At 41.1% G+C, this 72,089-nt stretch overlaps 1 protein-coding gene across 11 annotated transcripts; it reads left to right on the forward strand.

Moving 5' to 3' along the window:
* The first annotated feature begins 1,799 nt into the window (after window positions 1–1,799).
* CBLN2 (cerebellin 2 precursor) lies at window positions 1,800–9,936 on the forward strand. 11 transcript variants are annotated; one of them, XM_086372135.1, is made up of 6 exons: window positions 1,835–2,017; window positions 2,505–2,678; window positions 3,077–3,383; window positions 4,311–4,800; window positions 7,866–7,985; window positions 8,221–9,936. In XM_086372135.1, the coding sequence occupies exons 3-6, from the start codon at window positions 3,133–3,135 to the stop codon at window positions 8,416–8,418; spliced, it is 1,059 nt and encodes a 352-aa protein (XP_086228261.1). In that variant the 5' UTR covers window positions 1,835–2,017; window positions 2,505–2,678; window positions 3,077–3,132; the 3' UTR covers window positions 8,419–9,936. The 11 variants fall into 11 exon arrangements, with proteins under 11 accessions (XP_086228259.1, XP_086228261.1, XP_086228263.1 ...); XM_086372137.1 differs by having other exon boundaries at window positions 3,077–3,145; XM_086372134.1 differs by having other exon boundaries at window positions 3,101–3,383.
* The last annotated feature ends 62,153 nt before the right edge of the window (window positions 9,937–72,089 follow it).

A 72,089-nucleotide genomic window follows, 5' to 3' on the forward strand; every position in this document is an offset into this window, starting at 1 on the left:
AGTTTCAGCTTTAGCATCAAGTATGTATATGGCTTCACATTCAAATATTATGAAATATATAGTATATTCTATTGATCACATATTTGTCTAGGATAAAATCATAAATATTATGCATTAGGTTAAATTATCAAGAAAAGACGATATCACACGCTAAAGATGGTTTTCAATGAAGGGTTCTACACAAAGAAAACAAATGTGAGGTCTGTTATAGATAAATACTGAGGGCAAATGAAAGGCAGGGTTCTTGAATTTTCCTTGTCTCCCCCACTCCCCTTTTTTAACAATAGAATACTTTCCTCTTGGTCTCTATGTGACCATCTGTCTACTCCAGGGTGACTGTGGGTGTTAAACTAGATGCTGCCTCCTAGATAAAGAAAGAAGTGTGCTAACACATAACAGATGCTCAATCAACAACAGATATTTTTATTGTCCATGGGGACAAGATGAGAGTAGAGAGTTTGCTGTTGTAATAGTAACAACTATAGTTACTTGTAGCATGGAAATGAAAGAAAAAAGGTAATCCCTGTGATAACCAGAAAACATTTCACTTTTAAATGTTAGTTATATTCTGCAAGTCTTTCTCAGCATGTTTATGAGCTAAAATTCCATCACAAAGAGATAACCTAAATGTCTCCTTATAGATAGAACAATGATCTAGTAAGTGAAAAATAATGTTAATGTTCCATTGGTAGATCAATCTGCTACTTTTCACAATTACTAATTTGCTTCTAAAAATAATCTCAAATTTAAACTCAACTTTTTTTTTTCCCAGTATAGAAGGAGACATACTGCTCTAATCCCATAATCAAATCGACTATATAGACTGAGGTTTATTTTTTTAATATAATTTAAGCATTTTTGTTGCCACATAGCAAAGAGGTTTAGTTTTACTCCCCCCAAATGGATTTGCATTTGCCAAACCAAATGCTTATAGCCTAACATTTAAGAATTGCTTAATAGAGCTGTTATTTAAAGATGTATGGATGTGTGAGAGGCATTGTTACTTAATTAGCATCTCCGAACTGGTCTAATTATCGGTCTAAGCTCACATTTCTTTCACAGACCTAGAGTCCTTTGCTACTTAGGTCTGCACACAGATCTGTATTCTCTATGAGGGAAGGCTAGAGTTCTGCTTACTTTGACAACAAGAGATTGTGAAATTGATGCAGTACTAGCATAAGAGAATAAGAGTTAACAATTTCCACTGTGTTTAACTCATAAAATAGTTACAGGATATGGGGGCTCTGTAAACTGTTTCCTGACAAAGTCCAATACATCTGACCAGCCTGTTGTTGAAGCAAAGTACTTCATTTTCAGAGAATATTCTTGGGAGGGTAATACATTGGGGGTTATTGTATTCTATTTTGCATATTAAGTACAAAACAGTTGGCTCATAAGTTTTTTTCATCACATTTTACTACCATACTAAACGTCTTGTCTCAGGTCATAATATGCAATTCCGATTTCTCTCTGCCCCTGGCTTCCTTCGCATCTATTTTGGCTGCACTGGTGCGAAGTAGATCGAGCGCTCAGGGATGAGGCCCTGGCAGTTCTAATCAGGGGAGAGGAGCCCCTCCAGAGCCTATGGGAACCGAAGCCTTGAACACCCCCTACCTGCAAAGACCCACGTTATGGGCTGGAACCAGAACCCTCGCTGAATTCTTCAAAGGACAGAGGGTTAGGCGTGAAGTCTAGAGGAATAAGACAGAGTTCCATTCTGTTCTTCTGAACTGCATTGGCCCACTTACAGTTTATTCCTGAACAGCCTATCAGCAAAGGCATACGAAGCAAGTCAGAGGACGGAGAATTTTTTTTTTTTTTAACGACATTTTTAGAGGTCGGGTTATAAAGAGAGTGTCCATTTAGATATTGTTTAAGGGCGGCATGGACTCCACAGCCCAGTGGTGGTGGCAAAGGTTATGAAGACAACGATAAGCGACGATAAGCAACGATAACCTGACTGCGGCTTAAATCACCCTGGCAGAGTTGTTGGAAAAGACGATCTGCCAAAGCAAGGGTGCGGCTCCACCTTCTCAGGGGCTGGGCATTGCAGGATGACCGGAGAGATCGACTCCTGTCGCTACATTTTTGCAGAGGTCCGGGCTGCTTTGTGGGGGTCCAGGAAGAGCTCCGCAGACCTCATCCTCGTCCCCACCGTCCCCGACCCCGCGGCAGGGAGGCCCCGGCGCCCGTAGGTGGCGCCCCGCGTCCGTGCTTGCACTCCTCGCCCGCCCGCGCTCAGGACGCAGCTCCGAAACCCTGCGCGTCTCCCCAGGTCGTTAGAGCTGAGAGCAGGCGTTTTAATAAAGAGGCGCGGGTGCCAGGGCGCGCCGGCAGGTCCAGAGGAGCAGACACGGAAACCCAGGCGGAGGCGCCTCTAATCCCTGCCCAGACCTGGCAGTTCCCACACTGGAGCTTCTAGAACCACAGCTTTTGCATCACTAAAATATTCCAAGATCTTTCTCTTCATCCCAGTCCTCATTTTTTTTCTTTTTTTCTTAAAGAAAACTGCTTTACGCATTAATTATGAAAGTGATCGCGCTATTCAGGATTAAGACTTGGAGGAGATTTGGAAAAGACAAGCAACAATCGAAAAGAAGAGGAGCGGCCAGCGCTTTGGAGGTTGCCTAATTGTTTGAAAGCGAGACGTCTGGGAAGATTTCGCGCTGGGTGTTTGGGTGAGAGCGGGACCTGGGCGGTGCGGGGTCGGCGGGGTGCGGGGCGGAGGTGCCCAGCCCGGGAGGAGGCGGCGCGCACGGGGAGGTGTGGAGGCGGGAGGAGCGGCCGGGACCGCGGAGGTCGGTGGAAAGAGGCAGCTGCGGGCACACGGGCGGTGCGGACCCGGTGCGGGCGCGGGGCTGAGCGGACGCGAAACGTACCGGTGCGGAGCGCGGGGCGGTCGCGGGGTGGGGCGCGGCGCGGGCCTCGCGGATGCGGGGCGCAGGCCGGTCCGGGGTGGGGCGCAGCGCGGGGCGCAGGCCGGCGCGGGAAAGCGGCGCGGCGCGGCGCGGCGGGGCGGGGCGGTCATTGGCCCCGCGCGGGGAGAAGGGTCGCGCTCGGTGTCTCCTCCCGCCAGCTCCGGCTCGTCTTCTCCAAGCAGAACAACTTGGCGGACAGCGGAGCTCGCTCGTCATGGACGTTCCAGGTAACGCGACCCGACCTGCCCTCCGGGACCCGCGCGTTCACCGCATCCGCGCGTCCGTTTCCATGAGGACGGTCGCGGGTCTGCGTCTGGGCGTGGAGAGCGGGAGAGCTGCTGGAAACCGTCCTGTTCAGGGGCTGAGGAGGGAGGCTGCCCGTGGAGAAACAACTTGTCTCTTCTTAGAAAGATTGTTTGGACAGCCGGAGGAGTTGTTCGGCGGCTGTGGGCGGCGAGCGGAGAGGTTTCTTTGCTTTTTTTTTTTTTTGGTTTCTCGACTGGATATTGAAATGATCTGCTTAGTTTAGTGGGGGAAGATGGGGCCCGATGGAAAGTGCGAACAGGCGCGTAAGTTGGCAGAAAGCGGCAGGGGCTGCCTCCCGGCCGGGAGAGGACCCCCGGAGTCTGGAAACAAAAGCTGCAGAGAAGCGGAGCTTGGGGTTCCCACCGCCGGAAACCTCCGGTCCTGCGCCAGAGAGGGGGATGCCAGGGGCTTCTCCGGAGCGGCTCGCCGCCGACAGCCGGGACGTGGGAAGCGGTTGCTTGGTTTTAGGATGTCCCTGTCTTTGGGTTTTTTTTCTCCCGTCTTAATCTTATTATTCACCCTAAGGAGCTTCCTGGGGACTTGTTCTTTGGGTGGAAAACGGCTAAGATTTTGCGTAAATGGATTGCTTAAAAAAAAAAACAAAAAACAACTCTAGGTTGGAGAAATAGAGGATGGAAAGCAAAGCAGAGAAGAGAAAAAGGGTTCTTGGTGTGGCTTAAAAAAATGCTGCTGAAAATAGAGCGTTTAAGGCTCAGTGGATTTTTCCGTTGCCTGCGTGTTGGGTCCCCCTCTGCCATGGGCTGAATGGGCCGGGGGTGGCGCGGAGCGCGTCCCTGAGGGTCCCCGATCTTGTCATTATTGATGAGGCCCTGCGGCATGGCGAGCCCCGTCCCCGACCGCACCCCCAGAGCGCGCCCCTCCCCGGGAGCCTCCAGGGATGCCCGGGCCGGGGCGCCCGGCGTTTCTCGGGACCTGTTGTGCCACTCGGGGAGAGGATAGCAGTGCAGGGGGCCCAGAGGGTGGCCTCCAGGGAGGGGCCCCGAGCGCCGCCGGTACTGCTCCCCGCACCTCCTTCCAACGCAGCTTCACCCCCCGTCTCGGGGCTTGGCTTCTCTGCCCTGACAGGTCCGCTGGCGATCTCCTTCTAAGGACCACCCTGGCCTTGACCGTCAGAGCGGGGGACCGAGGCCAGAGGAGGCTCGCCCCGGCCCCGCGCATTCGCGTGCGCCCTCCTGCTCTCCGCGCGCCTCCAGCCCGGATGCTGGCGCCCGGCCGGGGCCCCCGGGGGCCGCCGCTGACCATGCCCCGGCGCCGGGGGGCGCTGCGCGAGCCGGCCGGCTGCGGCTCGGGCCTGGGGGCGGCGCTGGCCCTGCTGCTGCTGCTGCTGCCCGCCGGCTGCCCGGTGCGGGCGCAGAACGACACGGAGCCCATCGTGCTGGAGGGCAAGTGCCTGGTGGTGTGCGACTCCAGCCCGTCTGCGGACGGCGCCGTCACCTCCTCGCTGGGCATCTCGGTGCGCTCCGGCAGCGCCAAGGTGGCCTTCTCCGCCACGCGGAGCACTAACCACGAGCCGTCCGAGATGAGCAACCGCACCATGACGATCTACTTCGACCAGGTCAGCGCGCGGGCCTGCCCTCGCCTCCCGCCGGGCGCGTGGCTGGGTGGCCGGCTTCCCAGACGCGGAGCTCCAGGCTCTCCCCTCCCCTCTGCCCTGTCTTTCTCCCTTCTCCCGTGAGCTTTCCTTTTCACACTGTTGCTGCTCAGTAACTCATCAGCTCAGTTGGCACTCGGATGACCGAGAGTCCTGTGGAGCTGGGCGTCCCGCTGAGCTAAGAGAGCTGATAGACATTTCCAAAGAGAAACCGGTTTTCACTGGAGTTGGGGCCGTCCTTGTTGGGGGTGGGCTTCTGTTCCCCTCGCTGGCCACTTAGAGAATGAGTGCATTTAAACTCTCCTCGCTAACCCCGGGGGGGTTCTCCGAAGGTCTCAGCCCAGGCTCAGAGAAATACCTACTGTTTATTTCGGAATGGATCCTAGAGAGGAAGCTTAACTTCAAGAGAAATAAGTGAGGAAGAGTATGGGGAAATAGCCGCCATGGTTGTACAGAAACAGAAGGAAACATGCTGCTAAGTCACTTCAGTCGTGTCCGACTCTGTGCGACTCCACAGACGGCAGCCCACCAGGCTCCCCCGTCCCTGGGATTCTCCAGGCAAGAACACTGGAGTGGGTTGTCATTTCCTTCTCCAATGCATGAAAGTGGAAAGTGAAAATGAAGTCACTCAGTCGTGTCTGACTCTTAGCAACCCCATGGACTGCAGCCCACCAGGCTCCTCCGTCCATGGGATTTTCCAGGCAAGAGTACTGGAGTGGGGTGCCATCGCCTTCTCCAGAAGGAAACAGTGTGGTTATATAAATGCAATATGTGGCAAATGCAGTATATACAACGTAACATATAAATACAGTAGGTCAATATCAAATTTGGTGGGGTATATAAGGAAAAAATGAAGAGCAATGAAGTTGCCTCAGCCAGCCAGCTCCCAGTCCCTTCAAAACAGAAGGGTCCCTGATGTGATCAGGTCTTGGCAGCCCCTTCTCTGGGTCACTGCTGCCCAGGATTTAAAGGTCCTCACCTTCCCCTCTCTCCCTACCTTGGTTTCTGTTGTTTTTCAGAAACAAACAGGAAACATTAGAGTGGTTTCCAACTTTGCCTAATCATCCCATTCATTTGGCCACAACTCCTCCCTCCTGGAGTTCAGGCCTCACTGAGCACACTTGTTTGAGTCCCTTTCTCTCTATTAACCAGCTTGCTGACCTGGTGAGGTCCCAAGTGCACGGACCAACACCTCATTTTAGGCCAATGTCTTCATTTGCTTTAATCCTTGTTAAGGATTATGTATTTGAAATTTGGAGAGGTGTGTACAAAGGGATGTCTCTCTTTAATCTTTTTTTTTTATGAGACATGCATGTATTTATTTTAATTATGTCCAAAATCAACTGAACTGAAAGCAGACAATGAATTAGTTTCCACAGTGTTTTTATAATACATCGTCCTTTCATTTGGGTGTTAAGAAAATTCTGTGATGTACACAGCATAAGCAGTAGTAGGATTTTCATTTTATAGATGAGCCAGCTATGACAGGGCAGATGAAATGATGTCATGCACCAGTTAGGGAGGAATTGAAACCGGCTTTTCTGGGGCTGGTGGGTGTTCGTTCCTCTACAGCAGGGCCTTGAATTTACCAGTTTCCTGAATTAGACATGGAGGTGAGAGAGTTGAGGTCATTGAGTTGGGAGCAGCACCAAGGGCTTGGAGGAGGAGGCTTGGTTCTTTGAGACTGGTAAGGCAGATGGGACACAGCCTCAGAGGGAGGAGGACTTGCATCTTGAAGCTCCCCGTCTTTAACAACAGCGCCCGAGTGTCTCTGAGCCCTGCAGTCAAGGAGGGGCTTAAGTGTGCTCAGAGCTCCTTGAAGAAGTTGATGTGGCTTCTTCCCCAGCCTCCCAGGCTTTCCAGTGGCGTGGCTCTGGGAGCCACGTGTGATCCATCTGTAATGAGTGTGTAGGAAATAACAGCCAAGGATATGGTTCGAATTTGTTTTCTGAACAGATGACAGGGTCTGTAATCTAGGGTTCTGCTTTTGTTGCGGGCTGTGTGTTTTAAAAACTGAGACCATGAGGCGGGGCCATTTTATGATTTTAATTGGGTTGTGCATTTGTGGGTGAGGAGGGGTGGGGTCCAGACAGGGATGGACGTTGAACATCTGACAGGGAAATCTGTTCGTAAAGGGGGACCCTCTGCTCAAGTCACTCCCATCCATCTTTTATTGGAGAAATAGCATCTGGAGGGTCACGTGATTTCATGTCTCATGGCTCACTTTGTCATTGTTCTTGCACTTTGTGGAATTTGAGCTGAGGGTGTCAGACTGCCTTTCTTTTCCCTCTCCGGGTGGTTACTGATGCTTCTGAGCATGAGGTCACAGCCCAGCTTAGGGACTAGACACCTCACATGGAAGAAAGTGAGGGGAGATGGGCACAGCCAGTGTTTGGACTGTGGTCATTCACCCAGCAGCATTTATTGAACACCTACCTACTGTCCTACTGTGTGCTGCCAGGGGCGGTGCCTGGGGCTGGGAGACAAAACCTCACACCATCCCTTCCCTCCAGAAGCACACAGAGCTCATTCCAGGCTTTATCTGATGGAATTTAACTGAGGTAATGGGCCTTTTACTTCACCACCCTTTCTCTTCCCGCTCAGGACAGAGCTCTGTTTTGGTCCAAGCTTCATTCAGGTCCCCAGAATCCCACAAACCTCCGAACAGTCTCAGTTTACAGGTCATCTACCTACCAGAGTGTCTTTTGTGTTATCCTTCTGCCCCACCCCACAACAGCCACCATGTGCAGCCATTGTTTTCAACACATAAATATACTACACTCTCCAGAGAGACAGCCTTCTGAAGTACCATCCATTAGAATCCTTTGGAAATCAATTCCTGCTGCAGGATGTTTAACTGGGGGCTGCCTGCTTCCTGGGGGGTGGCGGGTACTGGGTCCCTGAGCACGTGCTGCTGGAAGTCCTGCAGCTCTTAAAGGGACCGCTGGGGGTGGTCTGTTGAGTCTGATGGAAACACACACTGAGGAGGGGCTTGCTATGTGTCTGCCCTATTCCCTCTTCTTTTCCAGGTCTTAGTAAATATTGGCAACCATTTTGATCTCGCCTCCAGTATATTTGTAGCCCCAAGAAAAGGGATATATAGCTTCAGCTTTCACGTGGTCAAAGTGTACAACAGACAGACCATCCAGGTGGGTCACTTGGATAGCTGGACCCTCCTGGCTTTGGACGAATAGTCATGCCCTCTGTGAGGTGGGGAGGGCCAGGGAGGGGGCCTGGCGGAGGTCTGGGAACCAGGTCAGTCCTCTGGGTCAGCTCCCCCCAACATGCGGCTCCTTGACTGGGGTAGGGGGTGGGTGAGATGAGAAGAAGCGGATGGGAGCGGGGTCCATTGTGGTCGGCTGAGCTCTGCCCTCTGCCTTGTAGGTCAGTCTAATGCAGAACGGCTACCCGGTGATCTCGGCGTTCGCCGGAGACCAGGACGTCACCAGAGAAGCTGCCAGCAACGGCGTCCTGCTGCTGATGGAGAGAGAGGATAAAGTCCATCTCAAACTGGAGAGGGGCAACCTCATGGGGGGCTGGAAGTACTCCACGTTCTCGGGCTTCTTGGTTTTCCCGCTATAAACGCAGACCCTCCCCTGGACGATGGGGACACGGCTCTCTGGACCCAGGTGCCCACCCTTCCCAACCCCCGGAACTTGCTGGAACAGGACAACTTGTTTCCATCCTCCTCCATCGGACTGTGGTGACAGAAGAGCGGCTTCCTTCGGAACCTCCAGCATTTTCTCTGAATATTGACCATTCCTCGGCGACCCGGCCCCTAATGAGTTTTAAACAACACGGTCGGTCTTAAGGAGAAATGAAATGATCGATCTGAGCAATTTGTACCTGTGATTGTAAAGTCAATACGGGATTTCATTGTTGGGACCATTGACTTTTCCTCTGTTGTTTGTACGTGGTATTGTTGGCCCCGTGGGAAGGGTGCCGCGGACCCCAGGATGGATCGCAGGCTGCCAGCTGGGCTCAAAGCAAGAGCCCCTCCACTCACCGCCACCCGACAGCCCTTGAAACGTGTTCTCTGTGTGTCTGTTCAGCCTTAAGAAAAAGAATGGCTTCACTTTCATGCTGTATTTCCCCCACCCCGGGTGGATGGGAATCCTCGGGAGGGGGAAGGGGACATTGTATCAAGAAGTGCTTTATCCAGAGAAGCAAATTTTGCACGATTGGACTGCGGCTTTTGTTTTGTATTGTTTGTATATGTGTGTGTGTGGGTTTTTCTTCCCCTCCTCCTCCCCAGGAAGCTTTACTTTTCTTCACACACACAGCTCCTCCTCCTCACCCTTGCTGTTATCTTTTGTGCTGGGGTGGGGAGAGAAAATGTGTGTTGGATTTCTGGAGGAGACCAAACAACACAAAACAAAAAAAATAACTGTGTATTTTGGATGAGACCAAACCAAACGGAAGGTAGAGCAAAGTGAAAATGACAGACGGACATTTCTGCTTATTATTTAAAAGAGACTCTCTCAGAGGCACTTTTGGAAGTACCAACCTGGATTTTTTTTTTTTTTTTTACGTTTTGGAATACTTTTAAGAGACGAATGTTGCTGGGTGGCCTGAATCATGTCAGATGAGAATGGAAGCTGTGATGACCAAGTTCCCAATCACGTGGTCTCTTTGCCTAGCACAACTGGATCTTCCTGGCAGCCTGTTTTTGCTCCTTTGGATTCACATCCGGGTGAGCACACCACGGTCAGGTGCCTCAGAATCAACGGGACCAACCAATTCTTCCCCCTCAGGATCCTCTTCTGATCTGCCCAGGCAGAGGGTGTGGACACTCCCTGCAAGCACCTGGAGGGGAAGCCGCGTGAAAATCGCAGTGGTTGAAGGTTATTGGCAGAGGCTCCCTAGAAGCAGTTTCCCAAATCCTCATTGTTTGGCACCTGATACAACAATATTATTTAAACACAGCTGAGAGTTGACGGGTGCAGGATTCCTTCGCCAAGGAAATGGCACTGATCCCAAAGCAATCAAAGAAGAGACCTCAAACCAGATGTTAATTTGTCCTTTGTGTAACAATGTAACCAAAATATTGATGATAAAAAGTCATAATTTAAGATTCTGAATAAATGGGTTTGACGTCTGGCTTGCTCTCTCCCTCTAGCTCACCTCCCAACTCTCAAAATGCATGTAAGGAAAGGCCAAGGTTCAGGAGCATGGGGAATCAAACCCATACTGTTTACACTTTAGAAAATACACAGAAGAAGACACACTAACGTGTATCTTGCTGGGGTCCAGATGGATAGTGCATCCTTAAATATCTATTTTTCACACAGAAAGGTTTAGGGGGAGGCATTAAGTGACAAGGGCTTCCCTGGTGGCTCAGATGGTAAAGAATCCGCCTGCAATGTAAGAGACCAGGGATCCATCCCTGGCTTGGGAAGATCCCGTGGAGAAGGAAATGGCAACCCACTCCAGTAGTATTGCCTGGAGAATTTCATGGATGGAGGAGCCTGGCAGACTACAGTCCATGGGGTTGGAAAGAGTTGGAAACAACTGAGCGACTTAACAGTTTCAGTATCTAACAGTATTAGGTGAAAAAGACAGCATTAAAAAGATGTTATGAATATCAATCTGCTTCTATCACATTTAATCTTCATGTAGTGCAAGGTCCAATCCAATATTTCAATCAAAGAGCACAGATATACAAGAAACTCATTTGAAGATTTGTAAGGGTGGGATTCATTTTCAAATAAGAAATGCAATGGGGACTTTATACATGAAAAAATACAGTTGGGCTAGCCATAACTGAAGAAAGAATATAACAGGACGCATAATTTGACTTGAATAAAAATGCTGTTACATTGTGTAAGGGGGGAAAAAACAACAAAATACATCAACCAAAATGCATTTGGGGTATTTTGGCTCTTTGAATAGAAGACATAATTCTGACCAGAGCATTGTTTATTAATGCTGGTAATATACACAGCAGGATGGTAGCAAAGATTTTCCTGTTTTCTTGCCCTCAGTTATTTAGTCCTCTTTCCTTCATTTCCTAACCTTCTGTTCAGTTTTAAACAACGAGCAGACAGCCCTCAGTAGGAGACAGCACACTGCTACAGCACATCAGAAACTGAAATATATACGAGTCGTTATTTTTATTGCTCACTAATTTGTAATAGACATTTCTTCATAGTTATAAATTTATTATAGGTTGTCATTTGGGTATACTGCCTAATAAATAAGTTATTAAATTGATCTATCTAAGAATAAGTATATTTCAGGAGTTGATTTTATATTAGGAAGGAAAGATTTAGTGTTCTGTTTTTGTTTTTTTTTTTTTTTTTTTTAGATGGATGCCAAAAGCTACATTAGGAAGGAGCCAGGACATTAGAGTTTCTGAAGTTGTTGATCATCTGCTTCTGCCAAGTTTCTGTTTGGCTGAGGAATGTTGAGGGACATGAAGTTCCTGTGAATAGTCTACAAAAACATAGGTCAGATCAAAATTTGAAATGTACCTTTAATTGGAAAAAAAGGGATGTCTGTAATATTTGCAGCCTGATTTGAGCCACCCCATCTCTGAGCTGGTTTTCCGATCTGGAGAGTGAGGTCATCACCTCTGCACCCTCTCCCCTTCCCCCAAGGTTATGTGAGGATCAGAAAGAAATGTCACAACCGCAGGGGACCATGATGGAAAGAGGTCTTAGACCGGAGGGAGGGTGTTTCTGGTAAGTCAGATTTTCCAACATGCAATTTATGAAAAAATATATATAAAACGAACACCCAGCAGGAGGACACTTGAATATTAGAAGTTTCCATATTCTCAAGAGCCTTTTAAAATTACAGCACTATATTGAAGTCTAATTTGATTTTTAAAAAGGATGACAATAGGAGCATATTAAAATCTATACATTTTCATATTAATTTCAATTCTTATGTCATTTATCTTTTGTGGCTTAAGCCAAACTTTCTGTTCAAATATGTAGTCAATATTTTATACAAATATACAATTAACATTTTAACACAAGTAAAAAATGAAGTTCCAGTATTAAACAGCATTATAATAATAAGTTGCTCTAGTTGATAAATGTTAATGCTACTAAACTGTAAATGTTTTTTAAGACAATACTATTTTTTAACTTAAAATATATTCTAGTTTGAAATAGAATCCTGAAGATTCAACTTTAGGTCCTGAGAAACTGTTTAATATCTGTACTTCCTTAGCCTTAGTTGCATTCTTAGATTTTTGTAATATAAATTCATGTATAATGAAATTATTTCCATTTTTAAAGGTTGTACTTACTGTAGGTGCCCAGAGTAAAAGTGATACAAACATTGACTATTGGCATGAAAGCTCATGGGATCCTATAGAGATTACATAGATTTACTTGTTTGGAAAAAAAAATTTTTTTAAGCTAAATCTCGTTATTTCATGCATCAGAAGAGTTAGAAAACATATACAAAGCAAACCAAATCTTTGACTGAATCCTTATTTTGTTTATAATGGTTCCTTGAAAATCACCTTATCAAGGAAATCGTTATCAATCCACACATATAATAACTGTTATATGTATATGGTTTGCCTGTAAATACATGAACATATACAGCTGATATTTAGTATAGTGATATAAAATAAACTACATACATTGGCTACATTTTACTAAAATCTAGACATATGTGAGTGAAAATTTGATGAATCACTTTATACAAGCCAAACAAAAACATGGGTTGTTCCAGCATGCCTTGTGTACCAAAAGAGCTAACAGTGTTCTGTCAATTTGTGACCCCATAATTTTGCAGTCTTTTATAAGGAAATAAATATTGCAATAAGATAATGTTGCTGCAAATAAATAGTTAATGTTTATATTTCTACAGGGTAGGAAGCATATAACAATCTACTGCATGGATGCACTGGAATGAAAGGCTCTATTACATTATATTTTAGGTGGTGTAAATAAATTATGGAATTAGAAGCAAGTTACACTGAATCACTCTAAAGGCTTTACTGTGCACTCTGTGAAAACACTTGTAAAAAATGTGAAACTAGATTAACCATAGAACTATGATGAGTTTTTGTCCTTTTGCCTTGCTTATGTAGGAGTTTACTTGTCATTGGGACTTTATTTCTAAAGCTAGCACTTTGCTACTAAAATGGGATATTATACACACTAAAATTTAAGATCAGAGCCTATAAATTCTCATGAGATTCTTAAAATTAATTTTCTTGACATTTAAGGAGCAAGCACTGAAGTGAGTTAAAATACAATTTCCACTTTGGTTTTATGGTTTTTCAATTTTTGATTCTTTTTTTTTTTTTATTGATAACACTCTGAAGACATTAACGGATGATGGTCACATGTCACCTGTCAAATCTGTTTATGTATTTGCCTAGACTTTTAAAGCATAATTTTCACAGATTGATTTCACCAAAAAGTATGTTTATTGCTTTTGCAATGGAGGGCTACAATTCACTCAATTTAGTTATTTTAACAGTCTATATGTTACACAGCTGTCCTTGATGTGGTTGGTAAGATTCAGCCTTCACCTACCCCCTGAAAAAAAGAAAAAATAGTCTTCTCAAAATTCCTTTAAACCCAATGAATGTGATCTTTTGAAAAAATGGTATGTATATATCTGTATAATAACATTATAGCAGAACATGAATTGAAAGTAAATGAGCTTTCCTTCTATTCCCAAACCCAGTAGGGTAACTTGAAATTTGTAAGGGCAGACGCCACGTGGTTTTACCTCCTACAGATAACAGGGGCTCTGTTTTATCTTCCTAAGTGGATTTTGCTGTGGGTTTCCATCACCAGAATCACTTCAGTGTCTATAGCATCATAAATCATCATCTTCATCAGCTCGCCCACATACACTCTTTGTGTAGGGTAAATGAGCTCCTTGACAACTTAATTTGGAAAAGAAATCTTCATTCCCTTTTCTTAATGCCTACAGCAGGACTCCCCAGGGTCAGAATGCCGCTTTGCACTGGCTCAATCGGAACAGGATGGAAGCTACTTATTAATGAGCCACTCCAGTCTTGCAACCTGACTAGCACTGCTTTTACATGGAATATTGTTCCTTCACGTTCTTCAGGAACGCCGATTTCTAAATTCATTTTAGGTGGTGGAGAAAAATTCTTTGCTGTTTAATGTTCACATATTTGATTGCAGGATTCGAGTATTTTGTCTAAGTATTATCTCATTCATTTGAAAATAATTATATCAATCACTTGAGCATCCCAGGTGACCCAGACGGTAAAGAATCTGCCTGTCAATTCAGGAGATCCGGGTTCAATACCTGGGTGGGGAAGATGCCTTGGAGAAGGGAATGTCTACCCACTCCAGTATTCTTGCCTGGAGAATCCCATGGACAGGAGTCTGGCGGGCTGTGGTTCATGGGGTCACAAATAGTCGAACACGACCGAGTGACTAAGCACATGCGTATCAATCTGTTACTATTTCAAGTCCAGTGGGATACAGAGCATCCTCATATTTCCTTGGTTTTGTATTATAAAGAGCATTTATTGTTATTCTAGTGCATTGTTGTTATAAAACTGACTCGAGAATCATGTCTAAAGTAGAACTAAATCAACTGAAAAATTTGGGCAAATTCTCCTTATTACTAAAGGTCCTCATTTGCCATATTTTTACATGGATCTTGAAGATTCCTACCAGTTTTAAAATTAGCATTAGAATTAATATTTATCTCTGAAACACTAACTTTTTTTTTTTCACAGTTATATAACTGGGACTTCCCTGATGGCTCAGCTGGTAAAGAATCTATCCGCAATGCAGGAGACCTGGGTTCGATCCCTGGGTCAGGAGGATCCCCTGGAGATGGGAAAGGCTACCCACCCCAGTATTCTGGCCTGGAGAATCCCATGGACTGTATAGTCCATGGGGTCACAAAGAGTTGGGCACTATAGTCCTATATGATCTAGTCATATAACTACTAGATCATAAAAGTATCCTTCCAGAGAGAAGTTTATTACTGAACAACAAATTTAGTCATGACAATGTGATGCTGTCTTTTTCCATGTTGCCAAGCATGACAAGATGTCACAGCATAGTTTTATTCTGGAATTGTAAACTGTCCGTGGAAAAAGCAATTATATTACTTTTTAAAAAATGATTGATTCTTCTGGGAACAGGGTGTAGATATTTCTTTTTCATTCCAAAATATTTTCAGATTGCTGCCTAGGGGCCAGTGTGCTTAGACATAATGACAGAAAAATAAAGGCACAGTCAGGGTGTGCCAAGAGCTGCTAGCCTTCGTTGGAAATAGTGTTCACAACTAGCCTGAAGGAGAGCCAGTTAAACTGATGGTGAGGGGGTGGGCTGGGGTGGGTGTGAGAGGGACCTTGGAAATGGGAATACGTATTTACTAAAGTTAATAACATAATTTACATTTTTCACACATGAAGCAGAGAATGTGAGCTTGGCATGGACACTGAATACTGAGCATCAGTTGAGGTCCCAGCCACTACCTTGCCTCCCTGGGTGAACGTAGTTGGATATTTGGCCAACCGATGGCAGTCCAGCGCTCGTGAACTAACCTTGGAGGTATTAAAGTGGCACAGACCAGATGCAAGAAATTTCCATTGTCTTAACACATGAAGATGAAATTTGCATAGCCTTTGTACAGTTATATTTCTGCTTTCCTCACGTAGAGAATTTATTGGGGAACTGGCATGCGAGGATGACTCAAATCCTCAGAAGACAGAGCTAAAGCAGGATACGAGCAAGGCATGATGTGAAGTCCTTCTTAAGCAGACTGGATGGGGGCCCTAGTGCTCTGGCATGTTTGCAAGATACAAACTTAACGAATAAAGATCGAACAAGAAGAAACAAAAGATAAATGTAAGACCAAATGGCACTGGTGAAAACATAAGATTCAGTACGTTTTATTTCTACAAACAGACACATAAGTGTGTTCCTGTGTGTGTGAAGATTGAAATATTTATAGTCCAAACTTCCCTGCTATCAGAATGCCTTCCCAGTGCCTCTGGCTATGCCATCCATGAAAACTCACTTCCATATAAGAGGAAGGTGATGCACTCAGGTACCTCTGTCTGGGTTCGTAGAGTCATTTCTACTAACTTCTTACCTCAATCACTTGGTCTGTATTTCATGCTTTATTTCTTGTATTCAATCTTTCGAATCTATTTCACCAGAAGGTAGAAATTACATCTGGTCTCCCTGACAGAGATTGAGAACTGTTGAGAATAATTAAGCCATCTGGTGCTATAAATCCAACAGAAAGTTATGATCAGTGGATCATGGCCTAATCTGCTTTTCATCCATTGCATCTAAATTACCTTGGCACACGAGAATGACGAGGAGCTGGATTTTTAAAGGAAATGGCCACATCTTCCCCAGTCATTAGCAGGCAAAGGCATGCAGGCATCAGACTGTGATAATTAGAGAAGACCTATTTTCCCCTCAGGCCTACTGCTTTCAATACTTCATTTTTTCTTTAAAAAGAGTCTCAAAATGTACTGCACCAAACAGTAAATGTCATGTAGTTTTTACTTAAGATTCTTACCTATACCTAAGCATGTTTATGAGAAGAAATTATTTACTAAAATAAACTTTTTATCTTAATGGAAACTTGAAAGGAACCTAAATGTATTTTGTTATATTATCCTGCAAAATTGCAGAAACATTTGTTTCAGGAAAAACTCCCCAATAGATGGTGCTGCTGCTGTGATCTGAAACACTGAATAATTAGTATGCAAAAAAGCTCCAGAGAGAGGCCTCTGGGAATTCCCTTACATCAAGTTATGGAAAGATAAAAATGTGGCTTTATTTGTGCTAAATGCCCATCGACATAATGGTGTAGTGTGAAAACTTCAAAAAGATTCCTTGGTGTTTTGAGGTCAAGAAAATACTGCTGAGGTCCATTGTTCATGTCTCAAATATCTTTGGAACATAACCACAACAAAATTGAGTGATACAAGAGGATGAGCGGATGGCCTTCCAAGTTTCTTTCCCCATCATGTTTCAAGGGTCTATTAGTTACATATATAATATGAAGATTATAATACAAGTGAAAAAATGGAGTCCTTCTTTCAGATTTAAGGGAAAAACTGCAGAAACTGTATTGGCAGAATGACGTCACCACTGCTGTTAGTGATAATCCTTAGTGCTAACTCTTTGCACGTGTGAGGCACTGTGCTGAGGACTCTGCGATTATCTTTCCATTTCATCATTATGATAATCCTACAAAGTAGACACTCTTATTACCATTTTAGAGATGATGAGAATATCATTTAAAGCAATTAGATGACATGGTCAAGGTCTCATAGCAAAGGAATCGCATAGGCAGGATTTCAATCTTGAACTTTCTGACTTCATAACCTATTCTCTAAACTTTGAATTTATTATGCATTTCAGGATGAGAGCTAAAGTGTGAAAATCAGTTTGTTAAATAAGAACTCTATGTATACCATGATTAATCCTAAGTGTTTGCATCACAGTTATTTCAGTAAAATGCATTGGTTTTTTAAAAAAGACAATTTAGATTTGCACTCTGCAAAAAATGGCTTTATTTTAATCATAAGGAAATATTGCAACAGCTTCTATAAATGCACTGATTCTTATATCAGAAATACCCAAGTTTGGACTCTTGTGATGTTGAGTCATCATTTCCAGGCAGAAAATGATAATGGAAACATTTTTTTTTTCCTTTGTCTTGTCAGAACACTTTGTAAAGATCAACACAAAACACTCAGACATATAAATACAAATGGCTCATTTTCCCACAAGATTGTATATTTTATAAAGGACAGAGGTCACTCTCTCAGGAATTGTAGAGTAAAAACTGAGAAATCAAGCACAAGAAGAAAATAAGCCATACTCGTATTGAGCTATTGGCCCTAAAGTTGTTTATGGGGTTTAAGCTTAACCTCTGGCTAAGAAATCTCTTAGAACCTGAAGTCAGGGAGTTCCTTAGGGTTTTAGATCTCTTGCCTGGAAAGCATAATTAGCAAAGTTAAAACTAATTAGACAAACTTAAGGGAGATTTTTAGAAATGGTTTACCATCCATTTGGTTGGATTGAATGCATTTGCTGTATTCTAATGGGGGCTTCCGTGGCGGCTCAGCAGTAAAGAATACACCTGCTAAGGCAGGAGACACAGGTTTGATCCCTGGATGGGGAAGATCCCCTGGAGGAGGAAATGGCAACCCACTATAGAATTCTTGCCTGGAGAATCCCATGGACAGAGGAGCCCGGTGGGCTGCAGTCCACGGGGTCAAAGAGTTGGACATGACTGAGCGACTAAGCCACCACCACCTGGATTATAGGGTTCCCAGCCCTACAGATGAGTAAGGAAGGCCACCTTTTGGCAGGCCCAGGAAACTCAGGCTACCTTGGGGACCTCAAAAAGAGAGGAATTCATCTAAATCTATGAACCCTGCAAGAGAAGCCAGATGGTGAGGTCTTGAGTAAGTGTGTTAGCCAAGAGAGGCTTTGAAAAGTCTCATCTGTGATGCCTTATGCAAAGTACCAGCAAAGCAAACTTAAAAATCCTATGAGGTCAGTTACCATACTTGCTGCACTTATGTAAAAAAATCATGCTAGGGTTAATGATGCCTGGTTTACTTTATTAACTTTGGTTATCTCTGTCCAAAAAGAGGGATGACTACAGAGAATGGAGGAAGGACTTGGTGACTCATGGTGAGAGGTTTTGTATTTGGATGACAAGCAAAATAATGGTATCTGGGACAGGATTTGGGGAGTCAGGAATGCAGTGTGATTTATACCACTGTAAAATGTATTATTTTAAATGAAATCTTATGCACTTCAGATGTATTTAAGCACCAATTTGTAAAAAGAGGCATCTCTAATAAGTGACAAATTCACTTTATAATGTAACTCAGGAAATTAAGGATGGAGCGCTTTATTTGTTTTTCTCCATGAAGCATTCCAAATGAACAAATGTCATCTGTCAAGACTGGTTCATTTTAAATTAATATGTACGGTTAGTGGGTGTTGTTATTTTGCATGTAACAGAACAGTCCTTTAGATCCAAAACATAAAGCTGAGTCTGTTGCAATGATGATTTAATATTCCTTCTCAAATCTCGTTTGGTGCTTGATTCGCAGATATATGGTGCTAATTGTGATCCCTGATCTTGGAACTAGGAAATGATAAAGTATCATGCCATATATTTCCAGGAAATCCCCAAGAACACATGGACACATGTGGAGAGCATAGTTAATTTTCAACACTGAAACATTTTTTATATCTTAACTGTAACGGTCATGTTGTAGTTTTCATCTGTGTTTTTCAGATTCTAAAGCTGCTTCAGACTTTACCACAAAGGTGTTAAAAACAAAGTGTTAACTGGGAAGTTTGTGGTGGTTTTTTTTTTTTTTTTTTTTGGCTTCGTTGACTTTTATATTGAAATTCAGAAGGAAATCAATATCACTAGCATTGAATGAAAGCTAACCATGTACCAGGTGCCATTCTAAATGTTTAAGCCACATTGCCCAGTGTTTTAAGCCAGGTACCATCACTTTCTGGAGGCTATTGCAGAGGAAAACCAGATCATGGAGCTTAGTCAGTTTGTTGCTGGTTCCACTGCTGGTCATCCTGGCCAAGGTTTGAGTCCACACAGACTGGATTGGGATCCATATAGTTAGGGTTAGCATTATGGCATCATTCCCTGTTAGGAGCTCGCCTCAGAAAATGTCAATAAGAGCTGAGAGCTTCTTTCTCTAATTGCCTCTTGTGGTCAGATGCCTATGTTGCAAAAGTTTTCCTTTTCACTCCATACATCAATTATGTATTACTTTTGGAAGTTAAATATATCTGAAATTAAAATTAATTTATAAATTTAATAATACTTTTTGGCCAAGTATAACATGCCAAATTAAATCCCAGCACTGAAGTGCTTATTTGGATGACTTAATATATTTGCCACCCAGATTCAGATCCAGACTCAGACTTTGCTTTTATTTCAAAAGCAAAGCAATAGTAGCCCTGGAGATGCTACATAGGGCAAGGATAAAGGGGAACTTTGGCCACCTGATGCAAAGAGCTGACTCATTGGAAAAGACCCTGATGCTGGGAAACACTGAGGGCAGGAGGAGTAGGGAGCAGCAGAGGATGAGATGGTTGGATGGCATCACTGACTCAATGGACATGAGTTTGATTAGAGTCCAGGAGATGGTGAAGGACAGGAAGCCTGTTATGCATGGAGTCACAAAGAGTCGAATATGACTTAGAGACTGAACAACAACAACAAAGGGGAAATATACTGGGAACTAAGTGAACTTTTTAGTGTCTGTGACACAGCAGGTGTGACTTTATACACAGCGGTAAACAGATTAAACAAGGGTAACCAGACCAGATGGGAAAGACATTTCAAGTGCTTGGTCAAGAGAAAGGTCATGCATTTCTAAAGTAATGAATGTTAGTGCTTCTCTGACTCTGACTTGTATTCATACCATGCTGATTGGATCTTCATTTTTATCACTATTTTATCATTCTGGAAAAGTCTTCAAATTTAAGGTGTGGCACTGAGAACTGCCATTCTCCTTTTTTTTGAGAAAGTGGCTCATTATATTCATGAACCTGATACAGCCTTACATAACAGCAACTAGGTTTTTGGTTAACTTCACAGCAGGCTGAGACCTGTTAGCTCAAAAGCCTGCAAACTTCAAATTCGCATCTTTACATGTTAAATTGTTTTCAAACCAGCCTAAACGAGCAGTTTTTTTGACCACTCTGTGCCTATTTGTATGTCCTATGAATGCCCCAGCTTCTGCTGGTGTTGATAAGACAATCTTGTGGTTATAGGGCCCAAGCAGCTACTGTCCTTCAGAGATCTCCAAGCAGAAACTCCCTGCTGTGCTGCAAGGACACCTTGACTGAAGCCCAGTCTCTGAGCCCCGGCTCCCCAGAAGTTCCCTTGCCTACCCTCCTCCCCCTCTGGAAGGTGTCCCTCTGGCTATAAGCCTCTGCACGGGCTTGTGCTAAGAGGGACAACTGGGTTGTTGATTAGCCTCTAAGTCGTGTCCAACTCGTTTGCAGCCCCATGGACTGTAGCCTGCCAGGATTCTCTGTCCATGGGATTTCCAGGCAAGAATGCTGGTATGGATTACCATTTCCTTCTTCAGAGGATCTTCCTGATCCAGGGGTTAAAGCTGGGTCTCTTGCATTGGGAAGCAGATTCTTTACCACTGAGCCACCTGGAAAGCCCTGAAACTTGATTGCTGCTGCTGCTGCTGCTGCTAAGTCACTTCAGTTGTGTCCGACTTTGTGCAACCCCATAGACGGCAGCCCACTAGGCTCCCCCGTCCCTGGGATTCTCCAGGTAAGAACACTGGAGTGGGTTGCCATTTCCGTCTCCAACGCATGAAAGTGAAAAGTGAAAGTGAAGTCGCTTAGTCCTGTCCAACTCTTAGCAACCCCATGGACTGCAGCCCACCAGGCTCCTTTGTCCATGGGAGTTTCCAGGCAAGAGAAACCTGATTACATACCACCTAACAAACTTGTGTGTTACTGCATCTCTTGGTCATGTCCTCTCCTTTGTCAGCCTCCAAAGGCCTCTCCTTCCCCATCGTGGCTCAAGTCCTAAAGATGGGGGTCACTTGGGCAGGAATAACTCTCTATGCTTCATGGGTTCTTCTGCCAAACTGCTATCAAGAGTCCAAGTTATGATCAATTGTCTGGATGTTTTTATTTATCTTAAATTTAATTTGAAAATTTCTTGGAGTAACTGGTAAACTGGACAACAAATCTTTTCATCACCAGATCTCTGGAAGTCCACTTGAAAATAAGCTCCTCCCACCCTTTTAAAAAAAGCAAAAACAAACAACTGATGTGGGTAAGAAGGAAGCTCATGGGTAAGATATTATTGAGTTTCTCTGCTCACCACACAACAGGCTCATGAATCTGAGACATGAAGTGGTTGAGGCAAGGAATACAGCTTTACTCAGAAAGTCTGCTGACTGATAAGATGACAGAAAAATTTCTCAAAATAACCATCTTCCCAGAGTCTGGATGCCAGGTTCTTTTGTAGATCAGAGATTGGATGGGGGGCGGATGTTGAGGAAACAAAGTAAAAAGGCCATTAATCTTGCAGATATCTCCTATACTGGCAAGCCTTAGGCAGGAGGATGTGTTAATTTCTTCCTTCCTGCAATCCACAGGTGGACAGGGTTCTAAACAAAGGCACTTTAGCTTAATAGGCAGAGGAGCAGGATTCTCTGAGGCAGGCCTTTATGTATGATTACAATAACAACAGCCATAGAAAACAAGTCAAAGAAACAGTTCAAACGTGCCGTCAGAATTGACTTCTCCCTGCAACGAGATGTCCTGCAGACCACCTCTGGGCTAAAATGGCAGATCCATGGGCCCAGACCCAGATGCCCAGGCTTGCGGTGGTTCTTACCCTGTCCTGTTGCTCACAATCAAAACAATTCACGGCGTTTTACTAGAAGCATTTAAGCCATTTATCTGATAATCACCTCTGTGGATAAAAAGGACACATACAATGCATTTCAGTGAACTCCAGAGACATCTATTACATTTGGGAATTGCAATCTCTTTTTGAATTGATGTTAGCCACTTTGTTAAAAAGCAAATTCCTTGCAAATAACACTTACCCTTTTGATAATGTCAATTAACAGGGGATGCAAAAAAACCTCCGGATTTTTAAGTATCCATTTCTAGATCAGTTAAATGAGATCAGGAGTCAGGAGGACAGTCCACAGTATAATAGCAAAAAAAAAAAGATCCATGTTAAATGGCAAATGTGCAGGTTTTTGCAGGCAATTATGAGACCAAACATACGACATCTATATTCATTAGATGACTCTCATTGGACTTGTTTTAGATGTACAGTGCCCAAATCCCACGTTATTTACTACAACCTGCTCAGCAACTGAGGGTAATTTTAGCAAGTAATAATTCTGAAATACTTTCTTCCCTATATTCTTTATCTTGCTTTATAAGAAATCTGTCCTGATTTTCTAAAATGCATTTAACACTTAGGTAGGTAAGCCTCAGTATCATGAGGTGTTAATGACTCACCTAATTAAATGATTGATCAGGGCCCTGGGCCCTGTTTTTCCATAAAGAAATCTTCTCTTTTTTTACACACGGCTTTACTTTTTTGCAGATTTGCAAAAAACAGGAGCAAACAATACTATAGCAACAAATGTAGCACTTTATTATGTGTGAATGATATGCTGGATTCTGTATCAGTGACTCCGTGTGTTATTTCTAATTATAGGATATCTTGGAATAAATTGAAGTATGATTTTATGTATTTGAGGAGTTTGGAATTAATAAAGGACACACTGGATGATATATGACATCAAAGCATGAATCTTGTAAATTATGACTTCAGTGACCAATCATTAGTAATTTGTATTACTATGGGGAAAATTAAAAAACTCATTGGAATCACACACTTGTAAGCACCTTCAGTTATATATGTATGAGTATATATTTCAATTGTCATTGCATTAACTGCAAATTTATTCTCAATATGGAAAGCACAAGGGAACATATTCTACTTAATCTCTATAGCATATACTGTTATTTTGTCCTTTCTTTAAAAAGCTATAGATTTGCCCTGACTGAACAAAGAAAGAAAAAGGGAATATTTTATTTCGTACTTAGTGTATGATTTGACATTAGTATTATTTAAAAGTATGTTTGCTAACTGTTAAAAATAACGTGAACCGATGACTTTTCTCTATGTAAAAGTTAATTTATTTAACTGTTTGACCTTGACATCATCAGTTTTTATGACATTTGATACAATTATAAACCAAGGCATCAATTTTTAACTAAAATAATACATTGTAAATTGAGCCATGATGTGTATCCTGAGGCACTACAAAAATATGAAGGGTGTCCATCTAAAATATTTTCTGATTCAGATAATATGGGTAATGTGTGTATTTTAGGGGATGATCACTTAAAATTTTCTACCACTTAGTTTCTAAATGTAGAGTGTGTTGATCACAATAATTTATGAATCAAAAGACTGTGGCCATGCCATTTTATTGTATTTATTTATTTATTGCCTTTCAATATTAAAGTGTAAACTACTAACTTTCTCTGATTTTCACTAAACCAGTAATTTGGTAGTTTGTTTAACCAAATCTTTTTGCCATAGGAAACAGAATTAAACTGTAGTCAGCTTCAATTTCCCTTTTTTATGTATGATGATTCAGTAAAGTTTCACTTGAAAAGACATTATTATACTTAGTATATGTGATGGCACTGAAGCACACTTAACTTTAGCCAAAAACTTAGCCAATTATTATACATAATATTTTATATGTATCACATCATTGAACCTTTATATTAGATGAGGAGATGAGAAAAAGAGAAATAATCAATTACTGACCTCTTAGGCTATAATAGAAAAAAATGTGGACATGCATTTTTTTTGGTGCATTTGAGAAAGGAGTGGGAAGTAATGGGGCAAAAAAAACCAGATAATAAAATTGCCCCAAGTTCTGTCCGGGCAGAATCCTGGAAGAAAATGATAGCATGATTAGGCTAAAATTACTCCATTTATCTCAACATTTCTGCTAATGCATTGTTTAGAATTTTGATGGATAAAGAGCAGATGGGAGCAATTTGAGGCTTTGGTTGTCCCTGTCTCTCTGCATTTATTGCAGCCCATGGGTGAGAGAAAGATCAACAGGAATCACATGGAAAATGTCCTGATCCCAACGCTGTCAAAAAGAAAGCACGTGATGTAATGGAACACGTTTAATGGAAGTGTATACAGCTCTGCTGCTGCTAAGTCGCTTCAGTCGTGTCCAACTCTGTGCGACCCCAAGGTTGCTAAAGGCATCAGTGCAGGTAATGAAGACAGAGCCTTTACCTTTTTAAAATGGAACAAAAGCACAGAAGAGAGTCAGATGAAAAGGCAAGCCAGTGCCCAATCTGAGAAGGATGACCAGTGAGTGTGGGTGGGACTGAGAAAGAGGTCAATGCAGTCTGAAGAAGTTTATCAGCACTTTATACAAGCAATATTTTCTGTGCTTTCTCCCAGGTAAAGCCATCATTATTTTAGGAGAGAAAAAAGAAAAGCAAGGTGAAACCTGGAAATGGTGGCATGGAAATGGTTTTGATGTTGCAATATTATTTGATTTTCTTTCCCTTAGGAAAGGGCAGTGAGCTTATCTTCTAAAAATCCGAGCTTCCTGCTGAGAAGACCTTCAAAGAAAAAGAAAGAAAGGAGAGAGAGCAGAAAACAACACAAAACAGAAAGATCAATCGGGACCTCCCTGGTGGTCCAGTGGGTAGGAATCCACCTGCCAGTGCAGAGGACATGGGTTTGATCCCTGGTCCTGGAAGATTCCACATGCCACAGGGCAACCCAGTAAGCCTGTGAGCCACAACGACTCAGCCTGCGAGTCACAGCTACTGAGCCTGTGTGGTGCAAGTACTGGAGCTGGTGCATTTGGAACCTGCATTCTCTGCAACAAGAGAAGCCATCACAAAGAGAAGTTCATGAACCACAATGAGAGAACTAGAGAGTAGCCCCTGCTCCCTGCAACTGGAGAAAGCCAGAAGGCAGCAATGAAGACCCAGCGCAACCAACAATGAAATTAATTCATTAATAATTTTTAAAAAGACCCATCAAGCTAGCATCAAATGGGTGAAGGGGTCACTGGAGTAAACACCTCATCTCAGATCACTTGCTACATTTCAGCCCTTCCCAGATTCACTGTGCAACTGTGTCCTGGCTCAGGACCCAGCAGGAGAGTGCACAGTTTACTCAGGAGAGGGGCCAAGGACGGGTCAGGGGTGTGCTGAAGGAGGACCTTCCAAGATCTCCATCTAGCATTCATCTTCATATGATCCACTAGTGTTTATTAGCCAAGTGAAGTGAAGTGAAGTGAAAGTCGCTCAATCATGTCCAACTCTACGATCCCATAGATTGTAGCCCACCAGGCTCCTCTGTCTATGGAATTCTCCAGGCAAGAATACTGGAGTAGGTAGACATTCCCTTCTCCAGGGGATCTTCCCAACCCAGGGATGGAACCCAGGTCTCCTGCATTTCAGGTGGATTCTTTACCAGCTGAGCTACCAGAGAAGCCCGCTATAGCCAAGGAATTCCTTAAAGTAATCATAGCTCTTTTAAGAAATTCAAGGAGAAAGCAAAGGATATGTAAAACTCTACAAAGAAAACAAACTCAAAACTGGAGAAAACAGAACAAGAAACTCTGTTTTTCCATTTTTTTTTTTACATTTTTCTATATAATTTCTTTTCACTTGTATCCTGAGCATGTTTTCTAACAGAGAGATTTCCAGGCATGTGTGCTCACACACACATGTGCACACAGGACTTAGGGAATTAGATCATAAGTGTGTTCATATATCATTTAAATAGGACATATGTCAAAACAAGATAAGCCGCCATAGCTGGCAATTATCTATGGATATTCTGAACTGAATAACTGAGGACTTTGAGGAATTTTCAAACTTCATTCATTGGTATCATCTTAGAAGGAAGGGCATGCAGTTAGCCACTCAGGGATTTTAGAAAAGGGGACTTATATATACCAAAATGGCCACTCTGTGAGATGAACTGTGTAATTTTAAAATGAATTGGAAAAATACTGGTTGACATCATCATTACAGGATATACTACACAGGGAAGAGAAAGTAGATTATGGTAGGGTGGCATGATTTAGACCTCCAGGAGAGATTGTACTATGTACATTTTTAAAAAAAATCAAAACTTTGATTTTAAATACATTACATTCAAATTTGGGGAGGTATTCTTTTCTTTCCCTGTTTTTCTCTTCAGCCAGTCATAATTTTGGGCAATTTTATTCAGTAACTTTATTTTGGATCCTAGTTCACTCTTGACAATTGACTTTCTCTTTGTGTCTGTCTATACACTTCAATAATATGATCTGCTGCTGCTGCTGCTAAGTCACTTCAGTCGTGTCCAACTCTGTGTGACCCCATAGACATCAGCCCACCAGGCTCTCCTGCCCCTGGGATTCTCCAGGCAAGAACACTGGAGTGGGTTGCCATTTCCTTCTCCAATGCACGAAAGTGAAAAAGTAAAAGTGAAGTCGCTCAGTCGTGTCCGACTCTTAGCGACCCCATGGACTGCAGCCCACCAGGCTTCTCCATCCATGGGATTTTCCAGGCAAGAGTGCTGGAGTGGGGTGCCATTGCCTTCTGCAATGATATGATCAGTGACTCATAACTTTATAGAAGAGTGTTTATTGTCCTAGTGATTTAAACAAGTTTGGAATATTTTTCACTGAAAAAATTTGTCTTTTAATATGACAAGAGATTTGAAAGCTTTCATAAGAGCTAATTTAGGATATGGTATAATCTAAGACAAGAAGAAATAGACCTAACAGAAGTCTTCAATAATACAGGATCATGTATTAAAGGTATAGTGTTCTCATTTGAGGGGCTTCCCAGGTGGTGCTAGTGGTAAAGAATCTGCCTGCAGAAGCAGGAGACATAAGAGACATGAGTTTGATCCCTGGGTCAGGAAGATTCCCCTGGAGGAGGGCATGGCAACCTACTTCAGGGTTCTTGCCTGGAAAATTCCATGGACAGAGGAGCCTGGCAGGCTGCAGTCCATGGAGTTGCAAACAGTCAGACTGGACTGAAGCAACTTATTGTTTTCATTTGAAAGCTGAGAGATAGAGAGAATGTGAGACAGGGAGAGAGGCTGGTTGATAAAGACAACGAAGGAGTTACAGGATCACCTTACCACTAAAACACTACTAATGATCTTTTGTTAAAATATTTTATCAAATATGCCACCCTGAACCTAACTCCATTGACTGTTGGAATGCTAACTTTAGGTGACATTGTGGTGCTTTTCAATTGGGTCCTGAAACTACACCATTACCCAGCAGTGCACATTGTTCATTCATCACATTCTTAGGAACCAAAGAGCTACACTGGCATGAACACTGGCATCTGGAAGGATCGTTATGACCTGCTTTATCTCATGTGGGTGATACACTCTAATTTTAAATATATCTGTCCTTTCAGGCTGCAGAAATTCACAGATGATATGCCAAAAGGTTTAATCTTTTTTTTCCCCCCATTGTATAAATTTCCTCATGCTTTCTTAATGCTTTTTTCTGCTGTGGAGGAAAACAGATTTTCATGTAGAATGTAAAGTGATGTATGATGTGATGTAGGAACATGTGGAAATGGTGGAGTAGCATGTGAAGCTCGGGTTTCTAAGCTAAGCACTTGATCCATCACACACTGATATTCTGCATGTGGGCAGTTGTTCCGACCTCACTACACTTCCTTTATTAGTGAAGAGTTTAATATACTATTTACTGTGCAGTGTGTAGTGATCAAATAGAGATGAATAGTAAATAAAAATTTACAAAATTATGGCTTCATAAACTGAAGCATCACACAAACACTTGTTATCTCATGGACAAACTGAGGGAAAACTTCTATTGTTGATTGCCAGCCCAGGGTACCAGATTTCTGACTTTCTCTTTTTCAGCAAGTCCATCTTTATCCACTTGTACCTCAATCACTTACTTCATGGTGACCTAACACTGCTCCATTTGAGAGCAGTCTTGAAACTCTGAAATTCCCCCTTTAATGCCAATTTTCAGCTCCTTTTTACACCGTCCATTCCCTTTGCCTTTTGTTCTCCTCGTGATCTGAAGTTTCTCTGAGTTGATCCTCAGTGCCTGTTCTCATTTTCTAGCTTCTTCTGACTCTCTGTACATCCATGACTTTGTTTCTTGCATGGGCTCTGCTACAATTCCTGTCTTGCTAATTATTGGCCCTGAGTAACTGTACTCTTCATACTCTGTTCCCATATTATTCATCACTGAATGCAACCACCATCACCACTGACGTTTGAATGGGATGCTACAATTTGTAGAATTCTTTTGCACAGGTGTGAAATACACACACAGAGCTGGTTTCATCTCTACAATAGAAATCACACAGCACATTTATTTTCCTCAACAGGTAAATCTCTGAGAATTTTAAGTACCTTGAAGAAATTCACAGAGCTGATAAGCAATGCATCCAGAATGTAAGCAGAAGTCTTCTTACTGAGTTCCAATGCTCTACAACTTTATGTTGGTGAGGTGATGGAATTGTGGAGGATTCGCATGAATTAATCTCTAAGAACCTCAACTGGGCTGTTGTACAGTTTCTACGTATTATTTCCCAACTTCCGGATCTAAACCTCAAAACCTTGAATGCATAATCTCATTCCATTTTCACTCCATGGTTGACCTAACTTCTGTCTTTCTCCTTAGATCAAGCAAATTCAAAGAATCAATTACCATCTCGTAATTGAAAATGTCACTTCATCTTCATCCTTTTCCATATTTGCTCTTCTCTGGATCTTAATCTGTCTATAACTCTCTTCTCCATCTGTTCCTAACATCAGTTTCTCCAAGAATTCTTCTCTTACCTCTTTTGATGGAACCTCAGTCTTCAGTTCATTAATTTATTGTTCTTTTTTTCAGTTACATACTCACAATTTATAGACTCTGCCTCTTAACTTGGTGCTCATCTTCACAAGACCCTTCAAGGTGCTCTCTCATCACAGCTGGTTCCTCTCCTCTCCCCCTGGTTTCTCAAAGAACAAACTCAATATCTTCCCTACAAAATGAATACCATTCTGTTTACCTGAATCAGAAGGTGACACCACCTTTCATCCATGTAACTCCTTTATATTGGGAAGAACGTTTACTCATCTTTGTATTACTTGAGGATTAAGCACTGTGCCAAAAACAAAGTAAACGGTAAACAAAGTTTTTAACTTGAAGAAATTTCTAATTTTGAGTTTATAATTGTTTTGACATTAAGGTTCAAACATATTTTGGAATACTTGCACAAAACATTTTAAAGATGTGGTAATTAACATAACTTCTAACTAAGCATATACAACGTTTGCTGTAACTTTTCTTCATGTTCTTAGAGCTTCCTAATGTTCCTCAGTGTTCCGATATAGGTTCCAGAACCATCGATAATTGCTATCTACACGTTTAACGGCAGTCTGTGGGGTTGCAAAGAGTTGGAAATGACTGAGCGACTGAACTGAACTGAACAGGTTTAACTATTAGTTTTCTTTTATTATGTTGAGGTATATTCCTTCAATTCCTGCTTTCTGGAGGGTTTTTATAAACCTCCATCATAAATGGATGTTGAATTTTGTCAAAGGCTTTCTCTGCATCTATTGAGATAATCATATAGTTTTTATTTTTCAATTTGTTAATGTGGTGTATTATGTTGATTGATTTCTGGATACTGAAGAATCCTTGCATCCCTGGGATAAAGCACACTTGGTCATGCTATGTTATTTTTTTTGATATGTTTTTAGATTCTGTTTGCTAGAATTTTGTTAAGGATTTTTGCATCTATGTTCATCATTGATATTGGCCTGTAGTTGATATTGGCATCTTTGTCAGGTTTTGGTATTAGGGTGATGGTGGCCTCATAGAATGAGTTTGGAAGTTCACCTTCCTCTGCAATTTTCTGGAAGAGTTTGAGTAGGATAGGTGTTAGCTCTCCTCTAAATTTTTGGTAGAATTCAGCTGTGAATTCTACCAAATTCTACCAAACAAAAGTCCTGGGCTTTTGTTTGCTGAAAGATTTCTGATTACAGTTTCAATTTCCATGCTTGTGATGGATCTGTTAAGATTTTCCATTTCTTCCTGGTTCAGTTTTGGAAAATTGTACTTTTCTAAGAATTTGTCCATTTCTTCCACGTTGTCCATTTTATTGGCATATAGTTATTGATCTCTTATGATCCTTTGTATTTCTGTGTTGTCTGTTGTGATCTCTCCATTTTCATTTCTAGTTTTGTTGATTTGATTTTTCTCCCTTTGTTTCTTGGTGAGTCTGGCTAATGGTTTGTCGATTTTATTTATCTTCTCAAAGAACCAGCTTTTGGCTTTGTTGATTTTTGCTATGGTCTCTTGTTTCTTTTGCATTTATTTCTGCCCTAATTTTTAAGATTTCTTTCCTTCTACTAACCCTGGGGTTCTGAATTTCTTCCTTTAGTTTTTAAGATTTCTTTCCTTCTACTAACCCTGGGGTTCTGAATTTCTTCCTTTAATTTTTAAGATTTCTTTCCTTCTACTAACCCTGGGGTTCTGAATTTCTTCCTTTTCAAGCTGCTTTAGGTGTAGAGTTAGGTTATTAATTTGACTTTTTTCTTGTTTCTTGAGGTAAGCCTGCATTGCTGTGAACCTTCCCCTTAGCACTGCTTTTACAGTGTCCTGTGAAAGTGTTGCACTCAATACGCCAGCAAATTTGGAAAACTCAGCAGTGGCCACAGGACTGGAAAAGGTCAGTTTTCATTCCAATCCCAAAGAAAGGCAATGACAAAGAATGCTAAAACTACCGCAAAATTGCACTCATCTCACACGCTAGTAAAGTCATGCTCAAAATTCTCCAAGCCAGGCTTCAGCAATATGTGAACTGTGAACTTCCAGATGTTCAAGCTGGTTTTAGAAAAGGCAGAGGAACCAGAGATCAAATTGCCAACATTCGCTGGATCATCAAAAAAGCAAGAGAGTTCCAGAAAAACATCTACTCCTGCTTTATTGATTATGCCAAAGCCTTTGACTGTGTGGATCACAATAAACTGTGGAAAATTCTGAAAGAGATGGGAATACCAGGCCACCTGACCGGCCTCCTGAGAAACCTATATGCAGGTCAGGAAGCAACAGTTAGAACTGGACATGGAACAACAGACTGGTTCCAAATAGGAAAAGGAGTACGTCAAGGCTGTATATTGTTACTCTGCTTATTTAACTTCTATGCAGAGTACATCATGAGAAACACTGGGCTGGAAGAAGCACAAGCTGGAATCAAGATTGCTGGGAGAAATATCAATAACCTCAGATATGCAGATGACACCACCCTTACGGCAGAAAGTGAACAGGAACTCAAAAGCCTCTTGATGAAAGTGAAAGTGGAGAGTGAAAAAGTTGGCTTAAAGCTCAACATTCAGAAAACGAAGATCATGGCATCTGGTCCCATCACTTCATGGGAAATAGATGGGGAAACAGTGGAAACAGTGTCACACTTGATTTTTTTGGGCTCCAAAATCACTGCAGATGGTGACTGTAGCCATGAAATTAAGACGCTTACTCCTTGGAAGAAAAATTATGACCAACCTAGATAGCATATTGAAAAGCAGAGACATTACTTTGCCAACAAAGGTCCATCTAGTCAAGGCTATGGTTTTTCCTGTGGTCATGTATGGATGTGAGAGTTGGACTGTGAAGAAGGCTGAGTGCCGAAGAATTGATGCTTTTGAACTGTGGTATTGGAGAAGACTCTTGAGAGTCCCATGGACGGCAAGGAGATCCAACCAGTCCATTCTAAAAGTGATCAGTCCTGGGTTTTCTTTGAAGGAATAATGCTAAAGCTGAAACTCCAGTACTTTGGCCACCTCATGCGAAGAGTTGACTCATTGGAAAAGACTGATGCTGGGAGGGATTGGGGGCAGGAGGAGAAGGGGATGCCAGAGGATGAGATGACTGTATGGCATCTCTGACTCAATGGACGTGGGTTTGGGTGAACTCCGGGTGTTGGTGATGGACAGGGAGACCTGTTGTGCTGTAATTCATGGGCTCGCAAAGAGTTGGACACAACTGAGCAACTGAACTGACTTTACTGAACTGAATACGATACTGCCAACCATTGGCTACTTCTTGTCTTCCACTTATGATGTGATAACTCTTTATATATAGTCAACTGATGTTTTTCCAATTAACTCACTATTACCATCATTATTTTATAAATAAAAAAAAACTGAAGCTCAGGAAGGGTAGATAATTCACCCTTAGTCACCAACCCAAGATGTGATGCAAGTAGACTCTATCTAAGACTTGACCAACCTCAAATTGCTTGTATAGTATTTTCCAAAGCTGAAATTATAGGTTCCTTCCAATTGTATTAAAAACACAACAAAACTAAGTAAAGGATTGTAGGAGACTGTCTATAACATTGAGATGTATGCCACATTCTTCTACTCCTATTCATTTTAATAATGAGCATGACCAGTGATGATATTTTGTTAAATAAAGCCACTTCAGAAATTGTATACTTCATAATGCAGAGAACACTGAAAAAAATCAGCCACTGTTTCAGTGTTTATAATATAGGCAGTTTTTAAAATAATTGATTATTTTCTTATGGAAGAGTAATAATGACTGTATATGGGCTTGCCTTGTGGCTTAGATGGTAAAGAACCTGCCTGCAGTGCAGAAGACCTGGGTCCAATCCCTGGGTCAGGAAGATCACCTGGAGAAGGGAATGGAAATCCACCCCAGTGTTCTTGCCTGGAGAATTCCATGGACAGAGGACCCTGGTGGGCCACAGTCCATGGAATCGCAAAGAGTCGGACACAATGAGTGACTAGCACTTTCACTTTCGAGGGCTAGTGATACCAAAGGAGAAAACCAGCCTTTCTAGTCTTCATTTATCTCTCCATCTCTCTGTGATCACATATACAAAATTCCATGTTTCAGTGTGGTTGTTTGGACTCTTCTGCTGTTTCTAACTTGAAGCAAAAGAATTTCCCAGCCTTAACTTTGCAGTTGACGTTTCTAAATGCTCTGAACATTACAAAATGTCCTCAGAGAGATGCCTTCTAATGGTTTTAATATCTTCATATAACATTGCATGGAGTGTTTGGTCATTCTAAGTACAAGATGGAGGTTAGCAGGGTGGCCGAGATGATTGCTTTGAAAATAAGTTGTGAATAAAGGAGATGTTGGGAAAAACAGAATGTAGGCTGTGCTGATTGACAGACCATTTCTTCAGTTATTAGAACAGAGCTATATATTGGGAAGAGAATTTCATAAACCCAGAGCAGAGTGTTGATGTTTATAAATTCTTTTCCTGATTTCTTCTGAAATCTAATGAATCCATGATACTGCTTCCATGACTACCATTCTTATACATATTTGATTACTTTATATTATAATTTACAACTCAAAGATGCACACTCAACAGCAGTAGCTGAGTTAGAATTTAGCAGGTTTATAGCTTTGTTTGGCCCTCGGCACAAGTAATAAAATTCTAGCTTTAAGTACCACTGGGACTTATAGAATGAAGACATCTGCATTATTATATTAAAATGTTCCTCCGTGTAATAAATATAACTGACAGTAGTGCATGACTTTCTTTATGAAAAATATGTTGATAGCAATATAGTCTTAAATACTGAAGAAACTGCCAATTAAAATTTTATGTGCCTAGTTACTATCTAAATGCTCAAACAGATGTCCATATTAACAGTTTAGTGTTGGATATTTCTAATAAAAGTCTTAGTAAAGGTTATTTTAAAAACACTCATGGAAACACTCTATTTATCTCTTGTGTCTTTTAATAGTGTTTCCTGTTTATTATTCTAATATACACTTTGGGAGTAATGTGGGTATTTGAGTGGTCACAGGTTTGAATAATTTTTCTATAATAAGGTTCCAGGTTCTCTGGATTTTAGTGTCATCTAAGTAGTGTTGAGACTTCCCTGGTAGCTCAGCGGTTAAAGCGTCTGCCTGCAATGCGGGAGACCCAGGTTCGATCCCTGGGTTGGGAAGTTCCCCTGGAGAAGGAAATGGCAACCCACTCCAGTATTCTTGCCTGGAGAATCCCATGGACGGAGGAGCCTGGTGGGGTACAGTCCACAGGGTCGCAAAGAGTCAGACACGACTGAGTGACTTCACTTTTCACTTTCAAGTAGTGTTGAGGTTCCCCTGGTGGCTTGTTGCTAAAGAATTCGGCTGCCAATATAGGAGATGTGGGTTCAATCTTTGGGTCATGAAGATCTCCTGGAGAAGGAAATGGAAACCCACTCCAGTATCCTTGCCTGGAAAATCCCATGGACAGAGGAGCCTGGTGGGCTACAGTCCACAGGATCACAAAGAGTCAGACACGAGTTAGCACCTAAACAATGGCAATATATCTATAACATTCACTAGAAGAAAGCTTTTATCCATCAATAAACACTCCCTTAATTATGATTATATAATGCCCACGTTTGGATTTGGTATAGATTGCATTCTTTTCCATGAAAAACACTATAGCCATTGCTACCCACTTATCTTTGCTGAGAATTGTAGCATCTATCTTGAGATCTTTAAATATTTGTATTTTAGATGATAGTGATGTGAATGATCATGATAAATTATACTCATATTTCACAGATTGCCTGGATAAAGTGATATAATAATTTATGTAGTTATAATTAATGTATATTCTTGATTCTGAATTTGTTCTTATTCAATGTGTAGTCCTTTTTATTTTTTGAAAAGGAATTAATTTTCCTTTGGAAATTAAATGTAGTAATACATTGTTTAATTACTCTCCAGGACATGCCAGAGAGGTTATCTCTTCTTTGAAGATTTGCTAAGTAGAATGCTCCTTTTGGTTTTGATTATGTCTTTTTTGCATTTTTAGAGACTATTTAGAGCTTATCTAGGTTAATTACTAGCTCTTTTGCTTCTTCGGCAGAGGGATTTGACTAATTCCTTTGTATAATGGAAAAGGTACTCAATAGAGGCTTCCCAGCTGGCAATAGTGGTAAAGAACTCATCTGCCAATGCAGGAGACGTGAAAGACCTGGGTTCGATCCCTGGGTCAGGAAGATCCCCTGGAGGAGGAAACAGCAACCCACTCCAGTATTCTTGCCTGGAGAATCCCATGAACAGAGGAGTCTAGCGGGCTACAGTCCACAGGGTCACAGAGTCAGACATGACCGAAGCGACTTAGCACAGCACAACATTACAATATGTCTTTAAGAGAAGCCTCAATGATTTGCTCAAGCGTATCAGCCTAGCAAGCGGCTCTGATTTTCAAATCAAGTCAAATGGGTTTATGTTGACACCTAAACACCTTAGAGGATCAGAGTCAGCTGTCTTTGGAATAAGAGAGTGGTGTTCTGCCCATGGTTCTTGTAATTAATTATTGTTTAAATAAGAGAACATTTAACATTAACTGATTGTAACAGTTACAACTGGTTGATTTTAAGTGAAGCTGATCACCTCCTACCTGGGTGGGACTTGTCCAATCAGTTGAAGGCCTGAAGAGCAAAAACAGGTTTCCTAAAAAAGAAGGAAAATCAGCCTCAATACTACAACCTAGAAACCCTGCCTGAATTTCCAGCATGCTGGTCTGGCCTTCATATATCCGTCTCAAGACTGTAAGATCAACACTTAGCTGAATTTCCAGTCTCCCAGCTTGCCAGTACTTAAGGTTGAATGAGCCAAGTTCACTAAAATCTCCCTGTCCCACCCCCTACCCTTCTTCTCTCTCTTCTCATAAGGACACCAGTCAAACTGGATTAGGGTTGATCTGGGTTACATTACTTACCTGCAATTACCTCTTTAGAGGCTCTTTCTCCAACTAAAGGGGCTTCCCTGGTGACTAAGACAATAAAGAATCTGCCTACAATGTGGGAGAGCTGGGTTCAATCCCCAGGTCTGGAAGATCCCCTGGAGAAAGGAATGGCAACTCACTCCAGTATTTTTGCCTGGAGAATTCCATGGACAGAGGAGCCTGGTGGCCTACAGTCCATGGGGGTCACAAAAAATCAAGCATGACTGAGCAACTAACACACACACCCCCAACTAAAGTCACATTGTGAGGTACCCCAGTATGAATTTTGAGGGAACATCGTTCAACACAAAACATCTTTTTCAGATAAAAGTTAGAGTCCTTTAATACCATGCCCAAAGTCATCAAGTAATTGTAAGACATAGACTAGAAATCCAGAGACATTGTTATCAGTATACATCCTCTTCATGTCTATGAATAAAATTGTTCAAATCAATACATTATGATCTTGGAATTTAAATTGTACTTGATGTTTGGGAATCCACAGACAATAATTTCAAGTAGGTAGGTTTGTTTCAAAGTCTGAAATGCAGTATGTCTCCAAGTAGTTTAAGAGTGCGTTTGTGGGGCTTTATTGATAGCTCAGAGGTAAAGAGTCTGCCTGCCAATATAGGAGACACGTGTTCAATCCCTGGTCCAGGAAGATCCCACATGCTGTGGAGCAACTAAACCCATGGGCTACAACTACTGAGCCTGTGCTCTAGGGCCCTGAAGCCCCAGCTACCGAGCCCTGGAGCCTACATTGCAAAACAAGAGTAGCCACCACAGTGAGGAGTCCCCACACTGCAACGAAGAGTAACCCCTCTCTGTGCAACTGGAAGAAGGCCTGAGCAGCAGTGAAGATCCAGCATAGCCAAAAATAAATTAATTAATAAATACAATTTTATATATGTGAAAGTGAAATTGAAAGTATCAGTCTCTCAGTCATGTCCGATTCTTTGCAACCCCATGGACTGTAGCCCACCAATCTCCTCTGCCTGTGGGATTCTCCAGGCAAGAATATTGGAGTGGGTTGTCATTCCCTTCTCAAGGAGTGCGTTTGGAATACAGTGTTAATATTTAAGATGAGAACCTGTTACAGATCACATCTCCTACGTGCTGGTTGAGCTGAAGATCCCATGCCCACAGTTTATTTAACTTCTAGAGACTCTGCCAATGATTGAAGCTCCCTCTTTGTTCGTGACTTTCCTTCCCCATCTTTTTGGTTCCTAAGTGTGTCTGGTGTCTGGTGTGCCTTAATATCTGGCTCCTTTCAACTTAAAAGATTACAGAAGTTAGGTGCTCTGGAAGCAGTATGTGTACACAAGTGTATGACTCTGAGTCGTGGGTGCACTGAAGTTAGAGGTCTGATTTCCGATCCTACAGTTATATTCACCTTGTGAGGTGCCACGAAATACGGAAGTTTCTTAATAAACTCTGCTCACTCTAAAGAAACAGGAAAACAATAACCCCTTTTCGTTTGACAGCACGATCTCAGGCCCACTGCCACCGTTACCTCCTTTCCTTGGAATCGTGATGGATAGGAAGAACAAGCGCGTCTGCAATCATAGAGTGCCAGACGCAAATGTAAACCGGCAGACAAGTTTATAGAGCGTGCAGCTGGAATTTGAGAACAACGAAACATTTGTTGGATTATACCTACAATTCAGCCAAACTGTCTTGTAAATAAAATGAGATACAGAACTAAATAAACGAATACAATTCTGTTGGATGTGGGTGTAGTCCCTATTGAGTTCTCAGGATCACCTAACTGCAATAGCAGGAAAATAGACAAGTGTATTTTGAGGCTGAATACATGCAGAAAAATAGCAAAAATACGGTTTTTTTTCTGTTAATTAAATATAGTCAATAAATTTCTCATGTTCTGACAATGAACGTTCTAGTTTTTAAACCAAGTTGTTGGTCAGTCGCTAAGTCACGTCTGACTCTGCAACCCCAGGGACTGCAGTCCACCAGGCTCCTCTGTTCACTGTTTCCTGGACTTTGCTCAAATTCATGTACGTTGAGTCAGTGGTGCTATCTAACTATCTCGTCCTCTGCAGCCCCCTTCTCCGATTGCCTTTGATCCTTCCCAGCATCTGGATCTTTTCCAGTGAGTTGGCTCTTCACATCAGGTGGCCAAAGTATTGGAGCTTCAGCTTCAGCATCAGTCCTTCCAATGAATATACAGGGTTGACTTCCTTTAGGATTGACTGGTTTGATCTCCTTGTTGTCCAAGGGATTCTCAAGAGTCTCCTCCAGCACCACAATTTAAAGCAAGATAAATGCATAAATTCTTAGTAACTGCATGATTACTACTAATATGCATGAGAAAGGAAGTAATTATCCTTCAAACTGCTTATCTTGAAACTATAAATTTTTTTATTTTCTGATTCTATTTGTATTTCGGTCCACAGATGTGTGTGCGTGCGTGTGTGTTTTGGATGTACGTATGTAGAAATGGAAGGAATATCAGATGTCAGTATATAAAATCAAGAGGAAGGTAAGCAGTATTACCAGAAGTTTGTTATGCAAGTCTATTCTATATTAATGTTCCTACTGGGCACCACTAAATAGAGATTTCTTTGATCCTGCTGGGAATAATGTGCGCTCTCTGACATATTAGTCACTATGTACTCCACTTATGAAAAATTAAAGGACATACCAGTTATTCAGGATTTTTAAACACTTTGTTCTTTGTAAATTATTTCATATGATATATTTTCCACTATGCATGAGAGGACTAAAGGAAATCAGTCCTGAATATTAATTGGAAGGACTGATGCTGAAGCTGAAGCTCCAATACTTTGGCCACCTGATGTGAAGAACTGACTCATTGGAAAAGACCCTGATGCTGGGCAAGATTGAGGGCAGGAGGAGAAGGGGACAACAGAGGATGAGATGGTTGGATGGCATCACCGACTTGATGGACATGAGTTTCAGCAAGCTCCAAGAGTTGGTGATGGACAGGGGAACATGGCGTGCTGCAGCCCATGGGGTTGCAAAGTCAGACACGACTGAGCAACTGCATTGAACTAATAATGTATGAGAGAGTAAGCAGTGATCTCTATGAGGTGTTCAAGGCTGCATGAACTTCTAGTGGAGAAGTTATATAAAGAGACATGTACTGGACATACAGGACATAATAACTCATTAGTAAGTTCTTGACACAGTGTATGTTAATTAGTTTATTGATTAACTCTGCCGAGGAACAATAGCTCTTTTGTTTGACATCTCCTGCCAGGATGTTCCTGAACCTTTTACCGACAAGAGGGATTTTCAGTCTGTGCTTCACAAATCTTAGTTACAAGATTACGAACTTATTCTACACAGATTTCATAAAAATTAAATGAGATTATACATGAAAATTGCTCAGCAGTGAGTTGTAAATATGAAAAAAGCGTTAGCTATTGTAAGTTTACAGACGGTATCTATGGGACAGAATTAAAAATGTTGAGACTTTTTGGTCTTAATGATTGGCTAATATATAGACTATTGAACCAACAGATGTTTACAGAACACCTATTATATAGATGGCTTCCCTGGTGGCTCAGGAGGTAAAGAATCTGCCTGCCAATGCAAAAGACCCAGCTTTGACCCCTGGATCAGGAAGAACCCCTGGAGAAGGACACAGCAACCCACTCCAGTATTCTTGCCTGGGAAATAAAAAAGGACAGAAGAGACTGGGGGACTACAATCCACAGTGTCACAAGAATTGGACACAACTTAGCAACTGAGCACACACATGCACCGATAATACAGCTCCTGTGTAAGGGTGGCCTGAAAATGACAGCACTGAGTGATGGTTATTTCAGCCTCCGAGGCGATCTGATGCATGGCTAATCCTCAGGTAGACACTGCGGTGTCCATCGCACTCCATGCACTTACTTCCCAGTGCATAGCAGGACCGCATGTCCCACAGTCCCCAGCAGTTAGCCTGGGCCATGATATGTGGTCGATAATATGTGGCTGGAAATGTTCAAGCCCCCTGCTGCTACTGCTAAGTCACTTCAGTAGTGTCCGACTCTGTGCGACCCCATAGATGGCAGCCCACCAGGCTCCCCCGACCCTGGGATTCTCCAGGCAAGAACACTAGAGTGGGTTGCCATTTCCTTCTCCAATGCATGAAAGTGAAAAGTGAAAGTGAAGTCGCTCAATAGTGTCCGATTCCTAGCGACCCCATGGACTGCAGCCTACCAGGCTCCTCCATCCATGGGACTTGCCAGGCGAGAGTACTGGAGTGGGTTGCCATTGCCTTCTCCCCCAAACCCCCTAGCCTTGTTTTTAAAGCCATCTCCCTCTCTGGACCCTCTACACTCTGACCACAGTGACCTTAGAAGCCACGTTTCTGAGGGTAGAGTTCTAACACGATGAGCCCCTCCTGATGTACTGAGTTTACATGAATGAGAAGTAAGCCTGGTTTTCCATGAGGTCACGGAGATTCCTGTGTTCATCTGTTGCCATGGGATTACATGGTTCCCAAGGTCTGATTCCCAGACCAGCAGTACTGACGTCACCCGGGTCTTGTTAAAAGGCAGATTCTTGTTTTTTGCCCCAGACGTAATGACTCACAGCCTAATACCTGTACCCTTTTCTTTCTCTCTATGTACTTGCTTCTTGAAGCACTTTGTGGTCTAAAATAAAGTTTTCTTATTCAATATAAGAATTTTTGACTTAGGAAAGAACACAACATGAGGGTATTAATTATATGTAACAAAGAAAATTGATGCCGTACCTGTACTAAGTATATCCTAATTACTATCAAATGGAAAAAAAGCTTTAAGTGGATGATTGACTTCACATCCCCAAAAGCATCTTTTTCTCTTACTAATTATAGTTTTGGTACTTTTTTTCCCATCAGCTTTTACAAATGGGCTATCAATACATTTCAATAATAAATCAAAGCCATGGACTTTTTCATTTTATTATGTATCCAAATGGAAAAGTGTATATTAGTGTAGCTATTAAAAGCAATGTGCTGTTGGAATAATTTCATCAGAGAAATTTAGCAAATTCATCTTGCTCAAGGGCAATTGGGTATAATGATAAGCCTGTGCTCTGGCTGGGCTTTCTGAGATCAAACCTATACATACTTTCCTATGCAGGGTATTTAAACTCTCCCAGCTTCATTCTTTTTATGAATAAAATCGGGATATTAAAAACACCCATGTCACAAGTTTGCTATAGGATTAAATGCTGGCATACATCAAATAAGAAGAGCAACACTTATATAACTCCATAGATTCCAAAGCACACATTTTGAAAATATTTCAAAGTTTACTACAAAAATGAAAACTCACTGATAGATAGATCTGTGTTTTACAGATACATTTGACATGATTCTATTGATATATTTAAGCATCTCAGAACCTCATTTTATAAAGATTTAGGAAAAAAAGTTTTGTGCCTTCAAATATGTCAAAAAGCATATAGAACAAATATTTTACCCTTTAAAATTACTAGAATTCTTTCTTAGGAATGAAATCTTATTCCCTGTATGGAACCAGCACATACTCCAAGTATGTGTGTTTATTATTCATGACGAACCTAGACAGCATATTGAAAAGCAGAGACATTATTTTGCTGACAAAGCTATGGTTTTTCCAGTAGTCATGTATGGATGTGAGAGTTGGACTATAAAGAAAGCTGAGCGCCAAAGAATTGAGGCTTTTGAACTGTGGTGTTGGAGAAGACTCTTGAGGATCCCCTGGACTGCAAGAAGATCCAACCAGTCCATCCTAAAGGAAATCAGTCCTGAATATTCATTGGAAGGACTGATGCTGAAGCTGAAACTCCAATACTTTGGCCACCTGATATGAAGAACTGATTCATTGGAAAATACCCTGATGCTGGGAAAGATTGAAGTCAGGAGGAGAAGGGGATGATAGAGGATGAGATTGTTGGATGGCATCACCGAATCAATGGACATGAGTTTCATCAACCTCTGGGAGTTGGAGATGGACAGGGAAGCCTGGCGAACTGCAGTGCATGGGGTTGCAAAGAGTTGGATATGACTGAGCAACTGAACCGATTATTCATGAATCATGTGTGGAAAGAATTTTGGTCTTTTTGAGGTTGATTTTTATATTTTGACTAGTTTAACAGGATGGAATGTTCTTGATAAATGTAAATGTAGGCAGTTCTGTTGATCATTTTGATGAGTCTATGGATTAAAGGTAATGGGGTGACCATGCTGTTTATTTTTAGGGATAAGAACTTTATTATTTATCATTCTGCAGGAAGCATGGCAGTTCAGTTAGCAGGTGGATCTTTCTAAGGTTTTGCTGATAGAACACAGTAAGGAAAGCTTACTACAAAGCTTATTTCTCAAAGAAACTTCCATCAGATTATCTAATCATTGGCAGAGACCAGATCAACAAGAATAAAGCCATTTCACTCACTTTTAAGCCTTGACTGTTTTGTTCTTTGTAAAATGTGCAAACAATGTCTAGGAATTAGTATTCATGAAAAAGTATATTGCATGAATATAATTTTATGAGTAGTTTAACATAAGACATTTAGAAGCTAAATGTCTCTTAAATTAGATGCCTTAAAAATGTGAACTATGAGGTGTTTAAAATTTGGTTTTCAGCTAATCACAGTCCATGGGGTCGAAAAGAGTAGGACACAACTGGGCAACTTCACTTTCACTTTCAGCTAATCTTTGGATCTGCTTCCGTCTTAAATGGTGTTGAACAAGATTCTTCATTCTTTTAAGTAATTTCACTTATTTTTTGTTGTCCTAAGCTACCAGACAGCATTTTCATAGAATTTCTAGGAATATAGATAGCCACTTACTAAGCACATACAGTATACTCAGTACTGCACTACTACTCAGAAGTACGAACTTGTCTTGGGAATATAAGGGAATCCTATTTCAGATCCCGAGTACATCTGCCCATCTCTCTGGGAACAGAGCCCACGTATTTATGGTGACCACTGGTCTCACACAACTCGGGGGAGGTGGGTCAACTGATGCCTTCAGAGCTCGTTCATCATTCAGTTCAGTTCAGTTCAGTCGCTCAGTTGTGTCTGACCCTTCGTGACCCCATGAATCGCAGCACGCCAGGCCTCCCTGTCCATCACCAACTCCCGGAGTTCACTCAGACTCACGTCCATCAAGTAGGTGATGCCATCCAGCCATCTCATCCTCTGTCGTCCCCTTTGCCTCCTGCCCCCAATCCCTCCCAGCATCAGAGTCTTTTCCAATGAGTCAACTCTTCGCATGAAGTGGCCAAAGTACTGGAGTTTCAGCTTCAGCATCATTCCCTCCAAAGAAATCTCAGGACTGATCTCTTTTAGAATGGACTGGTTGGATCTCCTTGCAGCCCAAGGGACTCTCAAGAGTCTTCTCCAACACCACAGTTCAAAAGCATCAATTCTTTGGCACTCAGCTTTCTTCACAGTCCAACTCTCACATCCATACATGACCACTGGAAAAACCATAGCCTTGACTAGATGAACCTTTGTTGGCAAAGTAATGTCTCTGCTTTTGAATACACTATCTAGGTTGGTCATAACTTTTCTTCCAAGGAGTAAGCATCTTTTAATTTCATGGCTGCAGTCACCATCTGCAGTGATTTTGGACCCCAAAAAATAAAGTCTGACACTGTTTCCACTGTTTCCCCATCTATTTCCCATGAAGTGATGGGACCAGATGCCATGATCTTCGTTTTCTGAATGTTGAGTTTTAAGCCAACTTTTTCACTCTCCTCTTTCACCTTCATCAAGAGGCTTTTTAGTTCCTCTTCACTTTCTGCCATAAGGGTGGTGTCATCTGCATATCTGAAGTTATTGATATTTCTCCCGGCAATCTTGATTCCAGCTTGTGTTTCTTCCAGTCCAGCATTTCTCATGATGTACTCCGCAGAGAAGTTAAATAAGCAGGGTGACAATATACAGCCTTGACAAACTCCTTTTCCTATTTGGAACCAGTCTGTTGTTCCATGTCCAGTTCTAACTATTGCTTCCTGACTTGCATATAGGTTTCTCAAGAGGCAGGTCGGGTGGTCTGGTATTCCCATCTCTTTTAGAATTGTCAACAGTTTGTTGTTATCCACACAGTCAAAGGCTTTGATATAGTCAATAAAGCAGAAATAGATGTTTTCTGGAACTATCTTGCTTTTTGATGATCCAGTGGATGTTGGCAATTTGATCTCTGGTTCCTCTGCCCTTTCTAAAATCCGCTTGAACATCTGGAAGTTCACGGTTCACGTACTGCTGAAGCCTGGCTTGGAGAATTTTGAGCATTACTTTACTAGCGTGTGAGATGAGTGCAATTGTGTGGTAGTTTGAACATTCTTTGTCATTGCCTTTCTTTGGGATTGGAAAGAAAACTGACCTTTTCCAGTCCTGTGGCCACTGCTGAGTTTTCCAAATTTGTTGGCATATTGAGTGCAGCACTTTCACGGCATCATTTTTCAGGATTTGAAATAGCTGAACTGGAATTCCGTCACCTCCACTAGCTTTGTTCGTAGTGATGCTTTCTAAGGCCAACTTGACTTCACATTCCAGGATGTCTGGCTCTAGGTGAGTGGTCACACCATCGTGATTATCTTGGTTGTAAAGATCTTTTTTGTACAGTTCTTCTATGTATTCTTGCCACCTCTTCTTAATATCTTCTGCTTCTGTTAGGTTCATACCATTTCTGTCCTTTATTGTGACCATCTTTGCATGAAACGTTCCCTTGGTATCTCTAATTTTTGCTCTAATGCAATTATCTTGGGGCCTTTTTCTTTTCTGGTGACAGGTTAGAAATAGAGATGAGTCCTCATTCCTTCAATGAGGTGTCAGGTGAAGGCTTATGGTAATGGCCTTTTGGAGCTTCCCTGGTGGCTCAGATGGTAAAGAATCTGCCTGCAATGCAGGAGACCTGGGTTCAATCCCTGGGACTGGGAAGACCCCCTGGGGTAAAAAAATGCCTCCAGTATTCTTGCCTGGGAAATTCCATAGACAGAGGAGCCTGGCAGGTGCAGTCAATGAGGTTGCAGAGTCAGACACCATTGAGCAACTAAGCACAGTACAGCATAGCACCATGGTAAAATGTTAATTTTCAATTTTATATATGCAGATGGTATTCTCAGGGCTTTACATGAAGTATCTTATTTAATCCTTACAATATAAGGAAATACAAGTTTTTATTAATCTAGTCTTACCATTTAAAATTTTGTCATTGACAAAAGCTAAGGATTATGGTGCTTTCAGAACTCTGGCTGAGGCTGTCCGAGTAAATTATATAAGCACAACTATTAGGATAGGCTGATTCTTCTTTGGAGTAATAATCTATTTAAGCCTCGTTAATTTTAAATTTTTAAAAATCTTGTGACAAAATTTGTCTTTTTTTAACAAATGCCATCAGCTACATTTTCAAAATTAATTGGTGGCCTTTTAACCAAAGGGAGTTGACATAAGTAGATATTAACTATAAAAAGCATCCTTCCCCAAAAGAACATCAGATTGGATGGCAGGCAAATTAAATAATATCACTTGGCTGCTACGTAATTGCGATGTGCTGTTTCAAGCATTTCCCATGCACTGTTCTGCTTGAAGAATGGGTATGAGGCAGGTGCAGCTTATAATTATTCCCATTTCTTGGGGAGGGAGAACAAGGCCTGAGATACTGAATAGCTTGCCCAATTTTCCACAGTCAGCAAGTGGATGAGTCTGGACTTTCACAGGTGTTGACCTCCACAGGAGGTGCCCAGTCCCTGTTTTCTACCTCCCTTATTTATCAAAAGAAAAACATAGTTACTGTTAAATATATTCTTTTGCCCTAACTCCTAAATTTATTGGTGTTCAGTAACTAAGTTGTGTCTGGCTCTTTGTGACCCCATGAGCTGTAGCACACCAGGCTTCCCTGTCCTTCAATATCTCAAGGAGCTTGCTCAAACTCATGTCCATCGAATTGGTGATGCCATCCAACCATCTCATCCTTTGTTGTCTCCTTCTCCTCTTGCCCTCTATCTTACCCAGCATCCGGGTCTTTTCCAATGAGTCAGCTCCTCGCATCAGGTGTCCAAAGTATTGGAGCTTCAGCTTCAGCACCAGTCCTTCCAATGAATATTCAGTGTTGATTTCCTTCAGGATGACTGGTTTGATCTCCTTGCAGTCCAAGGGACTCTCAAGAGTCTTCTCCAGCACCACAGTTCAAAAGCTTCAAATTTATAATTTTGTTTTCATAAATTTGACTTATTATAAATTTAAAGTGGGACAGAACTACATAAGTTACTTTGCATTTGCAAAAATAAGTGATATGTACATTACCAAAGTGAATAAGGTGCACCACAGTTTATAGTCTTAGGTATTTCCATAGATTTGTTACTTTAAATACAAATTTTGTTTGGTTATCCTGGTGCTTTGGAAACCAAAGGTTCTGTAAAGTTCATACACTTAGTGTCCTGTCTATAGAACCATGCCTCGGTTCACAGTATTTTAATGCTTAAAAATATTAGGAAGTGTTAGTGTTTTTACTTTCTACACTGTAGCATAGAAACCATCCCTTCCTTACAGAAGTGCATGTGTGCTAAGTTGCTGCGACCCCGTGGACTGTAGCCCGCCAGGCTCCTCTGTCCATGGAATTCTCCAGGCAAGAATACTGGAGTGGGTTGCCATGCCCTCCTCCAGGAGATCTTACTGACCCAGGGATCGGACCCAAGTCTCTTATGTCTCCTGCATTGGCAGGTGGGTTCTTTACCACTAGCGCCACCTGGGAAGCCCAGCTTACAGAAGAAAATATAGTAAAACTACATTTGTTTAACCTTTTATTTTTTTAATGTCACTACAGTTTAATAAGTATTAGCAGAGTAAGAGGCCTGTCAGGTTTGGTTTGGAGCAATTTCTGTGCAGTCTCATGACAAATTGATGGCATATTAGCTTGTGATTTACATAAATATCTTCTAAAATGTCAGTCTTGCGTCCTGGTGCCAAGGGATAAAGCAGATTGCATTTCAGGTGTAAGAAGTTTAGCCAATACAGATTTGGAAGAACTGGTGGAGAGCAGCGGTTCTCTGTCTTGGCTGCAGTTTGGTTTCGGAGAGCTTTCAAAAATACCACTGCCTGGATCCCTCTCCCCAAAGCTTCTGAATCAGAGCCAGCCCTGGGCTTTGGGACTGTTAAAAGCTGGGTGGATTTTGATGTAGAGCCAAGGCTGAGAATCACTCCTGGAGAATAACTAGATACGAGATAAACGCCTCCATGAAGGGAGCTGCCCCCAAATGGCTTGGCCACTCACTTTCAATAACCTTTAAACTAAGATGTCTAAACATCAATAAAAACTTGCTAACAAGAAGCCCGATCTTTAATTAAATAAGTTTCAGGAGATTCATAATGCAGAAGCAGAAAACCACAACATTTTGTTTCCTTCCAGATTCATGGAACAAATGTAAAAAATTTGGTGAACTTGGGTAGAAAGAGTAAAATATAAAGAGTAGAATAATTTCACACTGAATAATATAGGAGGCTCCTTTCCTCAGACACTGGCTTATGATCCATCTTACATAGGATAGAGCTTCTCTCATGTTAACGGTGGGAAATTGTTGATAACCACCACTTTTTGACCAACAAAATTCAATGCTATAGGGTTAAATCTATTACTTACCGGCAATGTGCACATTTATATAGTGAGAAAAATCCCAATAAATCTGTATAATAGAAAAATCCCTGAAAAATACATTATTAACATATTTCAAACTTGGAATGATAGTCTGATATATTAGAGACATTGCAAATATATTTTTCAGGACGTTCTTCCATTTAGATTAATCTTAACTTTAACACAATCTCTTTTAAGACGTTTTCTTTAAACATCAAATGTTAGTCGCTCAGTCGTGTCCGACTCTTTGTGATTCCATGGACTGTATCCCACAAGGCTCCTCTGTCCATGGTATTCTCCAGGCAAGAATACTGGAGTGGGTTACCATTTCCTTCTCCATTAAACATCAAAGCTACCCAAAATGTCCTCAGTTTCATCCTTAAGGATGTGGACATAACGTTCTGGGAAATGTGGAAATCATATCTTAACTCCTTTTTTTGTTTTAGTGCCTAAAAAACCCACAATAATCTTTGAGTAAAATTCTGGTATCTGCTGTCTGTGTCTGATCATTTCCCAACAAAGATACATTAAGAAACCACAGCTCATAGCAATGAGCTAAAACACTTTCAAGAAGGACACTCAGAGTAGGGTCCCCACTACTGGCCTTCTCTTCAACCATCAGCTATTTTTTGTTTTATTTGAGTTTAAGGCCAATAAGATTGATATTGAAGACAATATTTAATATTGTCTCATAAATGACATTAATTAGTATTCTAAGTAGCCTTTCCCTGATTAGATCTGATTACAAACAGTGTTGATGAGGAATTCCTTTCAAGTCTTCAAAATTTAGGGGCTGAATGAGACATGCCAATGCTGGGGGTGAGAAAACCCTGCTAATAGATAATGACTGAATGAGTAATTTCGGTATCTGAATTTTTGTGGCTCAATGTATGGATCTAACAGTACAGAATTTGTTAAATGTCTGTTGGCCCAAGATATTTACCCACAACCAAAACAGTAGGGAAGACATACATGCCCGTGTTTTCTGTTTTGTCTGTTCTGTTCAGTTGTTCAGTCATGTCTGACACTTTGCAAAACCATGGACTGTAGCACCCAGGCTTCTCTGTCCATCTCCAACTCCTGGAGCTTACTCAAACTCATGTCCATCACGTTGGTGATGCCATCCAACCATCTCATCCTCTGTCGTCCCCTTCTCCTCCTGCCTTCAATCTTTCCCAGCATCAGGGTCTTTTCAAATGAGTCCACTCTTCACATCAGGTGGCCAAAGTATTGGAGTTTCAGCTTCAGCATCAGTCCTTCCAGTGAATATTCAGGACTGATTTCCTTTAGGATTGATTTGTTGGATCTTCTTGCAGTACAAGGGACTCTCAAGAGTCTTCTTCAACACCACAGTTCAAAAGCATCAATTCTTTGGTGCTCAGCTTTCTTTATAGTCCAACTCTCACATCCATACATGACTACTGGAAAAACCATAGCTTTGACTAGATGGACCTTTGTTGGCAAAGTAATGTCTCTGTTTTTTAATATGCTATCTAGGTTGGCCATAGCTTTTCTTCCAAGGACCAAGCATCTTTTCATTTCATGGTTACAGTCACCATCTGCAGTGATTTTGGAGCCCCCCAAAGTAAAGTCTTTCACTGTTTCCCCATCTATTTGCCATGAAGTGATGGGACCAGATGCCATGCTCTTAGTTTTCTGAATGTTGAATTTTAAGCCAACTTTTTCACTCTCCTCTTTTACTTTCATCAAGAGGCTATTTAGTTCTTCTTCACTTTCTGCCTTAAGAGTGGTGTCATCTGATTTCTGGTTCCTCTGCCTTTTCTCAGCCCAGCTTGAACATCTGGACGTTCACAGTTCACGTACTGTTGAAGTCTGGCTTGGAGAATTTTGAGCATTACTTTTCTAGTATGTGAGATGAGTGCAATTGTGCAGTAGTTTGAACATGCCTTGGAATTGCCTTTCTTTAGGACTGGAATGAAAATGGACGTTTTCCAATCCTCTGGCCACTGCTGAGTTTTCCAAATTTGCAGGCATATTGAATGCAACACTTTCACAGCATCATCTTTTAGAATTTGAAATAGCTCAACTGGAATTCCATCACCTCCACTAGCTTTGTTCATAATGATGCTTCCTAAAGATCACTTGACTTCGCATTCCAGGATGTCTGGTTCTAGGTGAGTGATCACACCAATGTGGTTTTCTGGGTCACAAAGATCTTTTTAATATACTTCTGTGTATTCTTGCCACCTCTTCATAGTATCTTCTGCTTCTGTTAGGTCCATACTATTTCTGTCCTTTATTGTACTCATCTTTGCATGAAATGTTCCCTTGGTATCTCTAATTTTCTTGAAGATCCCCTGGAGAAGGAAATGGGAACCCACTCCTGTATTCTTGCCTGGAGAATCCCATGAACAGAGGAGCCTAGCAGACTGCAGTCCATGGGGTCGCAAAGAGTTGGACATGACTGAGCGAATTAGCACAGCACAGCACCCTCAAGGAGGGAAGGGCCCTCTACTCAGCCAGTTGCAGGCAGCTGGACCCTCCTAGTAGAGGAGTCAGAAAGGTGTGGAAGATGGGAAGCGGACCCCCAGGAGGCCTCCAGGAGGCTTTCCTCCCCCAAGGCAGTCTCACCCAAAAGCACAAGGCACCCTCCTCAGTAGAAGAGGACTTCCTCATTTGTCCAGGGAAGAAACTCCTCCTAGTGATGGCCTCACCTTTTTGCCTCATCTTCCTCTCAAGAAAGGAGGTGGGATGAGCTGTGTGAGTGCTCTGCAGGCCTCCAGAGTTGGAAAGCTCTGCCTCTGTGATCACTGAATTCTTGCCTGTCACCTGGGGGTTAAGGGTCACAGAGGCTGGGGCTGCCCGGTATCCCATGTTTTATAAAACAATTATCATTAGCTTCTCATTGTATTCAAACCAGTCTTTTTTGTACACATGTAAATCATTTTCTTGACTTCCCAGCTGGTACAATGGTAAAGAATCCACTTGCCAATGCAGGAGATGCAGACATGGGTTTGATCCTTGGGTCAAGAAGATCCTCTGGAGAAGGAAATGGCAAGCTACTCCAGTATGCTTGCCCGGAGAATCTCATGGCCAGAGGAGCCTCCTGGGCTACAGTCCATGGGGTCGCAAAGAACTGAACTTAACTGAGCATGCACACATGCAAATCATTCTGTAAAGAATAGGTTGCTCTCTATACCTTTCGACCAGAATTTCCTTCATCCCTGACTTTTAAATGCATTTGTTAATAGCTGTCCCCATATTGCCATTTTTCATGGCTACTATGATAATTTGATTGATGGCAAATTTTCTCTTTGGTGAGTAAAGTGGTGATAAACTTACTTGTACACAAATATTTTATTTTCTCAGAAAAAAAATCCCATTCCTGTAAGTTGAATTATCAGGCCAAATGATATGAGCATAAAATTAATTTATGTAACAAAATGTACTTAGCCACAAGGAGACTTCCAAAGAAGAGATCTTTAAAGCCACATTCTGTAACCACAATGAAATAAAGCTAAAATTTAACAATAATGGCAATAACTAAAATTTTAAACCATTTTTGAATTAAAGGGAAAAAAGACTCTTATAAAAAGTTGAAAATTAAACAAGAACACATTTTGTAATGTCTATGAAATGTGATTTCAACTATATTTATATCTAGAAAATCATTTTATTACATAAAAGTATTTAAGAATATATAAAACATTTAATTTAAGAACTAGAAAAAAATGAACAGTGTTAAACTTTTAAAAAGGAGATAATTGATAATGACAGCTAAAATCCATAAATTAAAATTAAAAATAGAATTGATAAGTAAAACTAAGTGCCAACTCTGAAAATAACATAGTATCAAGTTTGGTGATGACTTTTCAGATATGTGATCTAGCAAAGAAATAACTGGTAAGTTAGATTTCAATAACAAAACAACAAAAAATTCTGCCCCGCCAAAGGCATTGAGAATACAATGAAAAACAAACCACATATTGAGAGAAAATATTTTCAATAGATATATCAGATAAGGACTAACTTCCAAAACACACAAATGACTCTTAAAGCTCAATGACGGGAAGACAAACAACTCTATTAAAAATGGGACAAAGACCTTCTCAGCCACTTTACCAGAGAAGATAAACAGATGGCAAATAAACACATGAAATGATGCTCCACATTCTATATCACCAGGGAAATGCAAATTAAAAACATGAGGCACCTCTACATACCTATGAGAATGGCCAAAATCCAAACACTGACCACAGCAAATGCTGGTGAGAATGTGGAGCAACAGGGACTCTTATTGATGGCTGATGTGAATTCAAAAATGGTGCAGCCATTTCGGAGGACAGTGGTGGTTTCTTATAAAACTAAACATACTTTTATACAATCTGGCTATTGAACTCCTTGGTATTTATCCAAAGAATTTGATAACTTATGTCTTTACAAATACCTACACACAGGTGTTTACAGCAGCTTTATTTATAATTTGCAGAACTTTGAACCAACAAAGATATGAACGGACAAAGAACACTGTAGTACATCCAGACAATGGAATAATTTTCAGTGCTAAAAAGAAATGGACTATCAAGCCTTGAAAAGACAGAGAGGAACATTTAATGCATATCATTAAGTGAAAGAAGCCAGTCTGAAAAGACTACATACTTTATTATTTCAACTAGATGGGATTCTAGAAAAGGCAAAATTATTGAGACAGTAAAAATACAGTGGTTGCCAGGGGTTAGGTATGGTGCTAAGGGATGAACAGACGGTGCACAGGGGATTTTTATGGAAGCAAAATAGAAACTGGCTGCCAATGCAGGAGACATGGGATTCAGGTTTGTTCCCTGGGAAAGATGATCCTTTGGAGAAGGAATTGGCAACCCACTGCAGTATTTTTGCCTGGAAAATCCCATGGACAGAGGAGCCTGGTGGGCTACAGTCCATGAGATTGCAAAGAGTCAGACACGATGGAGCATGTGTGCGTGTGTGTGCGCGTGCACACACACACACAGAAAGTTACTCTGTATTATACTATAATTGTGGAAACATGACATATTTTGTCCAAAGCTATAGAATATACAACAATGTATATATACATTCCATGGACTGTACTGTCCATGGACTTTTAACAGGCCAAAATACTGGAGTGAGTAGCTGTTCCCTTATCCAGAGGATATTCCACACCCAGGAATCGAACTGGAGTCTCCTGCATTGGAGGCGGATTCTTTACCAGATGTGCTACATGGGAAGCCCATAGAATATACAAGAATGCTATAAACAAAATCCAGAATCTTCTCTTAAATTTAAAAAGAAAATAAAATGGTGTGATCCCTCATTTTAGTCCCTAGGCATTTGGATAAGCCAATTTTCCTTTCTGTTTGTTTCATCTTGTTTTGTCTGAGAAACCTCCCCCTCAAGTTTGCAGCAGGTGTTCTCTGCATCACCCACAAAGGTGTTTTTCAAAAATAGCACATCATTACATTTTCATTTTTTTGCAGGCAAATGTTAAAGGCAGCAAATACAGTAATTAAACTTTTCATTAAAGAAGATTGAAAAGGAAAGCTCATTGTCCTACTAATTTCTCACCGTGTGGAGGTGGGTTCAGGCTGTTCGTGGTTTTCCAGAATCTTAATGTCTTTTAACCCTTGGTTTTTCTAGTTCTGACAGAAAGCCTTTCTTGATTCTGTAAATTCAGAAAAGTTACCTTTCTATCGTTCTTGAGCCCAAGACTTTTCATTGTAAGAGCTCAAAAAATGCTGATGATTCAGATTTGTGCTCACAGGGTTGGGGAGGGTGTATGCTTATTTATATTAACTGTTGAATGAACATCTCTTGAATCCCATTACACGGTTTCTGACTGGAAGGATTAAAATTACACAGTGAACCAAGCATAATGGTTAGTGTGAGAAAGTAATATTTTCTCCCCTCTTTCAGTCTGAAATTCAATTTTATTCTCGTTTCATCCTGAGGTCTTTAATACCTACTGAGGTGGGCTTAGGATATTAGTGGTTTCCATTGCCTGGAAGCTCTTCACCCTTGCTCCAGCTGTTTCTGGGATAAAGCCTTGGAGACCCCTCACTCAGAAGAGAGGTGAAGCCCCTCTGAAATGGTTAAGGACCACATTAGTCTCCATTACACAGGCTTCTCCTTATTCTCAGGAGTCCTGGTACCCATAGATAAGTCCAGAGATCTTCCAAAGTGAGAATTCCTTGACCTAACTCACATCCTTCCTAGATTGGACTCAGGAAAGTCCAAGAACTAGGACAATTATTACTGAAGAAGTGCTGACTCCCTGGGTGGTGAGTTCTGCTCACTTTTTCTTGGCAATTCATAATTATATATTGTCACGTTGTTAGGCTTTAAGGGCTTCCCAGATAGCTAGGTGGTAAAGAACCCTCCTGCAATGCAGGAAGCATGAGTTCGATACCTGGGTCAGGAAGATCCCCTGAAGAAGGAAATGGCAACACACTCTAGTAGTCCTGCCTGGAAAATTCCATGGACAGAAGAGCTTGGTGGTCACAAAGAGCTGGACATGACCGAGTGACTCACACACACACACACACACACACACACACACACACAATGATACTTATAAATTAATTGGAAATGTAGAATCTTTTAATCATTTAAATGTAGCAAAAATAAATATTTTGTTGATCATACTTACCTCATAGGTTATGTGAATACCACGCCTCTAAGCATTCTTAAGAGATTTTAGGTGATATAAGGTACATCCTTTTAAAACCCAAGGCTATATATCTTTCAATATGTATTGAAACCACTCCATTTAATGTCACCTTCAATAGCTAAAGTATTTAAGTAGTTGCACATGAAGACAAAGTCTATACAAAGGTCTGTCCATCTTGGTGGAACAGAAAGTACAGTACAGAAAACCAGGGCCAGATTCCTTCAAAGAAAAATTTACCTTCGTTTCATTCTTTTTTATTTAATTGATTAATTGCTTCAACTATGGACTTTATACTTTAGCGCCCCTGTCGATAACAAAATCACAAAAGACATGTCGATAACTTCTTTTAAGTTTATTGAGAAGACTATTGAAAAGGTCTTTTCTTCGCACACATTGATGACCAGTGAAATCAGCCTTTTGTTGTGGAAAATTTACACAGCACTTACCAGTAGAGTGGTTTTACTTGTGGAGTCGTTTTTTTGGCAATCAACCCAATGTAACTGGATATTCGTCTTATGAATTCTGTCAGTCTTTTTTTACTAAGTCATTAGCCTACAATGTAATATTAAACATTTTTAAAATAGGCCACATGATTTCATATTTAGGAATTAAGTTAAAGAATAATATTCAGAATGAAATACACAAAGAACACAGTCACAGTCCTAATTTAAATTCTGGTATGAGGTTTTATATTTTTTAAGCCAAGAGTTAGTTTTGCATTTATTACAAAAGAAAATATGCATTGTTCTTTAAGAACAGTATGTAACATGTGAGGGCCTTTTATAAAATCTAATAAACTCCTCTGTAGTACTTGTAAATTAGCATAAACTTGACATTATTCTAAAAGACTGATATGATTTTGCGTAACTAGAAGAATATTTAGATCAATCTCTGGGCATTATTTTCTTTCTTTTTTTTAAAATTTTATTTTATTTTTAAACTTTACATAATTGTATTAGTTTTGCCAAATATCAAAATGAATCCGCCACCGGTATACATGTGTTCCCCATCCTGAACCCTCCTCCCTCCCCATACCATCTCTCTGGGTTGTCCCAGTGCTCTAGCCCCAAGCATCCAGTATCGTGCATCGAACCTGGACTGGCATCTCGTTTCATACATGATATTTTACATGTGTCAATGCCATTTCTGTACAAGTTACAATCTACTTACTGTAGATACATGATATTCAAATTAGTAATCAACTTGAAAAAAACCTTTTTAGAATGAAGCAACATGAGTTGTCTATTTGTTTACCAATAAAGCATTTATCCAGAATACTGTTTCAAAAGGAAAATAATCTTAACTCACTTTGTCTTCTAATTATAAATAATTGTTTATCATAGTTGTGGTTTTATCTATCAATTTGTGTATGAAGCTGAAGTTGATATTTACTGTCAGCTCAGAAAAATTGTTTACTTAGAATTATATGATAATATTTTTGATGCTACCAGATTATCATAAACAACAATGGTAAGGCATTATAAGACAATTAAATAAATTCAAATATAACAGACCTCTAGGGACGTCTCACTGTGCCATGTCACAGGACTTCTAAATCTAAAGCTGATGTCCTTCAGTGGGTTCTAACTTCTGGTTTGGGTTTTGTGTGGTCTCAAGGAAGAAGGGAGGTATCTTTAACAAAACATGTGAAAAAAGGGACAAGTCTTATTCACAGTCTAAACAAAAAAGACAATAATTTTACCACCAGCAGATAATTTATGTGGTCCAATTACATCCTATTCGCATCTTGTGTTACTAACACTCACGACACTCAGTTCTTCCAAGGGCCCCGTTTCCCCTCTAAATCAAGGGGAAAATGGAAAACCTACCCAGCCATCTGAAGAGCAAGGTGCAGCGAGGGACCACATGCCCAAAGGATGGCATGACTGGAAGTGGGAGAGGAGCCCAGTGGACATTGGTGTAGGCCTCACGGGCAGGTGAGGAGCAAGACACAGGTGAGGTGCAGAAGTTCAGCCAAGTCCCCCGAGGGCTCACTTTGGTTGGTTGCTAGCCAGTGGTGGGTCAGTAGACAGAACGGGGAGAGAGGAACTGCTCAGAACTCAACTACCAAAGGTACAGACTAGGGACTGAAATGGCTTAATGACGGCCTGTCTTGGCGCTTGTCATAGAACCCTATGATCCATCCATCTAGTATTTGTAATAATCAGTTTGGTAATTAGACCATCACAGCATCCCTCAAAAATGCTTCTGCGGTGTGCATAGGGCTGGTTTATTCTATTGCAAAGAGGAAGGGAATGTGAACGTGACTTGGGAGATAGCGCCTTATTCCAGGGTGTGTTTGTTAAGGCCAGGTACATTCAGACTTTTGCTTATGGTTGAGAGGCTTCACTAAGAAGCTTGCAGAAAGATAGAAGTGGGGTTTCCTGTCATCCACCGGTGAGACCACTGGCAATTGGGCGTCTGCCCACTGTGACTTTCTTCACCATCAATCCATAAGAACAATGACATCACAAAACCACCAACAGCATTTCCGTGTAGAAGAATCTATGCATAGCCTTGGTCTCTAACCTCTATAAATCTAGTGCTTATTAGGAAGTCCCAGAAATATAAATGTGGGAATCAAAGAGTTCTGGAAAACCCACCTATAAAATAGGAGTCACTTATAAGAAATAAAATCAGTTCCCAGAGTCTTAATGATATGTTTTCCCATCACTATGGTTTATGATTTCTGTCACTTTTGGTTCCAAAATGTTATTCCCTCAGTCACGTCCAACTCTTTGCAACCCCATGGACTATAGCTGGCCAGGCTGTTCTATCCATGGCATTCTCCAGGCAAGAACACTGGAGTGGGCAACCATTCCCTTCTCCAGGGCATCTTCCCAACCCAGGGATCAGACCCAGTATCTGGCATCTCTTGCATTGGCAGGTGGGTTCTTTACCACCACACCACCTGGGGAGCCTACAGGTTGCTATACAGGCATATATTTTGTTTGTTTGTTTTGGGGATGTACCCAGAAATGAAACTGCTAAGTCATAATGATAACTTTATGATTACCATTTTAAGGAACTTCTATTTTCCAAAGTTGTCGTAACATTTTGTATTTCCACTAGCAATGAATGTGTGGGATCCAATTTCTCAAAAACTTCAATGCCTTTCATTATCTTTTTGGGTCTTCAAATCTCCCTTGGTCTCAGTTGCTGTATGTTGCCAGCTGAGAGCATTTGAAGGTCCCAAGATAAATGTGGATGGGAGAGATTGCAGTGCTTATCACTGTCTGGGACTTCAGAACAGTAGCAGAAATACCACTAAACTTCTCAGATGGTAGCCATTTGCCATTTGGTTGGACTGGGAGAGGAAAGAGGACATAAGAAAGAGGCCGCCCAGAGGACATGAGCTAAAGGCTAAACCTCTTTGATCCGAACTGGCAATTTTCTACTTCTATATTTTTGTTTTCCTCCACTGGAAAGTGATCTCTATGAAGGCAAAGATTTTGTCTGTCGTGTTCATTGATGACTCCTGCTTTTAGGCTAGTGCCTAACCCCTAGAGGACACTCAGAGAAATACTTAGTGAGTGAATGAACGGTTGATCTTTTCTACAGCAACACACAAATCCAGAGGAAAGGAATAACACTCTGGGAAATTTTCTGAGGAAAAGAAGTGGATATCTGAGAATTTTAGTTCTAAGCCCTTACACATACGAGTCAAAAACTATGAGCATGTTCGAGGGGAAAAAAAAGAAAAGTTTAAAAAGTCTCCTAAGCAATCTAAACAGGGTCAATAACAAAGTGTTAGTGCTTTGGTGGCATCCCACTCTTTGGGACCCCATGGACTGTCTCCCGCCAGGCTCTTCTGTCCATGAGATTCTCCAGGCAAGAATACTGGAGTGGGTTGCCATTCCCTTCTCCAGGGGATCTTACCAACCCAGGAGTCAAAGCCAGGTCTCCTGCATTTCAGGCAGATTCTGTACCATCTGAACCATGAGATAAATAAAAAAATATTAGTTCAAGAGTGCAGAAGATATGGAACAAAACTGGTGAGAATTACTGAAATTATTTACATAGATAACTAAAACTAAATAATTGTAGAAATCATTGCCACACAATATAATAAGGGCCACAGACTGGATAGGTAAAACCTAGCAATAAATGCAAGAGATCAGAAGGGAAATCAGAGTGCGAATTTCCATTCACAGCATTTAATACGGTGCATAGTCAAAATATAGTCAAATTCATGCATAATTAAAAAAGAAAAGCAGATGATTAAACTTTTATAAATACGTTTCTGATTGTTTTCTAAAATTTAGAGAAGTCTTATAAGACTTAATACTCTTTTAAGATGATGAAGCTTATGGATGGAATTCAGCAACTCTTTTAATTATACCCTAATTTGTTTTTTAAATTAGCTTTATGAAATGATTTAATTTGAATCTAAATCCTTTTAATTAAGATGACCTTTATTACTTTATGGGCGGTGACACTATTGGCTGCCTGTATCTATTTAATTCATCAGTTTCTCTAACACCCATCAGTTTAGTTACATACCATTACTCATTCCTGCAATGTGTCCTTCCTTTTATCTTTATATAAGCATGAAGTCATATTTTAGAAGGGATAAACTAAATATTCTGACTGGGGAGACGTGAGATGTTTTTCCTGTTTCTGCTCTTTTGCTTTTTGGTCATTTCCTGAAATTTTTTTACAATGAACATGGATCATTTGCATAGTAAATGTGAAAGACTTTTTTATTCTTTAAAAATTAAGAAGAAAAAAAGATAGACAAATAAAGGAATGCAATGTTGGAAAGAAACATCAGCCAAAATATAAATGCTTTTACAATATGAGGAGAAATTACTTCACACAAGTAGGTTAAACACAAGAACATTGCTTAACAATCATACTGTAAATACTACATTGATGATTTGCTCAGCTTCACATCAGACACTCTGTCTGAACTACACATCCTGACTAATCCCCTGACATCAGCATTATTTTATCATCAGTCTTTTAGAGCTTATCATTTTAATGTTTGGTTGGTCCAGCTTTAAACATATACTCCATTTTTTTTTTTTTTTTAGTATTTTGAATGCTGGGAATGTTTACTTATATTGATTTGTGAAAAATTAATAAAAATGTAACCTAGGTGTGTTGAAGTTTGAGTGAGTACCGTTTATCTGCTGCATGTTGACACATAATTGGCAAGAAAGCAACCACAGCTGGTTCAGCGTGATACCGGGCCAGCCCTTCCCTCCCGGAGCCTCCGGGGACAGGCCTGAGGACCTGTGCTCCCCTCTGGGTTCCAGCTGTGCTCTCACTGGCATAGATTCAGCTTCTTCTTGGCACTCAGAGGATTGGGGAAACTTTCTTCATGCATCTTCTGGCTCCATTCTCAGCTGTACTTAAAACCACGGATGTATAATTATCTCCAAACTCATCAAGTTGTAGCCAACACATAGGTACAGCTTTTGTATGTCAATCACACCTCAGTGAGGAGATTTAAACATCACGCAGGTCCCTTTACTAGACAGTAGGGAATTAAAAATCAACTGAAACCCACAGTCGCCAGAATCCCCTGGGGTTCACTGTCATCCCTCTCACCCTCGATCTCGTCAGCTCCTCCAGGATCCCCTGGTTCTTCCCTCCACCTCAGTCCCTCCCTGTTTTCAGGGGGTAATCCACTCAGAGCTGGGTGGCCTTGTTTGCGTCCTGTCATTACTTAGCTAGCAAACACACAGGCAGTCTTTGGAAAAGAACCTCTTGATTGCTGCAGACAGAAGATTTTAAATTCCTATTAATAAATAGAAATATTTTCCTGTGGGTGTTGGTGCTCATTTGCTCAGTCTATCTGACTCTTTAAGACCCCATGGACTGTAGCTCACCAGGTTCCTCTGTCCCTGGAATTCTCCAGGCAAAAATACTGGAGTGGGTTGCCATTTCCTCCTCCAGGGGATCTTTCCAACCCAGGGATCAAACCCACGTCTCCTGCGTTGGCAGGCAAATTCTTTACTGCTGAGCCAGCAGGGGAGTCCGCCAGAAATCTTTTCCTAAAAGGCAATTTAATCTATGGAAAAAAGAAACATTTTAAGTTCCTGATGAGAATAATTTACCAATTATTTTGATTCCCCAATTATTCCTATTAACTTTCAAAATTGTTTTTGTAAATACGCAAGTAAGTTCCAGGACTGAGATCTCATAGGATTTCTTTGGATTCAATTCTATTTAAAGAGTTCAAGGTTAGTAGCTGATTTCGATGGTTCTGTTGTATACACTGGTAGTAATAAAGGGACTTTGTTTCCACCCCCACCTCACCCCACGCATACATGTTTGTACTGTGACTACAACTACTACACATATGTACACACATACTTGGTATGCAATTAAGTCCTCTGAAAATATAGACCACTGTTCTAGCTAACACAGACCCCTATGTTTCACAGGCTTTCCTAGTGGCTCAGATGGTAAAGAATCTGACTGCAATGCAGGAGATGTGAGTTCCATCCCTGGGTTGGGAAGGGAACCCTCTGGAGAAGGAAAAGACAATCCACTCCACTAGTCTTGCATGGAGAATCCCATGGACGGAGGAGCCTGATGGGCTACAGTCCATGGGGTCACACAGAGTCGGACATGAATGAGTGACTAAGCGCAAACACACTGTGTTTCATACGTATACATATTAAAATACAAATTATTTTAAGCTTAGTTTAAAAGGATGGCTTGCTACTCTAAAGAGATGCACCTACAATTTAACAAACAGGCATACACCAAAAACAATACTGACTTGGTTTATTGTCTAGAATTCAAAAAGTACTCAGTTGCACAGGGAAGTGGTCATATATTAGCATTATTTATTTTTAATTCATGTCTTCAAATTATAATGACTACAGAGACACGCTCTTTCTCTTCAAAGATTTTTTTTTTTTCAGGTCACACTTGAAATGAACATTTTATTAGGTGTCACAGTGGAAATGAACATTTTATAACTGAATATTTTGAGCAGAAAAATCTCAACAGCTCCAGTTGTAATTAGTAGATGAATCATTTATTGACTTCATTAGCACTGAATGAAACCTAAGAATGTGAGACATTTACAAATATAATTAACAAAATTCTTTACATTTTGATCATCTTATAAAAATATGAAAATATAAAACAGTATCAAAATTCTAGAGAAATAAACCATTTGAGAGTAACTTCGTTTTCATATTTTCCTATAATCGCATCTCCTTTCCTTTCTATTTAAGTTACTAACCCAAGGTGAATTTTACGCCAAGGATGGAGGCCTTATCAGGAGGGCAGTCAGTAATATGCTTCGGTAGCTGACTGGTAGCTGTTTTTCAGATTTGTTTTTCGGCCCCAGCAGAATCAGTTCTGTGGTTGTCATCTTAGCATAGGATCGCTCTCCTTGGAATCAATACTGGCTGACTGCATTAATGAGGTGAGATTTGACAGATGCGGGGTGGACCTACAATGATTGTCACTTCTCACTGCAACCTCCAATCCCAGTACTTTATTAGTGCTATTATTTCCCAGCTATTGATTTAGTCTTAGATAACTCTGGTTTTGGCAGAATCACCACATATTATTTTGATTTTGAGTGCTACCAGATATTCAGTATTACTGAGAACATAGAACCCACTTGTAAGAGTCATGCTGGATTTGGGCAAAAGTGGAAAATTCCACAATGTTTGAATCACTTAAAAGGGAATGGATAGTTGTTGAAACGTTGAGTGCAGTGTCTCCAGTTAACTGAATCAGTTAACATTGCATTCTAATCCTGGAAAGGACATTTTATGAGTGCCTGCTACATACCAGCCTCCTTATGTCAACTCAGCCGGACCTTGTAACAACCCTATGAACTTGGAATTTCTAGATAGTTTAACACTGGAAGAAACTTGCCCTAAAGCAGAGATTGTGGGTGGTAGAGTCAGATTTGAAGTCAAGCCTGCTTCCAAAGCACTAACAAGATACACTCAAGTGCACATCCCAAGCCTCTAACTCAATCCTCCCCCTCTCCCACCAACTTTCCATCGATAATTATCACCATCATCCTCTTCATCACCAATATTTGAGTGTAGAGTATATTTCAGCTTTCTGTAGGTGATGCTTTCCATATACTATTTTAACCATCACATAAGGCTGTGCATATGCTAGATATTTTAATCTGCACAATTCCTGGGGGAAAATTTCACCCAAAAACGAAAGCTACATTTTTGTTATTGTTTAGTCACTCAGTCATGTTCGACTCTTTTGCAGCCCCATGGACAGTAGCCCTCAAGGTTCCTCTGTCCTTGGGATTTCCAAGCAAGGTTGCCATTTCCTTCTCCAGGGGATCTTCCCAACCCAGAGTTTGAACCCATGTCTCCTGCATTGGCAGGCAGATTCTTTACCACTGAGCCACCAGGGAAGCCTGAAGCTACATATTAGGTGATACCATTTTTCACCTTCTGGGGAACCCAGACCCAGTGATCATATATAATAAATATGCTGGTATCCAGTTTGCAGAAAGGATAACACAGATGCAGAAAATTCACTTAATTGCTTGAGGTTCACATACCTAGTAAATGTGAACCTGCATTTTGAGGCTGAGTTCTTAACTTGACTGTCAATTGTACATAATCGTTTGTTTCCCTTTACTGCTGTAACAAATTACCATCAATAGAGAGGCTTTAAACAAGACACATTTACTATCTTACACTTCTGGAGGTCGGAAGTCTAAAACCGAATAGCTGGGCTGCACAACTTCTGGAGTCTGTGGGAGAGAATCGCTTTCCTCGTCTTTCCCAGCTCCTTGAGGCTGCCCGCATCCCATGTCTAATGACCCCATGTCCTTCTGACCTCTGCCTCTGGCATCTCCTCTCCCACTTTGACTTCAAACCTCCCATTTCTCTTTCTCACTTGGAAAGATCTCTGTGATCCATTGGACCCACTCTGACAAGCCAGCTTAATCTGCCCATTCTGAGGCTGGCTGATTAGCAGCCTCGACTCCATGTGGAACTTTGATCCCTGCTTCCCCTGAACGCACCATTTTCACATGTGCACGTGGGCATCTCCATGGGGATGTTATTCTGTGCACCACAGCTTCTCAGTTACGCTGAGATACATGTGCTCAATTTCATGATTAGTTCACAGATTAATGGAGCCAGACTGCTCAGAGTGAATCCCAGCTCTGCCATTACTGGCTGCACCTTCCTGAGCACATTAGCAAACCTCTCTGTTCCTCAGTTCTTTCTTCTGTACAGTGGACATAACAGTGATGGAGAGAACTCTCAGATTAATTAAGGAATATGGTGATTATTCGTAAAACATTGTCTGGTACCTAGTAAGTGCCATATAATTCCTGGTTAAAAAATAAGAATAACTTCTCTAATGAAGAGATATAACTGCAAGGCATAGATATTGTGTAAGCCACATAAACATTTGTTTTGGCCTGAGATAGACACATAAAAGATCTAGGTGATGATTACACTATGTTTGACTTTTCAATTCCTGATTTAAATCTAACAGTTAAAAAAAAACCCCAAAAGCAATGCCTACCTGCAAGTAGGAACTATGGTTATTCAATTTAGAAAGATATACAGGTTGTCAGGAAGACCAGGAGGAGTGGGAGAGCTAATAAGATTTCCTGCCTGAAGCAAGGCTTCTGTCCTAGAAAATAGGCACCATCCCCCAGAGAGCAGAAAGCAGCTCTAGGAGATGATTCATTGGACTGCCTATTCCATAATAATAGGAGCAAAGTTTCCATCCTCCTGGAAACCAGACCGCCTTCCCTCTTCGTGGGGAAGGGGGTGTTGCTGGAGGTGGGTAGTGCGTGTTGGAGCTCTGGGTCGTCATCTTCCTCTTTGACCCCAAATACACACACATGCACACACACACGTGTACACTCTCTCTCTCTCTCTCTCCTTCTCTCTCTCTCTCTCTCCCCACAGGTCTCTGGTATGGGAAGGAGGAAAACAGGAAACCTGGGGAAATCAGAATTGCTGGGAGACTATATGCTTCTCCAAGTTATCAGAAATGGAATTAGGAAGACCACCTCCCCTCCAGGAGAAATCTCTCGATGACTCTGCTGCACACGTAGTGGCACTGGACATCAGACCCCTGCTTCCCTTCCTTAGATGTTCCAGAGACCCGATCTGTAGGCTCCATGGTGCATCCCAATTAGTGGCTAGGTTTAAAATCATATAGCTGCCTGCTGCCTACCCCACACCCACTTTCTAGACTGCTGCTGAGAACTGCAGTGATAGAAAGGATCCTTCGATGATTTATTTTCTTAAAATAGAAGTATTGTGTGAGGAGATGAACAGACATTGGAGTTAGAATAAGCCTGGGTTGTGAACCTGATTGTCATATTCTAACAGGGTGACCTTGGTTGGGATACATGATTCAAAATCTTGAGTCTGAGTTTCCTATATGTTTGGAGGGGAAAATGATACCCAATATGTAGGTTTTTTTTTTTTCAATAAGTTTAGAGATATCTATGTAAAATGCCTGGAATAGGGTCAAGGGTGTAAACACACAAAATATATTATCTACTGTTAAGAAAGTGGAAAAGATATTCTTGAACTGAAAGCAGTCATTGACCAATTTTAACAATGATAACTGGCCCAGTGTGTGGTGTGTGTAATTCTATAGATACATATACATAACTAGATGCATGTTATCAGTCTAAAGAATATGATACTAATATAGTTTCTAATAAGTGGTTTCTGAATATTCTTTTAAATAATGACAATTTACACAATAAGAGCAAGGTACTTTATCTTGGCTTTCATGATTCCATAACATTCCATGTATGTTCAGTTCAGTTCAGTTCAGTCGCTCAGTCGTGTCCGACTCTTTGTGACCCCATGAATCGCAGCACGCCAGGCCTCCCTGTCTATCACCAACTCCCGGAGTTCACTCAGACTCATGTCCATCGAGTCAGTGATGCCATCCAGCCATCTCATCCTCTGTCATCCCCTTCTCCTCCTGTCCCCAATCCCTCCCAGCATCAGAGTCTTTTCCAATGAGTCAACTCTTTGCAGGAGGTGGCCAAAGTACTGGAGTTTCAGCTTTAGCATCATTCCTTCCAAAGAAATCCCAGGGCTGATCTCCTTCAGAATGTATGTAGTGAACCCTAAATATTTGTTTTAGATTTTATATGTGTATGAATTTTCTAGGAAAGCATCTTTAGCATTTATTAAATTATAAGTGATGCCTTTGACATGCTTACCCACTTCTAAGACTGTTAACACTGTCCTAGAGCCTTTTATATAGTAGATGACATTTTAGAAATAGATGTGGAAGAATATTCAAAGACAAATCTGGTCTTGAGTCAAAATTAGCATGATAATAAAATTCTAGAATCACAGAATATTAGAGTTAAAAAAGATCCTGGTCCCAAAGATTTCCTTTTGTAACTTACTTCTTTTTTTGTGTATATCTCCAAAGAGGGACCCAGATACCTGTGAAAAATGACTATGGTTTCAGAAAATTATATGAACTCATTCTTAAAATGGTACCTATAAAAACAGTTACTATCATGTAGCAAGCATAATGGAGATTGTGGACGTCTAGCAAATTAGCACTTGACAATTCAAAGTGCCAACCAGTGCTAATTTCATTTACTGTAATACTGTAAGTGGTGTAGGTATTTGGCAGACTAGGACTTAATACCATCTGGCCTGAGAAATTTATGACTCTTTTACACAACTAGACTTTTTAAAAGTTTTATTTTGCTTTTGCTTAGAGAACGGACTAGACTGCTAGTTTGAAGGGCAGTGATGTGAGGCTTTTCAAATTGAATCATCACACTTTTATATATGGAAACTGGATTTTTTTTTCTCTGGGAGTTGATGTGACTGTCAGAATTTTTTAATGAGCACTAATTTTGCAACAGGGATAAACTATGAAAATATTAATCTCTTATCTTCTGGTTTTCTTGTTATCTATCATGGTTTCATTCTACCCTCCAGTCTGGCTAAATCATGAGATTTACTGCCACAGGGAATGAGAGAAACATCCCATCAGGGCCAGAGATGCTCTTTATGGACACTGAGTTGTCTTTCGAATAAGAGAAGTGTCCCTTTCTGAGCTGAGAGAAGTTTCTCAGCAATCATGTTTTCCCTTAAGTGGTAGATATGAAGGTTCAGATAACAGAGTGCAAGTGTATGTCCCAACAGTCTCGAAAATTTAGGATGTAATATATAGGAATTATAAAGTCACTTCTTTCCTTTTTATACTGTTTTAGATTGAAATGAGTGGACCTAAGGAACCAAGAGGGGTGAAACCAGGGAGCCTGACCATGAGATAATGTAGCTGTTACCCTCCGTCCTTACAGACCCAGACACCATACTGGAAGGGAGCACAAGGCTTTCGAGGTGGCTAAAGCCTTCTACTTGGACATGTATGCCGTATAAATTAAATACCTAAAGATACATGGATACACATTTAAATTCTTAAAATTATTGAATGGGAACCGGACTAGACTAACTACACATAGACAAAGGTAGGTATAGATAGAGAGTATATAGGTTTGTCCCTCACCCTAGGGAGATAGAAAAATAATGAGAATGATTAAATTATAGAAAGAAAAATAAAACCTATTGAATTTTTTAATACTACCACACAATTGCACTCATCTCACATGCTAGTAAAGTAATGCTCAAAAGTCTCCAAGCCAGGCTTCAGCAATACATGAACTGTGAGCTTCCTGATGTTCAAGCTGGTTTTAGAAAAGGCAGAGGAACCAGAGATCAAATTGCCAATATCTGCTGGATCATCGAAAGAGCAAGAAAGTTCCAGAAAACATCTATTTCTGCTTTATTGACTATATCAAAGCCTTTGACTGTGTGGATCACAATCAACTGTGGAAAATTCTGAAAGAGATGGGAATACCAGACCACCTGACCTGCCTCTTGAGAAATCTGTATGCAGGTCAGGAAGCAACAGTTAGAACTGGACATGGAACAACAGACTGGTTCCAAATAGGAAAAGGAGTACGTCAAGGCTGTATATTGTCACCCTGCTTATTTAACTTCTATGCAGAGTACATCATGAGAAACGCTGGACTGGAAGAAACACAAGCTGGAATCAAGATTGTCAGGAGAAATATCAATAACCTCAGATATGCAGATGACACCACCTTTATGGCAGAAAGTGAACAGGAACTCAAAAGCCTCTTGATGAAAGTGAAAGTGGAGAGTGAAAAAGTTGGCTTAAAGCTCAACATTCAGAAAATGAAGATCATGGCATCTGGTCCCATCACTTCATGGGAAGTAGATGGGGAAACAGTAGAAACAGTGTCAGACTTTATTTTTTTGGGCTCCAAAATCACTGCAGATGGTGACTGCAACCATGAAATTAAAAGACGCTTACTCCTTGGAAGGAAAGTTATGACCAACCTAGATAGCATATTCAAAAGCAGACACATTACTTTGCCAACAAAGGTCCGTCTAGTCAAGGCTATGGTTTTTCCAGTGGTCATGTATGGATGTGAGAGTTGGACTGTGAAGAAAGCTGAGTGCCGAAGAATTGATGCTTTTGAACTGTGGTGTTGGAGAAGACTCTTGAGAGTCCATTGGACTGCAAGGAGATCCAACCAGTCCATTCTGAAGGAGATCAGCCCTGGGATTTCTTTGGAAGGAATGATGCTAAAGCTGAAACTCCAGTACTTTGGCCACCTCATGTGAAGAGTTGACTCATTGGAAAAGACTCTGATGCTGGGAGAGATTGGGGGCAGGAGGAGAAGGGGATGACAGAGGATGAGATGGCTGGATGGCATCACTGACTCAATGGATGTGAGTCTGAGTGAAATCCGGGAGTTCGTGATGGACAGGGAGGCCTGGCGTGCTGCGATTCATGGGGTCGCAAAGAGTTGGACATGACTAAGCGACTGAACTGAACTGAAGAATAATGCAAGTAAATATTCAAAACCCAATAAACACCTAGAATTTATTGAGGACTTATTGGCATGGGGTGTACTAGGTATCTTATATACATTATTTCACTTGGTCTCCACTTTCCAGGTGGTACAGTGGTAAAGAATCCTCCTGTCAATGCAGGAGAAGTTGGTTCAATTTCTGGTTTGGGAAGATTCTGTGGAGAAGGAAATGGCAACCCACTCCAATATTCTTGCCTGGAGAACCCCATGGACAGAGGGGCCTGGCATAGTATATTTCTTAGGGTCACAAAGGAGTCAAACACTAATAACCATGCACATGCACACATTTGATCTCCACAATTACTCAATGAGGTTAGTGCAAAACCAACTTCAAATAATTTTTTAAAAATGCCAGGAGCTATTAGGTAGAAAGTGCCCTTGGCAAAGAAGTGACATCGATCTGCCTTTAGTGACTTTCCCCTGTGACATCACGGGTCATTGATTTTGTCCTCACTGTGACAGGTGAGCAGCAAGTATCTCCAGATTAGCAGAAATATTAAAAAAAATCTCTTTTTCTGACTGACATTCTATTTTCAATCACATTCCTTGAGAATGCTGCACTTAGCCTTGAAAAACAAATGTAAAAATATTACTTACACCAGATAATTTATTTCTTTTATAATGATTTTTCTGAATAAATCATTCAAAAAGAATTGGACACAACAATAGGAATCTCAGCAAAGGAAGAAATGTTTGTACATGGAGGATTTTCTTGCACACTTCAAAACACTCAGTCATGTCTGCCTGACTACGTTCATTGTAACTCTAGACTAGCTCATATTTCTCAGTATTGGGGATGCATGTTTATGATATTTATGATATAATAGAAAAACAACTTTATTTTCTAGGAAATCTCTTAGATAAAAACTCTATAAAATGCTCCCCACAACCTATCCAGTTATCAGTCATTGTACATGGGCTCAATTATTTTTGGAACAGAACATTTCTCTTCAGTCTCTTTCCCTTTAACTCACGATGAAACAATTTTAAGATGGTCCATTTGGCTGGAGACACGTGAGTGACAACGCTAGTTCCAATTAAGGGATGATGAAGATTTTACCCAGGGAAGAAATCTTTCATGAAGTGAATTCCAAGACTAAGAACAAAAGAGAGCATCAGAATTCAATAAGAAGTTCTACATTTTGATCTTTAGTTCAAAGATAAAAATATGGATGTACGAACAATCCGTGAATGTAAAATTTACAAAAGTATTTGGAGATGCATGTGTTTTGATAGCTTCCTTTTCACCCTGTTGGGGAAGGAGGGATTCCTGCCCTAGAGCTATGGGAATCTCCAGACATGTGTCCATGACCCTGGAAAGATGAGCTTGATGATCGTGTATTAGTCACATAAATTCATAGCCCAGGACAGGAGGGTACTACATAGCTTGTAGGATCACACAAGGGTTGCACTCAGGAACAGGGTGAACAGGCAGAAATGGTGGGATGAGGGCTTTGCAGTAACAATAGGGTGAGGTGGTCCCTTGTTCCCAGAGGACAAGACTGGCTTGTTCGGATAATTCTGTGGGCTGTGAGGGAACTGAACCCATTGCTTATGGATAAACACGCACTGAAATTGGTTTCCATGGCAACAGTTGGTTAGAGCATCTTTACTGCCAGTAGAGAGGGCAGTGGGACTTGTGGTTGGGCCATTCCAAACCCCTCTCAACCCAGTTTCCCCAAGTGTCAAAGCATGTGTCTCATACCTTGATATCAAGCTTCACAGAATAGCACATTCTAGGTACTCACAGATGCACAGGGGCTTTGCAGCTTTATCTCATGGTCTTGCTTATTTGTTTCTCTTTCCATCCACTGCAACCAAAAATAACACCAAGTTTTGTTACACTTGGTGGCAAAATAATTTGTTATGTATGGCTACTGCTGTATTTTCAAGTTTACTAATTTTTATACACATGTTGTTACATTTAGTTAATGTTGTTTACATAAACAGCAGAAAGTGCTGGGGAAGATAACTCTTATTGTTTAATTTCATTATTTGACATATTTTTGCAGTAAAACTTTATCTAAGGGAATGTCTCAAGAGGGTGATAACTAGACCATATGCTTTTGTATATACCATTCTTTTATTCTAGAAAAAACTTCCTTGGGGGATATATCCAAATGCTGACCGCACATTTAGCCTCTGCTATACAACAAAGGTAAGGAATTCTTTTCTCTAGCAAAGGGCCTGGCTCCAGGGACAGTGCCAAGTCATGTCCAGCTCCACAAGGCATGGGATTTTCAATAGGCATGTGGACGCTTTAAAAAGAAGTGAGATAGGTCCAGCCCCTCTTTTAATTCTAGAAGATAGCAAGTCAGGAGTGTTGGTGGATTGAATGTAGAGCTTACGAAATCTAAAAGATCTCCTGTGTGAGAATGACAAATATCATGACATTACTTATATTTGAAATCTAAAAAAATTGTATAAAACAGAAATAGAGTCATGGATGTAAAAAACAAACATGTTTACTGAGGGGGAAAAGGATGGGGAGGGATAAACTGGGAGACAGGGATTGACATATGCACACTACTATATATTAAATAGATAACTAATGAGAACCTGGAGAAGGCAATGGCACCCCACTCCAGTGCTCTTGCCCAGAAAATCCCATGGATGGAGGAGCCTGGTAGGCTGCAGTCCATGGGGTCACTAAGAGTCGGACATGACTGAAGCGACTTAGCAGCAGCAGCAACAGCAATGAGAACCTACTGTATAGCACAGGAAACTCTACTCAGTACTCTGTAATGATCTGTATGGGAAAAGAATCTAAAACAGAGTGAATATATGTATAAGTTGCCTTTGCTTACAGCAGAAACTAACACAAGCCTGTAAATCAACTATACTCCAATAAAACAAAATAAAAGATTTCCTGTTCCCTAAACTCACTGGCAGCATATACAGTGTTAAAAACTATCTCAGAAATAAGCCATTCTGACTCTTGACACATGGGAGTGTTGAGACAGAGGAAAGAGGTTAGATTAAGTACCCAGAGGGATTTTCCTTAACTCAAGCTGCAAGGAAGCCTAAAATATTCCATTCCTCTCCAGCCCGCAGAAAGCTGTAAGAAGAACACATAACCATAAATTTATAGAAGATGAAGATTATTTTTCTTTGTTTTTTTTGTTTTTTTTTTTTAAGGCACAGTCAAGCTGTTTTCTTTGGCTCTGGCCCTGTCGTGGAGACTTAGATTCTGGCGATGGCATCTAAATGAATGTGCATGACTGCAATCCTAATTAATGGCCATCCTATTTAATTTATCCTACAGCACTAGGGTAAAAACCTGATTAAAAAGAGTGCCCTGAAGGCGATGAGGCTGGTTCACTGTTGGACGACGAGAGAACATTTTAAAAGTACTAGTCCAGTTGGAAATTTGTAGAAACTTTTCTAGTGTCTTATAATTGAAATATGGAAATTGATTGTGTTGGGGACAGAGAAAGAATATTTGACTACTAAGTACAGTAGATTTCAAGGAGAGAACAGTCATAAAATCTGCTGGACCAGAGATGCTCTGGTACCAGTCTGACCTGCCAACCTTTGACTACTTCTGAAGATTTGTGGAACATAACCTATACATATGCATCAAGTGGATGAAAGTCTCTGCTAATAGGAGTCTTTCAGAATAATCTTATTCGGAATCCATTTTACTCTAAGAAACTCTCAGGCAGGCAAGGAAAGCAAGGTCTCTGTGAAATTTCGTTGACATCACTCTCTAGGGCTTTCTCAGAAACCCAGGCTTGGTTATGGCTCCTTCTAAGCTTCCCAGGTGATGCTAGTGGTAAAGAACTCACCTGCCAATGCAGGAGACATGGGTCCCATCCTTGTGTCGGGAAGATCCCC

This window comes from Bos grunniens, chromosome 24 (assembly GCF_055505025.1).
Source record: "Bos grunniens cultivar Pamir isolate PY7600 chromosome 24, Bosgru_T2T1.0, whole genome shotgun sequence".
Classification (NCBI taxonomy): domain Eukaryota; kingdom Metazoa; phylum Chordata; class Mammalia; order Artiodactyla; family Bovidae; genus Bos; species Bos grunniens.

Excerpts from the sequence above, each read along its gene's own strand:
- CBLN2 (XM_086372130.1), top strand. The coding sequence starts at position 2,932 with ATGCGGGGCGCAGGCCGGTCCGGGGTGGGGCGCAGCGCGGGGCGCAGG. Across the intron at positions 3,384-4,310 it reads TGTGGGCGGCGAGCGGAGAG|GTCCGCTGGCGATCTCCTTC; the intron begins GTTTCTTTGCTT and ends CTGCCCTGACAG. Across the intron at positions 4,801-7,865 it reads TGACGATCTACTTCGACCAG|GTCTTAGTAAATATTGGCAA; the intron begins GTCAGCGCGCGG and ends CTTCTTTTCCAG.